Here is a 72,089-nt window from a genome sequence, read left to right as displayed (position 1 = left end):
GCTAACAATGATGGATCCAGGTAGAATCCTCCAAACATGAAAATGTTGTGAAACACACTTCAGGGCAACACTTTTAACAAAACGCACTAGGGACATTGTGGTAGATTTAGCTGGTGCTGATGGAATATATGAACGCCTTGTCTTACATATGGTACACATGCATTCATGCGCCCACAGACACACACACTTTACTCTCCCTTTCAGTCTTTCTAAGACTAAACAGAGCTATTGCCTTGACTGCTGTGTCCAGTAAAAGTTGTGAGTTGATAGTTTCCTCTGAACTAGAATTCCTGCAAAGGAACTCACAGCAACTGACTTGTGTAAACCTCATTTGCTCTGTCAGTCTCTCTTCTTCCCACCACCACCACTCTATTAAACACTGCAACAAAAGACAGGTTAGGAACGCAACTCTGGTCACTCATGGCCAACATCAAAACACTTCCCACACAGACTTAATTAGAAATATAACACTCAAACAACCAAACACTCTGCAACAGTATAGCATCTGATATGCACTTTGGCACTGCATGAGATTTATGAAGAGCTATATCAATGTAATTTCCAACATAATTAAACACAGCCATTTCTTTAGGCCAAGTGGTGTGAACAAATGGCCTTCTTTTTTAAGATCAAAATTGCGGAAATTCAAAATAGCTTAACCACTACAGGTATCTCAGTCATTGGCCCTCCCCCATATGGTCATATGCATACTTTCCTCTTTCAATCCGATCTCGATAGATGATTTGAGAGTTGCGATTCTAAACCTTAGGTCAGGCTCCCCTTCTGACCCCTTTCCCCCTTCTGTTCTAGCGCCTGAAGTGGATGTCATCAATCCAGTTCTGAATTCCTTACTGAACAAGTCTCTGAAATCTGGGATAGTCCCTTCTAACTGGAAACAGGCCAAGATTCTGCATCTTGTAAAAAAAAAACAGAGGCCCCAATATTCCAAGCAACTATAAGCATATCTCCTTGCTGCTAGCATTGTCAAAAATTGTGGAGATGTTTGTGAATTCGCAGCTATTCATCTACATAGAGTCCAACAGACTCTTCCAGCCCAGTCAGTCAGCATTTAGGCCAAAGTTTAGCACAGAGATAGCACTTCTGGACCCATCCGCTGCTTTTGACACGGTCCCGTACTCCAGGTTGCTTGCCCAGCTTCATGGCATAGGCATCAGGGGAACAGCACTAAAGTGACTGAAATCCTTCCTCCAAGGCAGATGCCAATAGATCTGGATGACACCTTTCTTGTCTGGTGAGAGCAGAGTCTTGGTAGAAGTGCACGAGTGGTATGTTTACACCTATTTGAAATAGTATTGCATTTTGATTTTGTTACATGCTGTGTACTGTTACATGTTTTGTGGGCTTTAAGGCCCTGCTAAAGGATTGACAGACTGGTCTCTAGCGTGTGTTTGTCCACTGTGTATGATTTTCATATATATAAATGGTCTGCTATTTTTTTCTGAATATTTAAAAAAAGTAAATAGTGGCTGCGTTACTTGCTTTATGCGCTGACAAAATTCAAAGTCTGTGTTAGTATTAAATGACCTTGGCCCTTAACCCAACCATGTTTAACATCTATATGGCCCCTTTAGTGGCATTGGTAGAGTCTTTTGTTGCCATGAAAATCTCCTACGCCATAAACACTCAGCGGCTGTTTTCTTTCAAGAAAGGTGAGCCAATTGCCCAAGATGCCATTAAACCCTGTCTATCAGCTGTATTCCAGTGGATGTGTACTAACCAACTCAAATGCAACACTGATAAGACAGAAGTTCTCAGGTTTGGTCATAATTTTACTCTCAACCTGCTAGCTCATTGGCCAGACTGAGCCACCCACCTAACGTTCAAACTGATGCCGTAAAAAACCTGGGAATCAAGTTTGACAAACAGCTGACTCTACAAAATCAAATCAACACTGCAGCTGGCATGTGTTTTCGCCATATACGAACTGCTAGAAAACTCTTGCAGATCATCTCCTTGCCTGTGAGGATAACCGTGACCCTGGCTTTAATGTGTCTAGGCTGGACAAGGCCAATGCCATTTGTGCATGCCTTCCACAAAACTTGCTGCGGATACTTCAAATGGTCCAGAACGCAGTGGATGCAAGGTATAAGTAAACAGATGAAATAGAAGGCACAATACACTACTGGTAGTGAATACCTACATATGATCAGGTTATAAGATTGTTCTTCAACAAATAGGTCTACCCCTGAACAACACTATTTTTGTGTTATTTTTTCTTTTTCAGTATTGCCCCTGAAGAAGGGACCTAAAGTCCCGAAATGCATTGGGCATGAAACATTCCATATGTTCATACAACCATATAATGTACATGAAAGAGGATTGTGTTTACATGTAACAAATAATATTATGTATATTCATGAATGTGAATGAATTATACAATGGTGAATCATGGTAAAAAATGAAAATAAATAATTGAAACAAATGTAATGATATTTTTGTAAGGTGATTAATTGTGTAGAGATACCAACATGTACAGTACACACTGCTTCCAAGTTGAATTACTTGAGAATATGTTGGACAGCATACGTTGTAGTGGAGCGCCATTGGTTAAAGAGTGTTAAAGGCTACTTAGAATTTATTAAACCCAGGAGGGCACCTCACACCCAAACCAACCAGAACGCAGAAGTCCATTTGGTCCTCAAGCTAACTGGAAGAACTTTCATCTCACCACACTTGAAGAGCCTGTACTGGCTCCTTGTTAAAAATACCCTGGTGCTTATGCATAGAGCTTTGAACCACTCTGGACCTGAGTGCCTGTCTTCCAGGATTCAACACTACACTCCCCTCAGAACTCTGCCTAGTTCCCATGGCCATCTGAATAAAGTCCCTAGGGTAAGCAGGCAAAAACTGGAGCCATATCGTTCTCCGTTCTGGGTCCTCAAGCCTGGAACAGCAAGCCTGTCGAAATATGCCAAATTGAAAGTGAGAGGCCTTCAGAAAGCAACTCCAGACATGGTTTTTCACTCTCTAATTCTAACATCCTGTGTTCACTTACATACCACTCAGCGCTGTGACACTCATCAGAGTAGCTGTGGGCTCTAAAAATTCATTCATTCACTACACCTAAACTTAGGCATGGGGAGGCTGACTGATGAAGTGTTTGGTGTGCTGTGCCCTGTAGGCCTAGAGAACATATATCATAATGGCATCTTCATTGGAAGTAGATCATGTTCCTTTCACATTTCCCAGAACCTGTATGATGAATTGGGAGGCAGGCTTGCCAACGTTTACATGTGCTTGCTGGTCACATTCATGAGGAAGAAAGTACCAAAAACTCATGCAATGCTGTGTAGATTCAGACAGTGAAAAACTATTTTACACGCTTTACATAAGTACGTTGCAGAAACACTGTGTTCAATCAGACATAGTTCCTTCACTGCTTGAGCTCCACCACTTCCAACTCTTATGGTGCCCTGTAGGAGTTTCCTATGGTTTTCAAGTACAGCAAAGCACGGTGTCAGTGTCAGAGTTTCAAAGTGATTCATGGTGAACTAGATGTCAATTTTCAATCTGGTGGTTAACTGCTTATTTATGTGTCCAGAAAAATGTTCTTGCCAGTCATGCCTGTGCTCAACATACATCTTTACACTTCAGATAACGCAATCCTTTACCAGAAGCTCCTGAACCTTGGTATATGATTTCTACATATGTTATAACAGACCTTCCACATTCTGATGGTAATGGTAGGCAGACAAAATATTGAGTTTTTACTATCTACATACAATAATGTTGATGTTTAAATATCGAAGGAACATAATATAGAAGGTAAGTTATATCGATATGTTTAATATCGATGTTAGTAATATCGATGTTACTAATATCGATGTTACTAATATCGATTTTTGTATGATTTTTATGTATATTATTATGTATTTATTATGTATTTAATTTTTATTTATGTAATTTAAGTAATTTTTGTATTTTAGTACTGTAGCGGGTTCTGGGTTTATAGGGGATTAGGGTGGGAAGTAATTTAATAATAGTAAATTCATTATTAATTATTATGAATTATAAATAATTTTAATTAATTGGCAAATCATTTTTATTAATTGGTAATTAATGTTAATTAATTGATAATTATGTTCTGTAGCGGGTTATGGGTTTATAGGGGAATAGGGTGGGAAGTAATTTAATTATACTAAATTAATTATAAATTTTTAGGAATTATAAATACATTTTAATAAATTGGTAATTAATTTTTATTAATTGGTAATTAATTGATCATTATTTTCTGTAGTGGGTTATGGGTTTATAGGGGAATAGGGTGGGAAGTAATTTAATTATACTAAATTAATTATTAATTTTTAGGAAATATAAATTAATTTTAATTAATTGGTATTTAATTTAAATTAATTGGTAATTAATTTTAATTAATTGATTAATTGATAATTATGTTCTTTAGCGGGTTATGGGTTTATAGGGGAATAGGGTGGGAAGTAATTTAAATGTAATTAAGTAATAATTTATGTTAATTCATTGTTTCGTTAATTATATTATTGTTAATTAATTACTAATTTGTAATTTATTATTATTAATTGGTATTTATTATTAATTTATTTTTACTTTAATATTTATTGCTAATCATGTTTGTAATAATTATGTATTGGTATTTGTAAATAGTTTATATTTATTTAATAATTAATTTTTGTATTATTTTAAATTATTAATTTATTTATAAGTATGTTATTTTAACCTTCTACGCTATGCAATACTTTTCCTACTGTTGCACTCTCTGGGGTTGGAATAGTAATTTTTACCCCTACGCTAGCCAACACTTTCCCTACTGTTGCACTCTCTGGAGTGGGAATAGTAATTTTTACCCCTACACTATCCAAGACATTCCCTACTGTTGCACTCTCTGGAGTGGGAATAGTAATTTTTACCCTTACGCTATCCAACACTTTCCCTACTGTTGCACTCTCTGGAGTGGGAATAGTAATTTTTACCCCTACGCTGTCCAACGCTTTCCCTACTGTTGCACTCTCTGGAGTGAGAATAGTAATTTTTACTCCTACGCTGTCCAACACTTTCCCTACTGTTGCACTCTCTGGAGTTGGAATAGTAATTTTTACCCCTATGCTATCCAACACTTTCCCTATGGTTGCACTCTCTGGAGTGGGAATAGTAATATTTACCCCTACGCTATCCAACACTTTCCCTACTGATGCACATTCTGGAGAGGGAATAGTCATTTTTACCCCTACGCTATCCAACATTTACTTACTTTTTTAAATTTGTTTTACATTTTTATTAATTTTTATTTGTATTATTATTTTATGTGTATACATTTATTTGTAATTTATAATATTTTTATTTATTTATAAGTTATTACAATTATTTTTAAAAGTTAGTATCAAGGAAGTATATACTATTTATATTATTAATTAATTTTTCTATTAAATTATGTATTATTTATTCATTTTAAATATTATAACATATGTTTAACTATGTTTATTACATTTATAAGTATTATTTTATTTATATTACATAATTGTTTAATTAAAAAAACAATATTTTTTTAATAACGATATTTTTGACATATGTTTGTTAGAGATAGCATGTCGATATTTTTGTAATCGATATTTTTGTTGCGATATTTTTGTAGGTAGATGATTTTGTAAACGATATTTTGTCAGAGATTCGATGGTAATCAAGTGTTAATGATTTCAGTAGCAACTGTTTCAATGATGGACCTTTTTTACCCTTTGCAAAACATCTAGCCTCTAAATAAATGGTCCAGTGCTTCTTGATTTACACTTTTCCTCTTCTTAGGAATGCCTTACACTATATTATCTGATAGAGGCACTCAATGTCCATTGTATTTTCCGAATACCGTGTTTAAGGCTTTGAGAATTCAACAAGCGTTGTCTTTTCATCATCATACCCAAACTAATGGGCTAAACAAATGAACCAACCAGAGTCTACAGCAGCATTTACGATGCTTCTGTTACACATCTCAAGACAACAAGGGGCCATATTTTTCAATTTTACGATTTTCTTACGACAATGCAATTGCTACTACAGTATCACCATTTTTTGCATACTTAGGGGCCTATTAGGCCCGCCCGCCACCCTTGCGGTAAACGGGACCGCCCGCCTAAAGGGTGGGGGTCCCGATGTGGGCATTAGGATGCGCCCGCCACAGTGGCGGGCGCATCATGCATTAATAACATTGCGGCGGGCAGTTTTCACACCAGCACCCGCCGCAATGCTAATAATGCTTGTGATGCGCGCGGTGCCTGCCGCTTTGATTATGCAAATGCAGGGGGGTACCACAGGTACCCCCCTGTGTGCACCCCCCTACTGTCCTTCACTCTGGGGGACTGCAGGGGGCCCCCAGAGTGAAGTCCGCATGCCTTTCCATGACGGCATCGCCGCCACGGAAAGGCATTGTAATTTGGGCATCATAATATGGCAGACGGTGTCTAATAGACACCGCCACCATAATATTCCTTTTCTGCCCCGGCCGCAAGGTGACCGGCGCGGAAAAGCGGCGGACGGTCTTTCTGTCTGCCGAGGTCCCCCCGCCGTACTATTATGGCGGGGGGAAAACTAGAGATGATGGCGGGCGGAATCCGCCTGCCATCATAATAGGCCCTAGGTTTCCATTAAAGAGCTTATCCATGTTTCCCCCAAATTAATCATTTGATTCCTGCTGCTACAGGATACGTTAAATTCATGTTCAAGAAGTGCAATTTGGGAGTGCCCAAAGCTTCAGCCTTCTTGGGGGGAAAATATTCTCTACATTGGCGAGGGTGAGTGGGAAGGTCATTGTTCACTCCCCGCAGTTGTGTCCATTAAATGTGTGGGAAGCCAAAGACCTAACTCAAACAGAGTGTACATGGGTGGCCCTGGGGTTAGTCCTTGCTAAAAGGAACATAGTTCAGGGGTGGGGGACCGGTGATCTACCTAAATACTCAAAGTGGGCTAAAGACTTGTACAGTGCCATGATCGCGGAGAAGGACATGTTTAAACATAGAGGTTGTCCCTCGAAGTGGAATCACAAGTGGGCGAAATGGAACAGTTCCCATGGTGACATATGTATCTCTCCTTCGATTGCATTGTGGAAAAGTGATTTGGATATTGATCTTCTTACTGTCTAATGTCGTACTGCGAAGCAATTTATTTTTGAACCTGTTCATGTGCCCTTTTCTCCATATATTATTACTATGTGGCTTTCTGACCTATCACTGTACCATCACAACTGTTTAATAAAAAGAGAATTTAAAAAAAAAGAAGTATGCTTGTAAGTCAACATAAGTTTTTTCTCTTTTTGCCAGGATGAAACATTTTACTGTTTTCTTCCAATTCATTCAGTTAGATTTTTACCATTAATGTTTGTTCCATTTATGATAATTCATGAACTTGATCCTGTGGCCTTCGATTTAGAATTGCATCACACCTGAAATATTCAATTTGTTTTCCATTCTTCTCAATTCAGGTCACATTTCCCTGATCCTTATTCGTAACTTCCATTTGAAACTTCACCACTAATAGCAGAACAGCCTAAATATGTGATTCAAGAAATATGTGATTCTCTGAGGTTTTAAGGTAGACATCTGTTTTTTAGTCAAGTGGAAGAATGACCCTCTGAGTGAGCATTCTCTAGAAGATGGTTCTTTTGTCCCTGTGCCTATGTTGATCCACAATTTATTCTGACAGCATCTGGATAAGCCTATAGCTTCTAGAACACGGAATACTGTCATATTTGCAAGACAGGCAGTACCAATATCTCACTTAAGATCATGTAGATTCAGAAGGGGAAGAAGTATTTTAAGCACTTTACATCTGCTTGTCGCAGGACACCGTATCCTGTAAGATAGGAAGCTCTCTCGCTGTCAGAGCAACTTCACCACTTTCACACTCACACGTGTTGCAGATGTCTTCCTGTGATGTAACTTCCTGTTTCAAACATTTGTAAGGTAGTACTTGGAAGGTCATAATATGTCACAACACAGGTCATTCTCAGATTTTTCATTATGTTCAAGGACCATTTGCTATGCACTTTTTCCTCAGTATTTTCCCTCTAGCAGGTGGATCTTCTGCTTTCTGGATCTTTCGGTCACACTGAATCTTCTGCTCGGCTCTTTTCTTCTTTAAGTTTTGAGCAGGGGTTTGGTACCATGCTGTTTTCACCTATGTACAAGAAAAAATGCCAATGCTGATAATCATTTAGAACGCATACAGTCTTTGAAATCCGTGAGTGCGCAAATCAATTAACGTGGACACCATTTACACAATTTACATCATTTGCCCTGTAAGCCCAAGTTCACTTATTAAACACTCTCTGGGTTGTGCCCTTTTCGATGCATTTTGAACCCTGACCACACTCCCGGAATTCGAACCTGTATAAGTGTTAAATGACTGTCAGCATTGGCATTTTTTCTGGTACATTTTGTACCCAGGAAGAAACAGATAAGGAGCATAGGGAGGAGCGTAGAGGAGTCTAGGGAAGGTGGTGAGAAAGGCAGAAAGAAAGGAACTTAACAGGAAATAAAATATGGAAGCATATAAATGCAGAAACCTAGGAATATAAATTGAAGTAACAAGAAAAGGAAAAAGGAAGCGAGACATATATTAAAGCTAACAAGGACAGGTAAGACACAGAGAGCGATAGGTAGGAAATAGAGGCAGAGAGTATTACAGAGGTACAAAGCATGTGAGAGAGACCGATGGAAGAAAGTCAGTGAGGTATTCAGAGATACACAGTAGGAGAAAGAAAAACAATCCAGCGACGCACAGAGTCACAATTGAGAAGTCAGGTGATCAGCTGAGTATTGTGCTCCACGTCCACCTCACCCAACCAAGCACCATCAAAAATGGGGTTGACCTGATAACTCTACAACGCAAAGTGGGCTACAAGCCATCCATTGCAGATCATGAGAAATGGACTGCAACCAATTGCCAGACACCACTGCCAGATCTGAGGAATTCCCTCTAATATTTGCATAGTTCTCACTGCCAATGACATATTCAAGTGACATAGGCAATGATGACCATGTATAGGTGGTGGTTAACTGATATATTTTCATTTATTACAAGTAACTGGGATCCCGTGCAATGTCCATCTTTGCTTCTGAAAGACCATTGAATAAGTATCCCTTAACACTAGATTTGAGAAATAAAAAATTAAATGTGGAAATGAATTGTTAGTTTTCAAATATGTCTTTGTCATAGCTCATTATGCAATCGGCTGAGTGACTCCATGTCATATGTGGCACCTTCAGCTCGTGCTTGCTTTTAATCTAGAAGCCTTTGGCATCCCAAATTTGTGATGCATTTGTATAATAGGAAAATAATACTACAAACCCTAGAATGTGGAGTAACATTCTTTAAACAGCAAGGACTGGCTGAAGGTGCCGCGTATGAAATTGAGCCGCTTGGCAGCTTATTATGCCTGCTTCTTGCTGAATATGGTAAATTATTGTGTGATACTAGAGATTGCCTGAGTAATTACGAGTGGCTGAGATTAATTCAAGTATTCAATCCATCACTTTTTTGTATACTTTATATCCATAAGTGGGATGGTTATTCCCAGGAATAGGTCCTGTGCACACTGTCACTGGAACCAAGCTATACCAGGCTGATGAGCCCTAACTAGGGCAAAATCGGTCCTGGGTTGTGTTCTGGTATAGGGAGGACCTGGCCTGGCAGTTCAGGTTGGATTGTTCCCATTGGAGAAGGGTCAAGACTGATTTGGATATGACTTGGTCCAGACTGCCATGGCATGGAGTGCAAAATAACAATGGACTGGGATGTAGTCATGAGGAATTACCAGTGGATGAAATACATTCTAGCATTCCATCCATCACTTATTTGTATACTTTAGTGTGTCATCCTAAGTGGGGCAGGAATGCCCAGACATAGGTTCTATGCACACTATCACTGGAACCAAGCTATAGTTGGCGGATGAGCTCTTTCTAGAGTGAAATTGGTCCTAGGTTGCTAGTGTTCTGTTATGGAAGGACCTTGCCTGGTAGCTCTGGCTGGTCTGTTCCCATTATAGCAGGGTCAATATTGATTTGCATATGGCTGGGTCTAAACTGAAGTGGCATGGTGTGCAAAATAACGATGGGCAGAGATGCGGCCTGAGTGATTACTAGTGACTGACAATAATTCAAGCATTCCATCCATCACTTTTTGCACACTTTAGAGTTACATAGCCAACAATCCCTCTCCAATTTTGATGTAAATCTATTATACATAAAAATGGCCATGACCTAATTCTAAGTGCTTGTATTTACACACAGTGTTGAAAGTGTCAGTTCTTCCACTCTGTATGTAAGATGGAGGGCAAATGGCAGGTGTAAACACTTAAAGGGTATAAAATGCAAGCCATCTTTTTTCAAGTGTTTAGTCACTGGTCAAAGAACACTACTAAACTGCAAATTTGGTGATAAAAGGTGAAGACCATTTGCCTAATTCAAAATCGCTGAAGTATCTCCAGTAATCATCTTCATAAATTCCCTTTGCTCTAGCTGTTGTGCTTTTCTGTCATCAGTGCTTTGAGTGTGCCACTACTCAAATGCATAAGGTTATAATTCCACATAGCATAAATGTCCAAAGACTCTCCACACCCAGATTATCATCCTAGCTCAAGGCCAATGGCCTCGAAAAATGATGAGCTCCTCACTTCTAAAACATGCCTTGTTAACATCAAGGGGTCTATTACGATGGCGGGTGGATCGCCACCGCCCTTCTGGCAGTGGAAATCCGCCCGCCATATTCCATCGCCCGCCTACCATTTCCCCCCACCATATTACGATGGTGATGGGGACCCCGGCGGACGGGCTTTCCGCCTGCTGTATTCCCTTGGTCGCACAGGCGACCGGACAGAAAAGGGCTTCAATATGGTGGCGGTGTCTGCAATAATCCATATTATGTTGATGGCGGAGAACAGCTTTCCATGGCAGCGTTGCCGCCATGGAAAGACATGCGGTCTTTGCTTTTGGGGGCCCGTGGCAGGCCCTCAGGGTGTTGGGGGGTTGCGGCGTGCATTTGCATGCTCAAGGTGGCATGCAAATGCACAAAATGCATTATTGACATTGTGGTGGGTGCTGATTACAGCTCCGCCCGTCGCAATGTAAAAAATGCGGGATGCGCCCGCCACTGTGGCTAGTGTCCCGCCATCCTAAATTGTATGGTGGGACCGCCACACTTATGACGGAAGGTCTCTTTTGCCATTGCGGTGGCGGGCGAACTGTGTCCACCTGCCATCGTAATAGACCCCCTAGTGTAACCTAAGTAACTCAAAATCACAATAGGGAAACTAAATCATATCGCCATAAAACAGTGCCCATATGACGTTGGCCAGATACACTTTGTTTTCAAAGCAAATACATTTTGTCCATAATTACATAACTTCAAGCCATCTGTTGCAGAAAAAGGAGATCTATTAATTTGGATACAATCAAAGATCACCATGTAATTTTGTTTTAAATAACAGTTCTTACATAGCACTGTTAGAAACTGTTTCTCTGGTTGGCAGAGGTGTGCACCCTGTCCAAGCAGGAACCACAATCCTAGTCAGGGTAAGTCAGATGTACACAATACATTATTCTGTGCTCACCCTCAAGTAGCTTGGCACAGAGAAGTTAAGATTAACTTAAGAGGCAATGTGTAAAGTATTTGTGCAAAACTTCAAACAGTGAAAACCAACATAAAAAGATACCATACCTGGTTTGAAAAATAGAGCTTAATTTGAACAAACAGAACAAAGCAACCAAAATCCAATAGGTGTACCTGAGTAAGAGATTTTTAAAGAATGAACTGAAATGTAGTGCTTAAATGCATAATGTCCCTGAGCTGAGCTCGACCAGGTCTAATCCAAAAGTTCAGACTGACCATGATGGAGCAGGGCAAATACAGGGACCAAACTTGGCCCACTTAAACAGTACCTTGGTTCACGGTTGCGTCGAGGATGAGATGGGAGGAGCAAAGGAAGCGATGCTTCGGCGTTGATCCTTGGGATGTTGGCGATGTGTCGGCTCCAAGGTGTTAAAGTCGAAGATGTGTTGGCAATGGAGGCAATGCGCCATGCCATCATCGATGCAATGTCCTTGATCCTCACAGCAGTGTTAATATATTGACGTTGATGTAACTGTTAAGTCATCGACTCTCGCAGCAGCATTGATACAGCGGGGTAGATGCATATGTGCCAGTTTCGGGCAGTGCAACAACGGCGATACGTGGATTTTGGCAGTTGCAGCACTTTATACCCACTTGGAAGGGCACAGGACTGGATAGGCACCACTTGGCAGGGCAGGACTCTCAGATGGCAGACTCAAGGTGCTGTAGGCTGAGAATTCAAACAGGAGGCAAGCCACCAAGCCCTTAGAGTCACTCTGATTCTGGGTTGGAGAGATGCAGGTCTAGTCCTTCTCACTCTCAGGAAAGAGGTCAGCAGATCATTCCTGCAGTCCATCTTCCTGGCATAGAATCCACAGGTCCAGAGGTGTACTGAGTTGGTGAGTTCAGAGGTCCAGTACTTATACCCAGCTGTGCCTTTGAAGTGGAGGAAGCTTCAAAGAGAGGCCTTTGAAGTGCCCTTCCTGTCCTGACTTCAGACTCACTGCAGGGGGGTATGCTGTCCTTTGTGTTGGGACAGGGCACAGCCTATTCAGGTGTAAGTGTCTACTCCTCGCACCCAATCTACCCTGGATGGTCCATCAGGATGTGGATGGCCGATCAGTCACATCAAATTTCTCTTTGCGTGTGACTGTCTAGAGGGAATGCACAAAGCCCAGTTGTCACCCACCCCAGACGTGTATTTAGAGACAGGCAGAAGGACTCAACTGGCTAAAGTAAAAAAAAAAACAACTTTCTGAAAGTGGCATTTTCAGTATTAAAATTTTAAATCTAACTGCACCATAAGTTGGGATTTTACATTGTGATACCAGAGACAGTAAACCTGGGGTCCGATCCATTCCCAATTGGAAATTACACTTATAAGATGTAAAAAGGTAATTTCACTGTTAACCTATGGGAAGGATAGGCTTTGCACTGGTGAAAAACTAATTTAAGAGTTTTTCACTACTAGGATGTAAAACTTAAATGTAGATGGCCTACATTTGGAATATACTGTAACTTTCCCTCGGCCTGTCCAAGGCCTAAGTTAAGGGTAACATGTATGTATTAAAAAGGAAGGTTTGGACCTTTGCAAAAGGGATAAATTGCCAGGTCGACATGACAGTTAGAATTGTGCACACAGGCTCTGCAATCACAGGCCTGTGACATTTTGCAAGGGCTACTAAACTGTGTGGCACAATCAGTTCTGCAGGCCCACTAGTAGCATTTAATTTGCAGGCCCTTGGCACATGTAGTGCACTTTACTAGGGACTTAGAAGAAAATTATATATGCCAATTGTGGATAAGCCAATACCACCATGTAAAGAGGGTAGCACAATCACGTTTGCATTGCTCAGCAGTGGTAAAGTACCCAGAGTCCTAAAGCCAGAAAAAATTAAGTCAGCAAAACAAAGAGGTCTGAAGTCAAAATTTCAGGGGAACCATGAAGAGGATCCATGTGTCCCCTACAGCTGAAAGTGGGGAGAGCTACTCAACCCCTTGGGAGTTCTCTTTACTAAGGATGAAGGACCTGGAGAGACCATCAGCAATAGCGTGGTCTATTTCATTATGGTGTTCCATGATAAAGTCCAATCCCTGGACCACCTCATCAGTTTGGCATTCTCACCCCCATCTGCAAACCATCTTAGGGATCTGTGGTCTGTCTGAACTTGGAAGTGAGTACTAAACAGGTATGGTTTTAGATTCTTCAGCGCCCAGACCACAGCAATGGCTTCCCTCTCTATTGCGTTCCTCCTTTGTTCCCTGGGAAGAGGCCTCCTATTGACGAAGGCTGATCCATGCTCTCTTCATCTAGCTGTGAGAACCCCTACAATATGCTCAGAAGTGTCTGTCTGTACAATTAATTATTGGGAAAAGTCAGGGCCTTGAGCACTGGTGCTGTGCACATGGCCTCCTTCAGGGTGACAAAAGATTTATGGCATGCCTCTGTTCAGATCACCTGGTGTGGCTGCTTCCTGAAAGTCGTACAAAAGGGAGTGGTGATGGACAGAGCATCTGAATCAATCAAACACTCACACCCAGTCAAAAGATCTGGGTTTAATCCATCACCGTTCTTTAGCCCACTCTGCCACCCCAGTTCAGACATGGCTATATGCAAATCAGTCTGACCCTGTGCCTCATGGGAACAGTCCAGGCCGAACCGCCAAGCCATGTCTTCCCTTGACCGGAAACAAGCTTCCGAGGACCGGTTTCTGGCATTCCAGCCGTCTTCAGCCCGGCTTGCTTGAATCCAGAGGCAAAGTGAGCAAGGGACTCACGTCTGAGCATACCCTGCGACACTTATGGGGGCCAAAAGCGGTACAAAAGGGAGTGGTGATGGACGGAGCATCTGAATCAATCAAACACTCACACCCAGTCAAAAGATCTGGGTTTAAACCATCACCTTTCTTTAGCCCACTCTGCCACCCCAGTTCAGACATGGCTATATGCAAATCAGTCTGACCCTGTGCCTCATGGGAACAGCCCAGCCCGAACTGCCAAGCCATGTCTTCCCTGGACCGGAAACAAGCTTCCGAGGACCGGTTTCTGGCATTCCAGCCGTCCATCACAACCCCCTTTTGTACCGCTTTGGCCGCCATAAATGTGCTGGGTATGCTCAGACGTGAGTCCCTTGCTCACTTTGCCACTGGATTCAAGCAAACCGGGCTGAAGACGGCTGTAATGACAGAAACCGGTCCTCGGAAGCTTGTTTCCGGTCCAGGGAAGACATGGCTTAGCAGTTCGGGCTGGACTGTTCCCATGAGGCACAGGGGCAGACTGATTTGCATATGGCCATGTCTGAACTGGGGTGGCAGAGTGGGCTAAAGAACGGAGATTGATCAAACCCAGATCTTTTGACTGGGTGTGAGTGTTTGATTGGTTCAGATGCTCCGTCCATCACAATTCCCTTTTGTACCGCTTTGGCCGCCATAAGTGTGGCACGGTATGCTCAGACGTGAGTCCCTTGCTCACTTTGCCACTGGATTCAAGCAAGTTGGGCTGAAGACGGCTGTAATGCCAGAAACCGGTTCTCGGAAGCTACTTTCCGGTCCAGGGAAGGTATGGCTTGGCAGTTTGGGCTGGACTGTTCCCATGAGGCACAGGGTCAGACTGATTTGCATATGGCCATGTCTGAACTGGGGTGGCAGAGTGGGCTAAAGAACGGTGATGGATCAAACCCAGATCTTTTGACTGGGTGTGAGTGTTTGATTGGTTCAGATGCTCTGTCCATCACAACCCCCTTTTGTACCGCTTTGGCCGCCATAAGTGTGGCAGGGTATGCTCAGACATCAGTCCCTTGCTCACGTTGCCACTGGATTCAAGCAAGCCGGGCTGAAGACGGCTGTAATGCCAGAACCCAGTCCTCGGAAGCTTGTTTCCGGTCCAGGGAAGGCATGGCTTGGCAGTTCGGGCTGGACTGTTCCCATGAGGCACAGGGTCAGACTGATTTGCATATGGCCTTGTCTGAACTGGGGTGGCAGAGTGGGCTAAAGAACGGTGATGGATCAAACCCAGATCTTTTGACTGGGTGTGAGTGTTTGATTGGTTCAGATGCTCTGTCCATCACAACCCCCTTTTGTACCGCTTTGGCCGCCATAAGTGTGGCAGGCTATGCTCAGACGTCAGTCCCTTGCTCACTTTGCCACTGGATTCAAGCAAGCCGGGCTGAAGATGGCTGTAATGCCAGAAACCGGTCTTTGGAAGCTTGTTTCCGGTCCAGGGAAGGCATGGCTTGGCAGTTCGGGCTGGACTGTTCCCATGAGGCACAGGGTCAGACTGATTTGCATATGGCCATGTCCGAACTGGGGTGGCAAAGTGGGCTAAAGAACGGTGATGGATCAAACCCAGATCTTTTGACTGGGTGTGAGTGTTTGATTAGTTCAGATGCTCCGTCCATCACAACCCCCCTTTTGTACCGCTTTGGCCGCCATAAGTGTGGCAGGGTATGCTCAGACGTGAGTCCCTTGCTCACTTTGCCACTGGATTCAAGCAAGTCGGGCTGAAGACGGCTGTAATGCCAGAAACCGGTCGTCGGAAGCTTGTTTCCGGTCCAGGGAAGGCATGGCTGGGCAGTTCGGGCTGGACTGTTCCCATGAGGCACAGGGTCAGACTGATTTGCATATAGCCATGTCTGAACTGGCGTGGCAGAGTGGGCTAAAGAACGGTGATGGATCAAACCCAGATCTTTTGACTGGGTGTGAGTGTTTGATTGGTTCAGATGCTCCGTCCATCACAACCCCCCTTTTGTACCGCTTCCTGAAAGTCAGCTCTGTCAAGGGGCTTTTGCGTTGACAAATCTCCTGTAACAGCCAGTGAGGCATAAGAAGGCTATCACCTCTGTCTGAGTCTTGGAGGGTAACCAATCCAGAATGGTCTCAATTTTGGCCTGGAAGGGCTGCACCTTACCACCTCCCACTTGGTGACCTAAGTAGACCACCGAACCCTGCCCGATTTGATATTGATTGGCCTTGATAGTCAGGCCTGCACTGGTGGTCCTACCAGCTAGATCTGTAGATTGCTATATAGTCTAGATAGGCAGCACTGAAGTTCTCCAAACCAGCCAGAACCTGGTTGACTGACATCTGGAAGGTGGCAGGGGCATTCTTCAACCCAAAGGGCATGACTTGGACCTGGAAGCGTCCTTCTGGAGTACAGAACACAGGCCTCTCTTTAGGCCACTTGGTCAAGGCAATATGTCAGTACCCAGAAGTTAAGTCAAACATGTTGAGGAACTTGGCAGCTCCATTCTAATCTGAGCTCATCGGCTCTGGGGATGAGGTGCTCATCAGTCTTGCTGACTGCATTGAGCACCATGGTAGTCCACACAGAACCTGAGTTCAGGTATGACACCTGGAGGGGAAGTCTTAGGGAGCAACACCCCTAGATGGACCGAGGGCTGCTTAAGGGCTCAATAACCCCTAATGTCAGCATCTTGGAGACCTCCTTAATGCTGACTCTCACCATGTCAGACAACCTGTAAAGTTTGTTCTTTACAGGAGTGCTGTCCCCAGTATCAATATCATGGGTACACCATGTAGTGAGTCATTGGGCAAGTGAGTACAAAGAGGCAAACTGCCCCAGCAACTGGCAGCAGTCTGTTGGTCTAGGGATAGTGGCTCTACTGAACAATCCTGCTCCTTAGAAGATAGGAGTTCAGGGAGAAGTTCACTTTCCTCTTCCACCCCATCATCATAAACCAGAAGCATGGTAAGCTCAGACCTCTCGAAGTGGGGCTTGAAGCGATTGACATGAAGGACCCTTAAAGGATTCTTGAGAATCTTGAGGTCCACCAAGGAGGTGACCCCACTCTTGCACTCTTTCACCTCATAAGGCCCAGACCAGCAGTCTTGCCCGACCCTGAGCTCCATCACCCAATTTTCTGGGCAGGCTGAAAGTCCAGCAGAGTGGCATTCGGTCATACCAGCATTTCATTTCCTCTTGACAGGCTTCCAGATTCGCGTGGGTGAGTGTCTGGAAGCCCGCTGTCTGGTTTGCGGAGGTCCAGCATGTAGCTGACCACATCTTGGGGGTCTCTCTCTGGATTTTGCTCCCAGCCCTCTCTCATCAAACTGAGATGACCTCTCACAGGGTACCCATACAGAAGATCAAAGGGGCTAAAGCCAACCCCCTTCTGTAGTGCCTCCCTGTAGGCAACCAAATGGCATGCCAGGAGGACTTCCCACTTCTACCTCTTGGGCTCTGGTAGACCCATAATCATGCCCTTTAGGATTCTGTTGAACTTTTCAACCAACCCATTGGAATATGGGTGATAAGAAGTGGGGAACTTGTATGTTACCCGACACTCTTTCCACATGAGCTACATGTCCCATAGACTTAAAGTTGATACTCTTGTCAAAAACCACCTCCTTGCAGAAACCCAACCGGGTAAAGATCACCATCAGTGCTCTGGCCACAGCGGTTGCAGTAACAGTCCTTAATGGCATAGCTTCCAGGTACCGGGTGGCATGGTCCACCAACACCAGAATTGATCTGTTGGCCATGGCTGTCTTGGGGTCCAAAGCCAATGATGTCAATGTCCAGAGGCCAATGATGTAAATGTCCACCCTTTCAAAGGGGGTGCCATAGACAGGAAAAGGTTGCACTTCACCCCCAAACTTGTCACTTGCCTGGCAGGTAGGACAGGATCTGCAGAACGCATCTGGGGCCTTCCTAATCTGAGGTCAATAACAGTGGGTGCCAAGCTTGTCAAAGTTCTTGTCTTGCCCCAAATGATATGCCAGGAGTACACCATGAGCCAGCCTCATTAGGAAGGGCCTGCAGCACTGGGGGACCACCAACACACAGGTTGCACCAGACTCTGGAGCCTTAGACTCATTATACAGGAACCCATTCTCCCAGTATATCAGGGTTTTGCCAGAATTCGTCACCCGCTGCCTGGATCTCAGCCTGCTGCTGAAGACCCTCAAGATTAGGGCATTCCCTATGCGCCTTTCAGGGCTCCTCCCTGGTTGAACCCCTTCCTGCTGCCAGTTGACCCGGGCATCCACCTCAGGGTCAGCCTCCTCCCGGACAGTGTGACTTTCAGGAGCGGGTTTTCCATGCTCCTTGCCCTACCTCTTTTTGGCAGAACCCTGGGCCAATCTTCCAGGCTATAGGTCTTGGGCTGCCATGGGCCACATGGTCATTTACAGCTGCTCATGAACCCCAACATCTCCAAGTGGGACCACTTCTTTCCAGGCGGTATGGTCCAGGTCATTGCCAAACAGACAATCCACAGACATGCATAGACTCACAGCTACCCTCAAGGAAGCTGACTTCTCCTCACCATTCAAAGGGAACTAGTGCCACTGGGTAGTGACACTCATGGTCATCAGCTGCAACAACTTGGTGGTGCACATTAGGGACTACCTGCTCGAAGGGCGCCAGATGACACCTGATCGTGTCATGCTGGCTCCAGTGTCTCTCAGAGCCTCTACCCTCTGCCCATTAATGGTGACTCACTGCCTGTATTTCATAATATTAATAGGCATGTAAAGTCTTTCCACCATCTCTCCATCTCCCAGGGACACAAGGGTAACCTCTACTCTTTTTTCCATACTATCTGGAGCAAACTCCTCCCCAAGCGCTACACTATCCTGCCCTAGTGATAGGACGGTTTGTGTCCACTTGAGACACTTGGCATCTTCCTTGAAATGCCCTTCCCGTTGGCACTCAAAGCACTTAAGTGGTGCCTTTCCTGCAGGCCCACTGTCAGGGAACTGTCAATTTTTCTTCTCAGCAGGGGATGGGAATCCTTATCTGTAGAACTCTTTTGGGGCGCTTTAGAGACTCTTCACTATTGTTTTTTCCTTTTTCTGGTGAGGACCCTGTCCATCGTTGTGATGATCCCCTCAGATACCCTCTTGTGGGTCCTGGATCTGACCCAGCGAGCTGCCTCTTTAGCAAACTTCATGGGGTTAGAGAACTTACTGTCAAGCAGGTGTTGGTGCAGATCTGGAAAACAAAGTCTAAGCATGTGCTCCTGTGCAATAAAGTTATACAGCCCCTGGTAATCTTTGATTTCACTGCCCTTCACCCAACCATCCAATGCCTCGCAAAAAGAATCAACTCAATCAACCCAGGTCTTTTGGGATAGTTTCTGACTGTCCTTGAACTTCTGCCTATACTTCTCTGGGGTCAAACAAAATTTTCTCATCAGGACTTCTTTCATTGGGAGATACCTCACCCTGTCACCCGCATCTAAGGCCAGTAGGGTGCCCCTCCCCTCACTAGGGCTTTGCATCCACAGACTAGCCCCCCAAGTCCCCTCAGGAATCTGTGCATCTATGGAGCAATTTTATAAGCCTCAAACCATCTTTCTATGTCTTCTCCCATCACACAGTAAGGCACCAGACCCATAGAAATGTGAACTCTCCTGTTAGAGGACACTAGAAAATGCAGCCACCATCCCTGATGTACTCAGCCTGCCTGCCCTTGATAGGCAGCTCCCTCAGAGTCATTTCATGAGCCAACATAAGTTTCCTTTCCTCTATGGCCAATTTCTTCTCCTCCAAGGCCCTGTTCTTCTCCTCCTCTTCTATGATCAGCCTTTTCTCAACCAAGGCTCTCTCTCTCTCCATTTTAAATTTGGCAAGCTCCAATTTAAATTTTTTCTCCTGCCTCCTGTTCTCCAGCTCCTCTGGGGACAGGCCTCTGGATGACACACAGCTCCCAGGCCAGGGCGGAATCCCTATTCGTGGTAGGATGTTGTCCCCCTCCTCCACAGTTAGCAGTACCAGACTCTCCCACAAGTCTTGGTGTAATTCTTCCTTCTCAGCCTGCTCCTCATCCCCTCCACCTCCTCTGGGGTGTTATGCAAGGCAGCATGACCTTCTGCCCAGGCCGTTAGTGTCTTTTTCAACTCTACCTTTCTGGTGGTGCTTTTTGCAGGGATCCCAAATCACTTGCTGAAATCCTTAAGCTGGGCCACAGTAAAATCTCCAGGTTGGCCAGTTCAAAGTCAATTTTTGCAGGTACAGGTGTAGAACCTCCAATAAGAGACATGGAAAACATAACAAATGTCAGTTTGAGAAAATTGAAAGGTCTTTGATTTGGTCTTTGGTATGGATTGGTAGTGTACACCAAACTACTCTATGGCACTGTGGCTCTGCACAAACCTATCCTCACCGCTGATCATCAATGTTAGAAATTAGATTTTTGGTGGGCAGAGGTATGCGCCCTGTGTAAGTAGGAACCACAATCCTGGTCAGGGTAAGTCAGATACTCACAATAAATTTACCTGTGCTCACCCATTGGTAGCTTGGCAAAGAGGAGTCAGGCTTAACTTAAGAAGCAATATGTAAAGTATTTGTGCAACGCTGTATGCAGTGAAACAATGAAAACACCACACAAAAAGATGCCACAAAATAAAGCTAAATTTATTGAATAAAACAAGATCAGAAAGACACAAACTCAATAAGTATAACCGGAGGTATGACTTTTTAAAGAATAAACTAAAATGTAGCACTTAAAATCATAAAGTGCCAGCTGTGGCTATATGGTCACGCTACGCTGGGCCAGATCCAAAAGTTCAGGCAAACTGCGTTGGCATGCAGGTTTAATACAGGGACCAGTCTTTGCCCACTGAAACAGTACTTTGATTCACGGTTGCCTTTAGGACGAGATGCGAGGAGCAAAGGAGGTGATGTATCTGCATTGATCCTTAAGATGTAGGCAATGCGTTGGCTCCGAGCCACACAAAGTTAGAGATGCATCAGGAATGGAGGCGCTGCGATGTGCTGTGCTGTCAGCAATGCACTGTTCTCAATCCTCGCAGCTTGTCAGTTCTTTGGCATCGATAGAAATGTGATGTCCTTGATCTTTGCAGCAGCAGAAATACATCAATGTTGACGCAGATGCATTAGTTCTGAGCAGTGCATGGATTTATGCAGTTGTAAGCACTTTATACCCACTTCCATGAGGCCAGGACTGGCTTGGCACCACTTGATCGGCTCTAGGCAGAGAACTTGGAAGTCTTTGATGTTCCTGGGACTTCAAACAGGAGGCAAGCCACCAAGCCCTTGGAGCCACTCTAGTACTGGGTTGGAGAGATGCAGGTCCAGTCCTTCTCACACCCAGGCAATAAGGCAGCAGGCACCAGGTCAGCAAGTGGGTATGTAGCCCTTTCTGTGGGGACAGGGCACAGCCTTTTCAGGAGTAAGTGTCAACTCCTCCCTCCTATCCTGCCCAGGATGGCCCATCAGGATTTGGATGGCCCATCAGTCACACCTAAGCTCCCTTTGTATGTTGCTGTCTAGCAGAAACACACAAAGCCCAGCCGTCACTCACCCCAGATGTTTCTTCAGAGCCAGGCAGAAGGCACTAAATGGCTAAAGTAAAAAATGGCAACTTTCTAAATGTGGTATTTTCAGAATTATAAATCAAAATCTAACTTCACCATAAATTAGGATTATAAAATTGTGATTCCAGAGATATCTAATTTGAGGTTATGATCGCCAACCATACCATGGTTTGCGATATTTTTGAAATAGTTAAATGCATATAGTCACAGTTGTACTCTTGGGATATAGTCACAGTCATATTCCCGGTCAATAATTGCTCTTAGTTCTGTGGAAATGAGCCTGTTTCCATGGCCGTTGTACGAATCTCTTAACTTGCATTCTTTATGGGTTTAGTACACTTGTCAACGATAGCATGGTTGGTAGTGCAACTGCAAGGGTTTTTTCTCCAGCCCAGAGTAGGGGGTCCTTTTACTAGGAGGAGACAGGGGCCCACATAGAAACATACGAACTACAAACGGGATGTGCATTATCTCTCATTTGCATACACATACACAGACAAGTTGGTGGATTTACCTCAGATAGCTTTGGGAGCTCTAAAATAGAAGACTAAAATAAATAAGTAATAGTAGAGTATGACATTAGGATTGAACGTCTGCCTTGCAAGTTCTACCCGCTATGTATGGGCTTACCCAATAATGATTTAATACAACTAACCTATGGTATATAAACACAGATTCTAAACATAAGCCTGCCATTTTTTCGATGTGTCCGGTGTTTTTGATTGATCCATACACTTGTACTAGGATTCTCTAGCAGCCCTAAATAGAAGGGCACAATTATACATAGCAACGCATCACCAGCTGTAAAAATGCCGAGCCTGAGATGGTTCTCTGATGTTATACTGGAGAGATCAACACAACAACTTATCATGGTACGTTTTGGGGGTCATTTGAGGACACAGTTCTTTATAGTCACTGTTAGACCTGGCACCATTGGTGTAGGTCTCCATTCCATTTTTTGCTGTTGCCTCCTGTGTTTTTGCTACATGTTTTACTACAAAACATATAACAAAAACACAGTAGGCAACAGCAACAAATGGAGGGGAGACCGACGCCAATGGTGCCAGGTCTAACATGTGTCCCCTCCAGCTGAAATGTGGGAAGAACTACCCTCGTCTTGGGAGTTCTCTTCACTAAGGCGGAAAAATCTGGACAGACCATCAGCATTGGTGTGCTCTGTACCAGGGCGGTGTTCCACTGTGAAGTCCATCCCCTGTAGGGAAATGGACCATCTCAACAGCTTTGGATTCTCACCCGTCATCTGCATCAACCATCTGAGGGGCCTGTGGGCTGTCTGAACCCAGAAGTGAGTCCCACACAAGTATGGTCTCAACTTCTTCAGTGCCCAGACCACAGCAAATGCCTCACGCTCAATCGCACTCCACCTCAGTTCCCATGGAATTAACTTCCTACTGATGAAGGCTACAGGGTGGTCTAGCCCCTCCTCATTTATCTGAGAAACAACAGCCCCTACGTTATGCTCTGAAGTGTTTGTTTGGACAATAACTTTTTGGGAGAAGTTGGGTGCCAGGAGCATAGGCACCGTGCACATGGCAGTCTTCAGGGCATCAAAAGCTTTCTAACAGGTGTCAGTCCAGTTCACTTTCTTGGGCTGCTTCCTGGAAGTCAGCTCTGTCAAGGGTGCAACAATGCTGCCATACCCCTTGACAAACCTTCTGTAGTATCCAGTGAGTCCTAAAAAGGCTCTCGCTTCTGTCTGGGTGTTTGGGGGTTCCCGAGCCAGGATGGTCTCAATCTTGGGCTGTAGGGGCGTCACCTGGCCGCTCCCAACCTGGTGTCTCAAGCACACCACAGAACCCTGCCTGATCTGGCACTTACTTGCCTTGATCGTGAGGCCTGCTCTCTGCAATGTCATCAACACTTCCCAGAGGTGGCACAGATGTTCTTCCCAACTGGCGCTGAACACTGCAATGTCATCCAAGTAGGCGGCACTGAAATCGTCCAGTCCAGCTAACACCTGGTTGAGCAACCTCTGAAAGGTGGCAGGGGCATTCTTCATCCCAAAGGGCATAACCTCGAATTGGTAGTGCCCATCTGGTGTGGAGAATGCTGACCTCTCCTTTGCCCCATCAGTTAAGACGATCTGCCAGTACCCAGACGTCAAATCAAACGTGCTGAGGTACCGGGCAGCACCTAACCGTTCAATGAGCTCATCAGCTCTGGAAATGGGGTGCGCGTCAATCCTGGTGACTGAATTGAGTCCTCGGTAGTCCACACAGCATTGGAGTTCGGGCATGGCACCAGGTGAGGCAGCTTTTGGGACCAAGAATAATGGGCTGGCCCAAGGGCTATTTTAGGACTCAATCACCCCCAATGCAAACATCTTGGAGACCTCCTCCTTGATGCAAGCTCTCACCCTGTCAGTCACTCTGTAAGTTTTGTTCTTAACAGGAGGACTGTCCCCAGTGTCCAGTCAGTGGCACTAGAGGTAAGGGAGAACAGGTCAGGGAACTGTCCCAACAGTTGGTGACACCCCTCCTGCTGCTCAGGGGCAAGGGAGTTTGAAAGGTTAACACCCTCCACAGACCCATCTTGCTCCTTGACACACAGGAGGTCAGGAAGAGGCGCCGTCTCCTCTTCTATTCCAGCATCTGTGGCTAGGAGCATGCCCACTTTGGACCTCTCCAAGTGTGGCTTCAGGCGGTTGACATGCAAGACCTGCAAAGGGTTCTTGGGAGACCGCAAGTCCACCAAGTAGTCATCGCATCAGATCACAGTAAGAAACTGACGCATCACCTCCCCACACAGTAAGGAAGCGAGCATGAACTTCATGCGCAGCAGTAAGGAACCAACGCATCCACTCCCCTGAGTGTAAGGAACCGACGCATCACCTTCCCTGAGACCCTTTTGTTTGTTGAACGTTAAGCATCCAAGATACTTTGAGAGTAAAGTGCAGCATTTACATTCTAAAGTGAACTAAGCTATTTCTACAATTATTTTGATTACAGTATTGTGGATTTTTATTGTTTGGTCTTGTGTTAAGTTTAGTAAAGATTACTTATTTTTCAAACCTGTGTGGTGTCCATTTGTAGTGTTTTCACTGTATTACTGTATGGGTTCCCAAATGCTGTACGCACTGCCTCTGAAATAAGCCTGTCTGCTTTTGCCAAGCTACCAAGGGGGTGAGCAGCGGTTATTTTAGAAGTGTAGCCTCTTACCCTGACTAGAAGCAAGGGTCCCTATTTGGTCAAAGGTACTCTACCTCTGCCAACAATTATAACAGTCACACAATGCAATACACAAGGGTATGATAGATGCTTGCACTCTTTGAAACCTTCCTCAGGTTCTATCTTTTACTTAATCATATCTTTTTTGCTTAGACATGTGGACTGGTCTAACCCAAACACGTTGACTGGTGTTCTAGTGGCCTGCTATATTAAATGTGAACTTTTCCATACCTTAACTTCTTACTTCAACTCAATTGTTCTCAATTGAATACTCTTCCCTCCATTATGGGATTTTGAAAGTGTTCTTGTTTTTGTAGTGTCTTGACACATTGTGTTGTCTTATAAGTTTTCTTCATTTTAACTGTGGTCTATATACATATTGTATTGTACTTTTATATGTTTGTTGTATTATACACTATATAATTTTATATGCTTTTACAGCCCTGATGAAGTCCACAGGCAGTTGATGAAACGCGTTGGCTGTTTTTATATGACTTTTGTGAAAGAATACAGAATAATGGTGAATGGAATGGACTAACCTACTGTGGAAACCTATATTTGTGGTGCACTCCACATTTGTGGATGAAGATGTAATAAAGTAATCACAATGTTAACATATGGGAGAGATAGGCCATGCAGTAGTGAAAAACAAATTTAAAAATGTTTCACTATAAGGACATGTGAAACTTAAAAGTACATGTCATAAGTTTTTTAATACACGACACCCTGCCCTTGGGCTGTCCAGGACCTACCTTAGGGTGACTTAAATGTATTAAAAAGTAAGGTTTGGGCCTGGAACAGGGGTTAACTTGCCAGGTCGACATGACAGTTTAGAATTGCACACACAGGCACTGCAATGGCAGACCTGCAACATGTTGCAAGGGCTACTGAAGTGGGAGGCATAATCAGTGCTGCAGGGCCACTAGTAGCATTTAACTTACAGGCCCTGGGCACATGTAGTGCACTTTACTAGGCACTTGTAAGTACATAAAATATGCCAAATGTGGATAAGCCAATGTTAACATGTTTATACCAGAGAGCACTTTAGCACTGGTTAGGAGTAGTAAAGTATCCAGACCTAGCACCAGCAAAAACAAAGTCAGCAAAAACAGGAGGTTTGAAGGCAAGAAGTCAGGGGAAACCATGCCAAGGATGCCAGGTTTAACAACCCCCATTCCACAAACGTTTTGACCGCCACAGAGTTCAGATGCCAACCAAGATGTGATACATGGGCTTAGCTATCGATATTGCAGAACATGACAACATAGTACAGGGGTTTAGAAGGCCCACTGCATCCCAATTATTTCTGTTTTTAACTTGCAAACTGTGGATATGGGGCACATTTTCCTTGCCTGCACTAGGGCCCTTGACACCGTTGCTAGGGCTCTGATGTGAAGCTTTGTCCAAATCTCATAGTTCTGTTATTTTTTTTAATGTTTTTATTGGTATTTACAGATTACATACAAATAAACAAGAAGCATACAAATAGCATTCTTTGGAGAATCATGTAGGGCAATAGTGATGAGCTTGACGGACTGTCTTTGTTCGCCCAGGTGGACTGGCTCACGAATAACATATAACACATAATCTGTTGCGATTGACGGGTGTCTAGTTAGAACATAAAACATAAAGTGGTGGTGGTTGTTTTGTGACAGAACCCCTGGACCGATATTGAGGTTGGGTAGAACCGGGTTGTTCATTGTCTATGGTGGTTTGGAGGAGTCTATGAATTTATCCAATTTCGACCACATATCTCTGTTGGGTGTCTCCTGGGTGTATGTCTGAGAGTGGTGTAGTCTGCTCCTCTGAGGAAGATCACCCAGTTCAGCCACCCTTTGAATGTGGCCTTGGAGGTGTCCTTCCAGTTGGTTAGTACCGTCTTTATTGCAGATGTGAGGAGGAAGTCAAGGAGGTATCTTTCTTCTTGAGTGGTGATGTCTAATGTGATATGTGCTGTGACGATTGTGGCGAATGTTTGCTTTAGGCTGCAGTTTAATGTCCTGTTTGTGAAATCTAGCACTTGATTCCAGACGTTTTTGACTTCCGTGCAGCGAAAGATTAGGTGTTCTAGGTCCCCCCTTTCTACTCCGCAGTTCCAGCAGGTATCATTATCTTTTAGGCCTATCGAGGCTAGGCATGCCGGTGTCCAGTGAGCTTGGTGGAGTAGCCAGAATTTAGTCTGTGCTAGCACTGGGGATATCATTTTTTTCGATGGGGACGTCCACAGTGTTTGTAGTTCCTGTTCTGTGAGTTTGGAAACTATTTGGGTTTCCCAGTAGGCCGTGTTTTTAGCGTTAAGTTTGGTTGAGGCAGGTCGGAGTAGTTTGTATAGAAGTGAGACTTGGTGCCCTGTCTTGTTTATGGTTTTCATAAACTGAAAGATAGATGGGGCCTGTCTGTGTAGTTTTGACTTTGTTAAGGCTGTTTTGATAACTAGGAAGTTGTAAAGTTCTATATCAGGAAGGTTATGTTTTGTTTTCAGATTGTTGAAGGTGTATGGCTTCCCATCTGCTTCCAGATGAGCTGGGCACAGAATGCCTAGCTTCCTCCATGTATTTATATCTAGTGTTTTTCGTCTGTATTTAATCTTGGGGTTAGACCAGAGTATATCCCACTGTGAGTTGTTGATGCTGATTTGTAGTTTAAGATCTACTTTGAGTAGCGCGTGTCTTGTGATCTTTAGGATCAGATTGTTGTTGAGTGCTTGCTTGTTAGATGTGAGCAGTGTGAGTGGCTCTGTGTTGTTCAGAATGGCTTTCTCTATGGATAGCCATGTCAGCATGTATTGTTGTGGCGGGAGCAGCCAGAGCATCCCCTGTCTGGATATGAATGCTAGTTGAAATGTTTTCAGGTCCGCTATATTGAGCCTTCCCATTTTTTTTCCTAGTCTCAGCTTTTGGAGACCTATTCTGGCTTTTTTTCCTCTCCATATAAATTTGTTGATCATTTGGTCTGTTTTTCTGTGGAAGTCTTCTGTAAGGGGCAGGGGTAGCATGTCTGCCAGATAGTTGACTATAGGAGTTACCATCATTTTGATAGTGTCTATTCTGCCCCACTATGTGATGAACTTGGGTGACCACGTGTCTAGTAGCTCTTTTATCTTTCCCAGCGTGAGCTTCTCGTTCAGTTCTAGGGTGCTTCTTAGGCTTCTTTTAAATTAGATGCCCAGATATTTGACAGCCTTCAGTTGCCAAGATAGGCCTGAGTCCCCTATTACTTCTATAGTTGTGTGTATGTTGAGAGGCATGCATTCTGATTTGTCCTTATTGAGTTTGTAGCCTCAGTGGTTGGCGTATGTTTCGATTGTACGCATGAGTGCTCGTAAGGAGTGGGCTTGATTGTTCGTTATTATAAGTAGATCGTCCGCGTAGGCAGCAATCTTGGCTGTGGTATTGTTGATTGTTATACCTGTTATCTCTGCTTGCTAGAGTGTCTCTGATCAGGGGTTCTAAGGCTAGTAGGAACAGTAGCGGAGACAGCGGGCACCCTTGTCTCGTTCCTCTCTCTAGTTCGAATGGGGTCGATGAGCTTCCATTAATGGCTATCTGCGCTTTCAGCTTTTCGTATTGCGCCATGACTTTCTTCGTGTAATCGTCACATAAGTTGTACGCCTGCATGCATTTCTCAAGGAAGTGCCAGGAAACTCTGTCAAATGCTTTTTCAGCGTCTAGTGTGATCGCAATTGCCGGGTGGAGTGAATTTGAAAAGTGTTCTATAACTTTGCATCTCGTATTGTCGTGGGACATGCAAGATTTCATGTAGCCTACCTGCGTTTTTCCAATCAGCTGAGGTAGAATTTTGTTTAATCTTGTGGCTAGTACTTTGGCGTATATCTTGCAGTCTAGGTTTATTAGTGATATGGGGCAGTAGTTTTTGGGCCATTGTGGGTCTTTCCCTTCCTTTGGTATGACAATTATGTTGGCTTGTGTCATGGTTTCTGTTATTGTCCCTTCTTTTGCGCAGTGGTTGAATGTTTTGGTTAGAACTCAGAGAAGAAGTTCTTGGAATTTTTTGTAAAAGGGTGCTGTGTAACCATCTGGGCCTGGGGCTTTGTTGTCTTTTAGTGATTTTATAGCTAAAGCTATCTCGGTCTCCTTGATGTCTTGGCCCAGTGTTTTTGCTTCCTCTTTCGTTATCTTGGGTAGATTTAGTCTGTTTAGGTAATCTATGGTGCCTTCCTTGTCAATGTTGTCATCTCTTGTGTATAGGACTTTATAGAACTCAATGAATGTGTGTAGGATTTCCTTATGTCGGGTGTGTGTTTTGTTGTGATGATCTGTGATTGTGGAAATGCAGTGCTGTAATTGCTTGCGTTTGAGGTATGACGCTAGTATTTTCCCTGCCTTGTTGGCTTTGCAGAGGTTGATTTGTATGTACTTTCTTATCCACAGACCCGCCCTCTCGCTAAGGATCCTGTTGAATTCGTATTTCTTTCCTGTAAGTTCTAGTAGGATCTCTGAGTTTGAGGTGTTGTCTATATGTTTGGTTTCTAGCTGTTTTATGTCCATTTCTAATTTGTCTAGCTGTCCTTTTGCTTCCCTATCTCTACTGGCTTTGATTTCTATTAGATTACCTCTGATGGTTGCCTTGAGGGCATCCCATAGGTATTTCGGCTCGGTGTTTGGTGTGTCATTCTCTTGTATGTAGTCCTTGATTGCTTTCTGAATCATATCTTTGTCTTCTTGTTTAGCAATTGTTATATTGTTGAACCGCCATCTACGGGTAGTGTGGTCGTTGTGCCTGCCTGTTAGGTGTAAACTGATGCAAGAGTGGTCTGAGATCGTTCTTGCTGCAATATCTGTGTGTTCTATTGGGTGTGTGTGCGTTCCTGAGATGAGTATGTAGTCAATTCTGCTGTATGTGTTGAGTGGGTTGGAGTAGAAGGTGTAGTCCCTTGTGTCTGGGTGCTGTAGTCACCATGGGTCTTGTGGCTCAAATCTGTTGCAGATGTTTTTCAGGACATTGTAGGAGGCTAGGGGTCTCGTTTGGGAACTTGATTGTCTAACGAGGGTGTGGTCTAGGACTAGGTTGAAATCCCCTGCTACAATGTTTAGGTTGTGCGTTTGTTTTTTTTCCAATTTCCTTGTTACCCCCTCCCAGAATGTTGAGTCATCTATGTTAGTTACTGATATTGTTTCTTCTCCTCTTTTGAGTTGAGTGCACAGAAGTCTTCCTTCGTCGTCTTGTTCTACGCTTTCAATGGTTATCTTGGACTTGGAGTTAACTAAGGTGATTATGTAAAGAATGGGCATGCAAACATTGCTGTCCAATTTCATTGATACAACATAAAGAAATACTAGCCCTCTAAGGAACATTCATTTGTACAGGACAACTTTGACATTACTTGGATCTGGCTAATTTTGCAGCTTTAAACAATGAACCAACAGTAGCAGCAAAGTTAATGAGAAAGTCCCTGCACAAAGCTGCAATAGTTATGAGGAGTGACAAATGGGCAACAGTAGCTTCTCGCAATGGTGCTCACTCATTCGAAGGTCAATAAAGGAGATTGATTGATTGGTTCCAGCTCCACAGGACTGCGCAAATGGTCCTTGAGTGAGTGTATCTACTACTGACCAATCCATTACATGATAAAATATGTACTGTGTGTCCTCTGGCTTGTTAAATCCATATAAGGATGATGCATATCTCATTTATTATGTGTCACATCCTTAGAATGTGTTCACAATTCAGCACAAGCTGAGACCTGTAATGCTGAGGTTGACATAAAAAATCCATCACTTGTAAATGCTTTAAAAAAGTGGTGTCTTGTGGTGTTTTGTTGTCAGTGGTCTACCATAATTCGCAGATTAAATCCAAGGTAAGAGAAGAGAGTGGAGGTAACGGGGTGCACATTTCTCGCCATGCCCTGTATAGGGGAAGCTGACCCAAAGTAATAGGGCCATGTAGTGGGAGAACACTTGTCTAATGCCATATCTGCTGTAGACTGCTGTGGTCATCCCATTACCACGGAGCCTACTAAACCATGACTGGGTATTTAAATGTATTTGGATATGTATGATATGGAACCAATGTGATGCATCACAGCTTGTAATCACAAGTAGTGTCAACACAATGTGCAAAGAGAGCATTAGGTGGCCCTTAGGAACCCTCGGTCACATGATGCTGAGAGCTGGTCCTTAGGTGTCATTAAAAATATTTGTACAGAAACATGCAATTGGCATCAGTCATGACTTCAATTCCAAATCAAGACATTTACTTCTTTTAGTTCTTTGGTGTGGGGTTAAGAAGGCTCTGCCTAAATACCTGAGTCTTAATAGATACTTTAGTTTATACTGTCAGGAAATGGGAGCGCTGATCTCAACATACCCGTTCTTCAATTTAAAGAATACACACAAAGTTAGTCATGATGGGCAAACAATATTATTATGAGGAAAATTAATCCACACAGCACCAGCAAGTAAGTCAATTTATTATAAGAAGTGTTCAGACCGTTTATATGACAGTAAGGATTTCAGCAAAGCTTTTTTTTTTGTTGCATATTTTATATAGCACGAACTCGACCCGAAGGTATTGGAGCACTTTACATGAGCACCGTATTTACATTACACATTCAGGCATGGGGAGAGTAAGTGATTTGCCCAGAATCACAGGAAGTGAGAAGGAATTGTACAGAAAACCTTCATGGAACTCTCTTTCTCTAGACAGGCGCCGCAAATGGTTGTATCAGAGCGTTCATCCTTGTATTTCAAGCTTCCATTTTGTATTCTCTGTTTGAATTTTTTGTTCATTCAATTCCTTAATATTTGTGCTGTGATCATCTTCTTTTTCTGAATATTAGGTGTGAATTCAAGAAGCTCTTATTTATTATATTATTGTTTATATTTCCTTTTCATTTAACATTTTGGGCATTGTTTGTGGGTCTTTTCATTCTTCTTCTTTATCTTCTTTTCTGTCTTTTGTCCACAGCAGTAGCTTTCATCCTTTAACATGAGTTTGTTGGACTTGATGATCTCCCTAAACTCCAATGCTTTAAATGGGCCGGTACTGTCCGGTACGGAGCACTAGCACTTTTTTATTTTGAGAGGTAGAGTACCGGCACTTCTCAAGAGAAATACTATACTTTTAATGGGAGAGTACCAACACTTCTCGGAAACAAGCAGGTACTCTGATACAGAGCACTTGCATTTCTATTTTTCAATTTCAAGCACTAAATAAACTCTCTAAACACATTTTTCTCTCTGATAAAATTATATTGTATCACAATAAAAACGTTTAGAAAGCAAGTGAAAGATTGCAAGGTTGAATCATGACTTTATTTAATACGAAAGACATACACATAATAATCATGCAAAAAGGAACACTTTATAGAAAAAAAGAACTCAAAAATTGAACGTGTGTATGGGACAAATTTAAATGGTAGAACAAGCAGTCTGCTAAGTGGGCAAACGGTGCATTTTATTATTTTATTATGTTTATATTCACCAGTCCTACATTGTCTTACCAAATTTTAAAAAAACTGCAATGTTCCCAAACATCAATGACTGAGCTTTTTTTTTTAAGACTCAGAAACCTACTGCCGTCACTAGTACATGTAACTGAGCCGAATATCAATGCAGACTAGTTCTAAAATCCAGCTCACACCTCTTTAGTCGACTCCCAGACACTCCCTGTCCGTGAATCTCACACCTGCAGGTTCCTGCTTACTCTCTTTGTGGTGGTTTGCTGTCTTTCTCTTTCTCCTTTTTTACCCTTTGTTTGTTAGGTCGAGGACCGAAGGCTGTGCTTGCGCAGTCTCCGGGAGGAGATTTAATGTTTTGGAGTATGGGGGCTTGAACCCGCCTCTCTACTCCATTCTCCTCCATTGGCTGGCTTCCTAAACGGAGGCCAGCCATTGGAGGAGAGGGGAGTCACTCCAATAAGCCCCATCTCTTTCGGATTCGGGGGGTGTTTTTTTGCGTTCTTTCGACTTTGACATCATCCGTCACCCAGAACGCCAAAACACGCCCCGATTCCGAAAATTTCGGAAGCTTGCGGCTGCCATTTTTTTTTCTTTTTTTCTCTAGTGCTACGTTTTATTTTTGTCCATCGCTGAATCACGGAACAGCAGACTTTCGTGCGCACTAAATCACTGCCCGCAATGTGGCATGTCACAAAGAAACTCGCAGTGAAGGTGAGCCGTTGCTTTCCCGGCGCAGTGACCGCGTGCGAGGCGAGCCACTGCAGCGCATCACCCCGCGGGCAGCCTACCCTGGCCGTTGCTAACAGCGCTAGAGCCCGCAAGCCTGAAGCAGCACGCGCTCCACCCCTCCCATTGTCGGCGCCGCACTCCAGCCGCCTCGCGCTGCTTTCCTCCCTCCTCATCCTCTGGCTGGGCTCTGATCGTCTGGGCTGGGAGCTGAGAGGAGGAGCTGCCTGACAGCATGCAGGAGCAGTTGTGAAAGCAGCCACTAGCACCTCAGTGGAAGGCAGGGGCAGCCGAAGCAGCCTCCCGAGGCTGGGAGATATCAGAGTGCTGCTACCTCTGGGGTGTACGGATCCCTGCGAGGTCCCCTCCTAAATAGGAACGGCCCCTCCAGTTCTCTACTATGTGGCACGGCTGTGAGCAGGGCGTGATGGCTTGAGGGAAAGAAACTGTGGTCCAGGGACCCAGCCGAGCCTTCCAAAAAAAGTTGAATATTTAGTTGCTGCTCTGCCTGTCACTGCATGTTCTCTTAAAGATGACCGCAGCATGACACCAGGAGTGCGAACTTGGGGGAGACAACGCTGCCTCCAAGACGTGGGAATGTGGACTCCGTTCACTGGTCCTTATACTAGCGCCAAGAAGCACACACTGCTTGGGTTGACCGGCGCCACACCAAAGTGCGCTCTAATGAGGTAAGGAACATCTTTAGCTGTCATTTCCCGCATGTATGATCTAGAGTTGCATATAGTATCAAGTAATAGCTATTAAACCATGTGGAGGATTAGAGCAATGACGAGCTGATTGATTCCACTTGTGTATATTCAACAGAGAACTTGTCTGCATTAAGAATTTATAATTCTAGTTTTTAAGGCAATGGGCACGGTTCTTGCTTCAGGGCGCCCTCTAGCAGCTGCAGTCTAGATCTTTTACTATATGCCGCTACCGTCACACGTAACATGATCAGCGGCTATAAACAAGAACGTGGAAATGATGACACCGTATTTCTAATACGCAGAGAGCTGGGGGTGATCAAGAGTGCAGATGAGAGAGTAACTACATGGATAAGAGATGTACTTCAGTACTCCCTAAAGTGAGCAGTACACAAAATGTGGCCATAGGCTGGTCTGTCTAAAAGTAATACACTTTACTCCGTGAGGTAACGTGGGAGCGAGCCATGCTCTTCACGTGTAGCGGCCAGGGTCGGACTGGAGCAGTAAATAGGCCCAGATATCAAAGTAAATATTTGCGGTAATATCAGGTAAATCAACAGTAAAAATAAATCGCCAAACTACAACACAGAACAGGCCTACAAACAGTCAAACAACTGACCCACACACACACACTGACACACACTGACCTGTCAGACCACCCCATCTGGCACTGCATGATTGCCCCATGGGTTAGTCCGACCCTGTAGTGGGCCAGGGCTGTGGCGACTTTATTAGCAAAATATTGATGTTGTTGCAAAACAAGGATTGTACTTAACAGACGGTCACATAGGACCCTGTTAATGACATATCCATTATATGCCTGTATGTTGTTTGTACGTGTTGTTTCCAATACGACTGTTCTGTTAATAATATATCTGTTCTATCCCTATATTGTGTTTGTTTCTGTTGTTTCCAATAGGATTATAAAGGCAGCATGCAAACAGACTCCATTGTCTTGTAGGGGTCGACGTGATTGGAAGAAAAGTCACACAATGTCTCTCTAATCTGCATAGAATAGGGTTCTGTGTGTGTGTGGGGCTGTGTGTGTGTGTGGGGGGCTCTGTGTGTGTGGGGGGGCTCTGTGTGTGTGTGTGGGGCTGTGTGTGTGGGGGGGGGCTCTGTGTGTGTGTGTGTGGGGCTCTGTGTGTGTGTGTGGGGCTCTCTCTGTGTTTGTGTGTGGGGCTCTGTGTGTGTGTGTGTGTGGGGCTCTGTGTGTGTGTGTGTGGGGCTCTGTGTGTGTGGGGGGCTCTGTGTGTGTGTGTGAGGCTCTGTGTGTGTGTGTGTGTGTGTGTGTGGCTCTGTCTGTGTGTGTGTGTGGCTCTCTGTGTGTGTGGCTCTGTGTATGTGGCTCTGTGTCCGCGGCTCTGTGTCCGCGAATACTCTCTACTACTCTCTACTGCTCACCTATTGCCATTGTAAATGACAATAGCATTTATTTATGTTTAAAAAAAAGGAATAAAAAACATTTCATGAGCAATGCCAATAGCTCTACCTTTAATAATGCCGAGACCATTGCATTGTAAATGTTTGTTTTTACCATTCTTGTCTAGGGAAATGTCTGGTGACGAAAAGTAAGTGCCGGACCCCAAAAACAGTGCCAGTGGGCCCCGGCCCCACAGTCAACTACTGACTCAAATTAAGCATTGGTCTAGGAAGAAGACTGTAGTGATGTACCTAATACTCAACCTATGGAAACCATAAGCATGTGCACGATGAAGGGAAACGCTGTGATGTGGTAAATTTGTAAAAAATATATGGAGCGCATTGGCAATCAGTCAGCTCCTCGTGCTGCACGGTGCTTTTGCATTCTCTCTGCTGTCAGTGTGGTAACACTTTGTCTACAGGGAGACAATAGGTCTGATTATATGTATTTTAATATTTAAACAGTCTTTTGAGGAGGGATAACAAAGAAATTAGTAATATATGCATATCTAAACATGCAAACGTATTTGTGCATACAAAACGTAGGATATCAGATGGTAAGTACGGTGCAGAACTATATATTAAACATTGTTGGAACGGTTAGGAGCAAAATAATAAAAGAAATTACAGGCAACATCTTAATATCTTTACACAAAAATGAAAAATGGAGGCTGACAGGGGGTTGCATCATGTAACACGGGGAAAAACAAACCACAATGGTTACTTTGTGGAATCAAACACAGTACTGGCAGATGCAACAACACTGCAACAACATTTCAAAATCCAAATCCAAACGTCCAATTTATTCCTACCGACACTAATAATACTTCTGAATGCAAAGGTGCAGTGTAATATATGTTTGTAGACGAGAAAGCATACAAATCCATGCTATTCTAAAACATTAAAGTGATCAATACCGTTATGTCCTTGGTAGACGAAAAGCTAAATTAGTGCCCATTAGGTCGATTAAGGAAGCACAACCAGGCCTAAAACGCACAGACATACCAGCATGTACACTGATGGCTGATAATCACAACTCCATTTTGTGACCTAAACACAGGCTTAAATGGTTCCTGTCTTCATTCCTATTATGCCATTACTCATGATCCTTAGCCCAATGTGCCTCTTATTTGTATGCAATGTAATCACCGCCATTTATGTTTAGAGGTATTGAAAATAAGTTCCATCATGAGCCATTTCCAAATTTAATGCCAGAGCCTCACTCTCTACTGTTTATAGTTGTGGTCTCTTTCTTTGAGTACACATTTACTGAAAATGTTTGTTTATGTCCAGTATGCATTTCCTTTAGAAATGTAAATGTCTCTATAAATTCTCCCATGTCCCTCCTTTTCACTAATTCATACATGTTTATATTCTTGAAAGTCACCATAATACGAAATCAGAAAGTTAAATACTCAAAAATCAGATAGATTAGAACGTTTTAAAGTAAGCTTAATAAAATATAAAAGAAACAAACCCTATAAATCCCAGGTTTCATAAAGACCCTATCATTTATTACTTTAAAATTAATACATTGTGGCTTCTGTTGTTATAATGACGTCATCAGGCGGGTCAGTTATATACCTTGAGGTGACTTCCAGAAGTGGATTACTTCACAAAACTGTTAAACAAATGATGATTTGGGCTACAGCCCAATTATGGAATATTATGCAAAACTGTGCAAATTAAGTATATGGCTTGGCTTCCAAGACATTTAGAGGGCCATTATGATGGCGGGCGGATCGACACCTCCCGGACGGCGGTGGCGATCCGCCCTCCATCACATCAGAATTTACCCCCGCTATATTACTATGGAAGGGGGTACCGCGGAGGACGGAAAGTCCGTCCGCCGCTTTTCTACTGGTCAGCAATAGTCACGATTGGCGGCTGGGCGGAAAATCCCACAATATGGTGGTGGTGACATGCAGGCACCCCCATCCATATTATGATGACTGCAGTAGGAATGCCTTTTCATAACAGAGACTTCGCCATGGAAAGGCATGAGGAAAATGACTTTGGGGGCCCGTTGGGGGAACCTGGGGGGGTCGAGGTACCTATGGTACCATCCCTTCATTAAAATGCACAAAGTGGCAGGCACTGTTCGCTGCCTGTCACGTTGTGCATGGCAATGCACAACATGCCTGTTTGGCATTGCGGCGGGTGCTGCTTACAGCACCGCCCGCCGCAATGTCAAAGATGCGGGATGCGACCGCCAGGGTGGCGGTCGAATCCTAATTGGCGGTGCCAGACCGCTGCACCACTGGCTGCCAGTCCCAGTGCCGCTAGGGTGGCGGGCGGACTGATTTCCGCCCGCCATCCTAATGGGGGCCCCAGCATAATAAGTGTCAGACACAAGTTCAACTATTGGTTCTTCCCAGACTTCACTAGAGTGCTGCCTGGGTAGCCTCCCCGGAGTGCCCTCGCTCGCTCTATTGAAAGCAGTATTGCATGCAGTTGCCCTATTTGCTACTTGAATCTAAAAGTCCGCACATATGACTCCTGAGCTGCTGATGGTGCGCTGGCCACACACTGGTGCCAGAGCAATTTATAAAATTGCATGCATTGCCCGTGCAACCTACTTCGTACCTCCACTCCCCAGTACTTGGCCTCAAAGTTGAAGAGTTCCCCTCTGACACACTTTTTCCAGAATACTAACTTTCGAGAGAGAATGCACTCTGGCACAGTTATTCTCAGGGAGTGTGACAAGAGTTTGGAATTCTCTTCCCCCAAGTTTATGAGTCACCTCCTAAACTTAAAGAGCGGCGGTTTCTTCTCTTGGAAAGATACTAATAATCTGCCAGTATTTAATCACAATTCCCACTGTCTCTCCCCACCTTTCACTGTTATGTTCCTGTATAACCTCATGTCCCTTCTCTGCTTTCTCGTACTTGACCCATTGTATGTGGTTTTGTTCTGTATTATTTCCACATTCGATTCCAGGCTGACATTCATAGGATTGCCTTGTTGAACAATTGGACTGTTTTGATTTCTTTTTTGTGGCCAGCCGATTTTGTTTGGAACGTCCTGACTCGCACTTTAATGCTTCTGGGTAGTGTTTGCACTATATAAACTTGCATAAATAAACAAATAAAATGTATAAAGAATGAAATGTGCTAGACTTATGGGGAACGGATTTGCACTTTATAAACCCATGTCTGTTCATTTAGAAAAAGATGGCACATGTAAAAAATATTTTAGAGTGTAAAACGTGTCCAGAAAAAACACCTCTCCCCATTCTTGTTTGTCATTCCTGTGACATTTATTAATTACGGCAAGATTGCTGCAGGCTTATGATTACCGTTTATTATAATTGATTGTAATATAATTAACAGTATCTTAATATAAGTATTTTGTGATGTTAATTTTATTTTAAATAAAACTGGTTCGCAATGGACTTTCTTCTGATGCCCTGTTATCATTAAACACTTTGTGAAGACATTCATTAGGTCTTCTCACGGAGCTATCTGTTATGATGTGCTACAAATTTGATAGGTCTAAGTTGATTGGTCAGGGCGACTATCCAAAGAGAAGGTTTCCCACCATTATTCATAAAACAGTTGTTTCACTTAATTTCTCTAAGCACATCAGCCTAGATAAGTGGCTTCTGTCTACTAACGAGCTGATCATCTAATGTCGCCATTTTGAATGGAAGTACAGTGGGCAAAGCAAAATACCCTGAATGTAAAGTCCAGCCTGGCTGCTACCCTGAGAAATTCATTTTGGAGGTATTGGTCCAGGAGTATCCAGACAAGTTTTTTTTCACAAGCCTCACCCCAGCCTGGTTAGGTAATTTTGAACTTACCCTATAACTATGAGCCGCATGCCTGAGCATCTCGCATAAAAACTACTAAGGAAATCAAAAGAGGCATATCAAGTGTCTGAATTTCCAGTTTTTATATTACTTGGACTTCATTTACCACTTGCACTAGCCACCTTTTTGCACAAAACACTTTATCTCACTCGCACCACTTGAATACTGACTGCCTCAGGCGGAGCAACAGTCAAAATCTCCCCTACAGGTCACACCGCCTCTTGCTTCTTGCACAAAGCAGGACTCAAGAGTCAGTAGGGGTGTTGACTGCGAAATTTCCGTCTCTATTATTTTAAATTATACATTTTAAAGAAACTTATCTCTTATTCCATTTTGTATTGTAATGATGTTTAACTAATCTAACAATAATGCCTTTTTTTTTTAAAAAGGAAAGAAAAAGTGTCCACACACAATAAAATATTTTTTCAAATATTTGAAAGAAGATGAATATGGCTGCATCATATACTTATTTTTAGCAGGAATTCTCACATTGATCCCATTTGTTTCTTTATTAGGAAAGTTAGTGATTTTCCAAAGACGAGTGTAAGTAAGCATGAGGGGAAGATAACTTGAATCACTAAAGACTCAAAGGATGAAAGCTTGAAAGGGGTGTTACCTTGATGGATAATATCAGCTAAAGGAATCCTACTTAAATAAAAAAGCCTTTAAGAAAATTGATTACCTTCAAACTCAGTGACAAAGAAAATTGATTACCTTCAAACTCAGTGACAAAACCTACGACTGTTAAAACCAAATGTTCATTGGTTATCTGACTGTCAAAACTGCATTAAGTGCATCTGTGTATTGTTTATCTTTACATTCTTCCAGTACTGGGAGATTTGCACTGCTAAAGGCCAGACTCTGAGCAGATCATGAAAAATCGTTTACAACATGGACACTCTCAAACATTTTTCCAGGGGAAAAAAGTTTGATCAGTGATGGAACCAAGGGGCGTATTGATGCCAGCGGGTGGTTTGGGAATGGAGAATGGGGCAGTAGAGTGGGTGTAGGGGAAGCAAAGCAAATGCTTCTAGTGGCTGAATTGCATTCGCCATGTGAAACCAGAAAACATGGGAATAATCAGGTTTCCCCATTTTACCAAATTAGGTGAACCTAGGCAATAGTTTTACTTCTATCAAAGATGAGGGAAGAGGATTTACGGTCCATTCAGTTCCCCTGATTAGATCCGGAGTTAATCAAAAAGGAATGGACACTAGTGTCTACTGAACCATTGGTTCAAACTTGACAACAGTCATAGGCAGCCTGATTCAATCGATGCGGTGTATCTTTTATCCGCCCCGTCAGGTGTCATGGCATATTCATAGGGTAGTCAAGAAGCGTGTGGTATGCCTGCCCAGGTCCAGGTAGAAGTGTCCAGGAATAACAGGGAGGGTAAATTATTATAAAAGGCAGTGTATCTCCAAAAGTTTTTTAATGAAAAAGGGGATGACACTGTCACTTAAGAGTTGTCGATATATATATGTAATCGAGTAACTAGATTACCATATACCTATGTATATATGGATGCGTCTTCTTGACTACCCTATGAATATGCCATGACACCTGACGGGGCGGATAAAAGATACACCGCATCGATTGAATCAGGCTGCCTATGAGGGTTGTCAAGTTTGAACCAATGGTTCAGTAGACACTAGTGTCCAATAGTTTTACTTCACCTTTTCTCCTTTATCTTCATTTTTGCATATAAGCAGACCTCAAAATACAGGACTTCAGAATGTGCTCTGTACAAAACCTTCTCCTGTGATTGATTGACTAAAGTATCATTTTGTTCATGCATAATAGGAATCCCAGTCCTCCCAAAGAGTGCAGACAACAACTGATGTGCCTCTTAGTTCACTATTGGCTTTGTTGTCAAAGTAGAGGGAAGAATTAATGTTTTTAAATTCATGTTTGAAAACTATCACTTTAAAAAAATACCATCTGAATGTACTGATATAATTTCATTTACTGATGTGAAATGGTTCTGCATGCTAATGAAATACACTTTTTGATTTTTGATTTTTGAAGAGACTTAAGCATATATTTACACTTTTCTGCAAGATGCCTAAAAATGAAGGTGTTCCTAAAGTCAAGCGGTGCAGGACAACTTGGTTACTTCCTTTCTTCAACTTCAATTAATTTTTAAATAAATTCTTCCCAGTTTATTTAACATATTTTTAATGTTAGTGCTAAACTGAGTTAAAAGCAGCTCAGTGCTGCTGTTGACCAGGGGGCTGCATGCAAAGGTAAGGAGGGCCACCAGCGGCCACTGGACCGTTCTTTGAGTATCACTAATCTACAAGTAGGTTTCTAATATGAGAAATCACTCACTTTTGTTATTGGTGACTGATAATTTCATATATGTCAATGGACCCACAGGATCTAAGTTGGAGAACCCAATACCTCTTAAAACTCAGAGTTAAATGGACCCTAGTTATAGTAATTCCAAAGGAGCAGAGTAGTTCAAGGATGAAGCTTCATGGCACTGAGTGCCTGAGAGCTAAGGAAACTGGTGTGGTGCTATATAAATACTGTTTAATAGTATTTGAACCAGGAGTTTCTATTGTTGCCAGCATTGAGGTTCCTTGCAATGTCTCCCGATGTTAAGCGCTGGACGCAGAGCAAGTCTTCATATTGGAGTAGACGATTTCTTTCTGCAGCCACTGTACAAAATGGTGATGTATTTGACAGCAGCTGGGAAGTGCTCTTGGAAAGCACAACTGCTAAGGAAGAGAAAATCAGAAGCAAAATCCTCCGATGTGGACAGCAGAGGGCCAAACTGTGGAACTACACCAAGGAATCCAAATGACAAGGAAACAGCAAAGGAACAAATAGCTGCAGCCAATGACATTGCAAGAGCATTGTGACACACTGTTAATTTCACTGGCCATACCTTTATACGAATAATTACCCTGAAAGTAAAGGAGGACCACAGGAATTATCTGCCTACCATCTTAGATTGGACTAACAAGAACCTACAATGTTGGGCCCTATACCGAAAAACTATTGTAGATCAATTCAAGAATGTGTCCACATGCATTGGAGTCCAGTTGCAACAGGAACAGACCCAACTACCCCACTCAATGATGAAGTGGAAGGGAGCCTTCGCAGGTGGCCACCATGCCCTAACTCTCCAGGTAACACCACACCTCCACAGGTAATTGATGGGCTGCCTTTGGCTCTGCATGTTTCAATTTGCACTCCAGCCAAGCGGGCAGAATACTGTTACCTGACACCCTATTCCATTTTCAGATCTCCCTTGAGTTACCACCATATGACTATTTGCAATGGAAGGTGTAGGAAGAGTCTGATCACATTAGTATGGAAGTGTGGAGCAGTCTTGCACGATTTTTAGCCGGTCGTTGTTTAAATGTTTAAGAAGCAGGGTAGGAGTCCATTTGATTCTCTTCTGAGGTATGTTTCTGTTGGAGTAGATAGTAGAGGATGTTTCTCCTCCTATGACCACAGATCAGAATAGAGCCTCGTTCTTAATTCCAACCTCTGCCTCCACTTGCCCCAACCTTTCCAACTCTGAGAGTCACTTATCAGCTGCTGCATTCTTTACAGTGAGATAAGAGGAGTTCTTTGATTTAGGTCAGTGTTTTACATCTTCTCGCCTCAGCCCAGTCTTGTCTAGCTTTCTATCTTAACCCCTTCCACACTCATGACGAGCTGGGCTCGTCATGAGGTAGCCTCCTCGCACGCTCATGACGAGCCCAGCTCGTCATGAAACAATGGGAATCAACAAATATCAGCACAGGAGGGGAATATGCTGAGCATCGATGTGGTTAAGCTCCTTTCTAGTCACGCTCTTATGAATAATGAATTGAGCACTTCAGATGGGAATAACAGAATGGCATCATGAAGAATCAATAACCGCCTATGAAGTGTCAGGACATAAGAATTAATTCTACAAGCTATGCCCTTAACAATGACAAAGAAAATGAAATGTGATAGTAAAACTGCACTCTAGGACATCTCAGAGGGTTAAGGAACCAACCTGAGACACTTAAGCCGTATCTAGAGATTTCAGTATAATAATGACAACATAGCTCAGGAGTTCACTGCACTTACTGTAGGAGTCTGTATGTAATCACTGGTTAAAGGTGCAAACTACAAAGTAGCTTCAACAGTGTGGATGTGCCTACTGCAGAGTAGACCATGCAGGCTGCAGGTCACATATTTACACTACGTATGACATTTCAGTGGGTTAATATGATAGATGCAGAAGCTCTTCAGTAACCTGCAGGTGGCAAATTACAAGTATATTAAAGCAGCTCAGGGAGTTTTGTGCCATCTTTAATTAACAGCACATAACCTGTTAGGTCAGTTAACATTTTGTATTTCTGTCTGGGGCATAGCTAGCCAAGCCCGAAGATGGCCGCTTTCTGAGCGAGCTCCTTCGATCGCTGCAATATCCTTTCAATTATCCTGCATCTAGAGAGCTGCAAGTGACATGTATGGACTAAACAATTGAAGCAGAGGTCCGGGTCATGCCCTAGAACCCCAATCCAGAGCAGCACAAAAACTGAAAACGCAGTTGAGACAGCGAAGTCGAACGGCAGAGATTGGGCCTAGGGTGCGAGCGCACACGCAGTAGCCGAGAGCTCGCGCTGGACCCTGGCCGCAACGTAGTGCACGCAAGCGGAAGAGACCACCCTGGGACGTGCCGCCGAAAACACAATAAAGTGTGGTGTGGACGCAAGGGCGGCCGTTCCCGGAACATGGAGTCGGATCGGAGACCTCACCCCGTAAGAAGCTGGAGCTGTGCGCCTGTGACTGGCGGGTCGACTCACGGGCATAGAAACAAGGCCGTGAAGTTGCCGGCGGCCTCTACCGAGCCGAAGACCAGGTGGCAGTGAAGCGCCCGGGCGGAGCAGGTACCAGCACGGGAGGAGGTGGGGGGTAAAAACAAAAGGAGCAATACAGCCTGATGTCACCTGCCAGCACCATAGACACTGTCTTGAGGGCCAAGGGGGTGCGCTTATGAAGGAGTCCCAGCCGCGCCCCTCCACACATGCAGGGCGACGAGCAGTAGGGTGCACGGACCCCCTCGGAGCCAAGGACAGCACCCGGGGCGCAGACACCATCCGCATAGGTCCGCACTCGATCTCGGCTGCAGACTGCTCCACTGTATTACTGAACAACCGGCTCCTAGAACACGGCTGCAATTTGCAAGTAGCGGTAGAGGAGCATGACGATTCTGCATGCAATTGATTCAGAGTAGGAAAGTTGGGCCCCCCATTGAATTCTGGTGGACAGCTGCTCTGTGCTTGGAGTTGGTCAACGCTGTAGCCTCGCTAAGGGTGTGCAGATGTGGCCGGTATCCAGTGCCACGTACAACACTGAAGGGTGGTGAACGTTAGATGGTCTTTTTTCTGCACAACGGGTGGGCTGCTCAGCCAAAAAAGACCAGTAGGCACAACACACTTAAGGACACTGATAGAGCCATATATAGCTCTTGGGCAGGACAAGGAGAGCGGGCCATAAACAGACTGCTTTTCCCACAGTGCACAGGGGTAAAAGGCCCAACACCTATCACTGTATAACAAGCCACCTTGCTGTTGCCGAGGGCACAGAAGCGGCTCAGTTAGTTCCGGATCTCCAGAAGCGGCAAACAGGTGCCTGGAAGACGGAGAGTCACCAAATGGAACTTGTATGGCCTTTTGAACGAAATATCACTGGGAAACAGGGGAACAAGTAACATCCCAACTAGCCAATTTGCGCCTGCCCTTGCGGACTTGGAGCCCCCCCAGACAAAACACAACTGTGCCAACCCGCTGAGCCACAGACCCTGCTCCTGGCATTTTATGCATTGGGCGCACACAATCTGGGAGTACCGGGAGTATGCCACTAGCGCACATCCATGAGGAGGAAATGGGGAAAACGGACAGTTTTCAATCCAAGCTCCAGTTCGACCAACAAAAAAGATACCTGAAAATAGTCAAGATGATCAAAATTCCGCACAGAGCTCAACAACGCCATCAAATGCTGAGGCTGCTGGAGATGTCCAATCAATGTTCGCCACAATACAGGCGACCCTATACCATATAGATGGGAAAATAGACACTCTCACATATAGAGTAGATCGGATGTCTGAATGGCTAGCCAGACACACATAGCGCATAGACATGGCTGAAAGCAGAATCTCCGACGCCTAAGATGCACACCAACAAATGGACACAAGACAGGGGAAGATGGAAAAAAACCTTGACGGTCCTAATGGTGAGGGCAGAGGAATCTGAAGCACGCTCGAGTCGCAATAATCTGCGCATTATGGGCATTGCGGAAACTACCAATACAGGCCCAATGGAAAAATACATTGAAAATTGCTAACAACACTGCTAGGTAGGGAAACCTTCTCGGATGTATTTATAATCAAAAGGGCGCACAGATCTCTGGCACCGCCGCCCCCACCGGGCTCTAGACCGCGGCCGATCATTGCCAGGCTTTTAAATTACAGAGACCGTGATGCTGCGCTCCGCAAGTCAAGAGAATTGGGCAGCTTAAAGCATGAAGGCATGGACATTTCCATCTACCCTGACTTTATGCAGCAAGTTCAAGAAGCACGAAAGATGTTCCTACAAGTGAAAAAGAAGCTCCGAGATCAGAATATTCCCTATGCAATTACCTATCCAGCCCGGCTGAGGGTAACAGAAGGAGGCAAGTCCACTGTATACAATGAGCATTAGGAACTGTTCAAGTTTCTGCAGCAAAGAGGCTCCCAGGGCCCGCGCAGGAAGTCCCTGAGAGGAGGCCTGGATGAACAGCAGGAAATGTCCGATGTCGAATAACGAATTGATCCCAACTGCCGAGAAATTACGAACCTGTTAAAAAACAGAACTGTCTATGCACAGCCGGCTTACAGATAGTCTGTAAAATACGTACATAAAACTATGAAGCATTTATGAAGCACAGATAAGTGTGAAATGTATACCTAGGCCAAACTCATTTTAGGAATGTTTGTATGCTAGATGCTTAATAAGATTTAGATAGATTAGGGGTCACTCACGTTTAAAGCTGAGGCCAGAAAGGACCTAGGCCTTACCGCTACTTGCAAGCTAAGGTGTGTATTAGCTAATTATGTTATATCACAGCGACCATCCGTGTTACTCTCAATCACCGGAACATTGGGCTGGCAGCTCCCGCCAACCTGTATGAACCACACCAAGTTAAAGTTCTTATATCTGGAAAAGGAGGGGGTGGAGGGAGTATTATGGGTTGATTCTGAGAATTGTTATAGTTGTTGTTGGGATTGTCTTAGCTGAACCGGTGTTGGCGAAGTGGGAGGGGGGTGGGAGGGGTAAAAAAAGTAGAAAACCTGGTCTGAAACATAGAAAGAAATAATACAACACAAGGCAGTGACGCACATATAAACGACTGGCAAGCCCAATCTGAGGGATATACCGCGGGTGGCTGAAAGAACAAGACAAACTAGAGCACTCCTGGAATGTCAGAGGCCTTCATAACCCTCATAAATTCCACAAGGTCCTGGCGTATTTAGACCGACATAGGGTAGATGTTGTGTGTCTACAAGAGACACACCTCACAGACCTGACAGAGAGAAGTATAGGCGCAAAATGGGCCACCATCGTATGTCCTCGTATTACTCCATGTATGCTAGAGGGGTAATGCTACTTGTCAGACGAGTCACCCCCATTACACTCATTAACTCCATTAAGGATGATCAGGGAAGACACGTTATAGTCCAGGGCAACTTTGGAGGTACTGCTCTAGCAATAGTCACCACATACGGCCCGAACACTGATGATCCGCGTTTTGTTGCTCATATATGGGCGAAACTAAGTGCTTTACCACCCGCGGCCATCATATGGGGGGGTTTTTAATTAAATATGGGCGAAACGTACGAAAGCGAATTCGCAATCCGCATAATCCGCGAATTCGTGCGAATTTGCGGAATTTTTTTGCGTGTTCGCTGGGTTTTTTGCGTATTCGCGGACTGCTTGCAGCGCACCGACCGCGAGTTTGCCCATGCGGTCGTACATGGGCGTGGCCATCTTGTGCGCGTTGCGTATTTCTGTTTCCGGGCGCTATTGGCAATCTCGCGTTGTGTGCGGCGAGCTATTACGAGTTCGCGCGTGTTTTTGCGTGCTCGCAGATTAAATATCGCACAAACTTACCCACGCGGTCCTCAATGGGCGCGGCCATCTTGTTTTTCATTCATTGCTATGGTCCTGTGCATGCTTTCTGAATCCTGCTTGAATCTTTGCCATCCTTTCTTTCTTTGAACTTTTTTTTGCTCTTTTTTTGCTCATTATCTATCTCTCTATTTGTCTAGATCTATATTTTGTGTTTTTATCAACTTTTTGTTACTTTATAACTACTTTTTTGGTTTAGCTCTCTCTTTCATTTTAATTATTTTTCTTCCCCCTATTCTTTTCTTCTTTCGGCCAGGACCATGGCGAAGGGAGCCAGCAAATCAAAGGGGAAGGGTCCCGCACCCCGTAGCCGGCTCCCTTGCGGGCGAGTGAGGGGAGTCGATGTAGTGGCCAGGGAGGTTTTTACCGAGGTGGAGGTTGCCACCCTGATATTTTTTGTTCAGCGCCACCTCCCTAAGACCTTGGCAGCAGGGGGCAGGCCCGGTAAAGGATATGGCCTCCGGGACCGTCAGCAGCGGTGGGATAAGGTGTGCCGGGCCATGCGGAGGGAGTCGGGGGTCCGGCGCACCAACGTCCAAGCGACGCACCGGTGGGCCGACATCCTCGACCGGGAGCAGGACCTGCTACACCTGCTAGGTGTGGAGATCCCTGGCCTTGGTGAGTAGCTATTTAAGAACTGCTTTGTATTCTTCTGCTCTGTGTTATATTGCTATATATGTTTTTCCCGAAGAGCAAGAATGCTGCCTATTCGATTACATTGCAGGTAAAATAGTGTTTAAATAGCTTCTGTGATTGCTGGTGCTCGCCTCCTCAGTGGCGTTGCTACTATGCTTACTTGTTTGCAACTTTGTGCTCATTTGGCCTGAGAATATGTCTGAGTGTAGTACTTTACAGAACTGTGTAATGCTAGAGAGACTAGAGACTCAAGTCTAGTCCTTCCTTTGTACTCCTGCTGCCACTAAGAAGAAGACATAGTGATGGATTGATAGGTTGAATATATTATGACTTGTTATTAGTAGTAGTAGGACATTTTTTAGTGCTCTGCAATCATGATGACGGACTGTGTCTGTCACATCGCGTGCTGCTGAGTGCTGGCAGTCGTAGTAGAACCTTTTTGTTGTTGGTTTAGTTGGTGATTTACATAACTTTCCAAGTAGACGGTTTGCGAATCCAGCAATACTGTACTAGTAGTATCCTCCTAGTTGACCAGATCAGATAGGTTAATACATGTAGTGCAATTGTTGCTAATTTGTTTCCCCAAGATAATTTTAGATTGTGGTCAAAGAAATCAAATATTTCAAAAAAACAATCATCCTTGTTGTGTTTCTTTTTTTCATGATCGTCAGCACCTCCCAGGGGCAAGGCGACTAGCAGCACCATTGAGACTCCGGTGGAAGAAGGTGGACAGTCACAGCAGTCCCTTGCAGGCTCTTCTGCTGGCCTCAGTAAGTTGTTCTATTGTTATATTAATACTTATACTTCCCTAACTTTTACAGCTCCTATTCATTACAAACTGTTTCCTAATTACATTTTTTACAAAATAGTCTTTGATCTTCTTCTAATCTAGACTACTTTCTACATTCTTATCCTGCCTCTACTTCACTCTCTGTGCTACTACTATTTACGATTATGAGTCGGTCTGTGTAGGTAGCTAAGCTTGCCCAGTCGGCAAACGGTGTTAAGCAAAACTCTGATCCAGAACAGAAGTTGAACACCCAATCCCCTGACCGACTATATAGTGTGTCTGACCAATGATTTTACGACCCAGAAGAACAGAAGAAGACTACCGCCGAGTCCCGGCCTATCTGAGTCACTGAAACATGACTGCCAAGTGCAGTAGTTCAAACCCTTACGCTCACTCATTCGTGAACAAAAACCACACAGTGTTTGTTAGTTTTAAAGTTTTATTTTCAATTAAGAAATTAAAAAAATATTTCTTTATTTTTAATAGTGTAGTATTCAGAGCGAGCACTGCTGATAGATGACGGTAAAGTTTAAACAACATTCCCATGAATCAAATTACTTTAACGTAGTAGTTAACAGACACATGAAATTATTAGAAAAACTGTGCGGGAGCCACCACCTTCTTTAAAGTACTTAAAGTACTGCTGGTGATGACTTACTAGTAGTTGGTTAATCGTTCTGTTGGCAGAAGGGCAATGTAATCTTCTTTCTGTAATTAGAAAAATGGTGCACGTTAAGCAAGCATTCATCAGTTGTCCTGAGAAGTGTAGCATTTAATGGAATAAGCATATACGAAGTTAACACCCTCCCCAAAACCGTTACTTTTTTTCAATCCCAGTAATAAAAAATATGTTATGCACATTTCCTTCCATTACGAGACGAAATAGGGGGTTGTGTATTGGCATCTGAAAATATGACATGTTTTTTCTAGACATCACAACATCTGATGAGGCACAGATGACCACCAGTGCCGGGGCCAGCACTGCGGAGGCCTCCACTCTAGGGGCGGATGCGGCGGCGCACCAGGAGGAGATGGGGGGAAGGCTCAGCGGCAGCGGACGATGGTAAGTTATTATACTCCTCACTTATTGACATTTTTTAGTAGGCTCGCAAAGGAGTGTATGATGTACTGTACAGTACACTAGTACAAGTACACTGTACTGTTAAGAACAGTTACTAATTTAGAACTACTTTTTTGGCTATCACGGCGAAGACAGTCAACCTTGACTTGTAATAGCATTAGCAGCGGTACTTCTCGGGTAAGCATTAGCCCCCTCTATTTGAGTTCAAATCAGCTGGCAAACTTTTATCGTGAAGCCAAGTCATATCAGATGTACTTTAGGGATGTGAAGAACGAAAAGAGAAAGAAGGGTGAAACGAAGGACGAGCGAGTCTTAACATTTATGACTGTAAAGAATGGTGTTTTTGAATGCAAGTCAAGAGAAGAAGACGGTGGTTTCCAAAATATAATGAAAAGGGTGTTGGTTGGTTGTTGAGAAAAAGAAAACTTGGTACATTTGAGACATTAAGAAGAATGATAGACGTACTTTGGAAGCCTGGATGTTATCTTCTTTTTGTCATCGATACTAGCAGAGGTGTATGATGTAGTAGAGCAGACGCTGAGTGGATAAAGATTGTTACTTTGAACAGCCTGTCCCTGCCAGAGTAGCAAAGCTGAGGAAATCCAAATACTAGAATTTGTGATTGATCACAAATACTCCCTGCCTTGACTAACAGTACAGTACTTTACTTTGCAAGCGCAGCATCTATTGTGTATGGATTGTATAGTTGACAACATTATATCAAGTGAAGTCCCTTCCTCCGCCAATTATGGGTTCCACACTCACTCCCTATGTTAATAATTTTATTTCAGCTGTGTCATGGGTGGACTATCACTGTAGTTCACTCAATCTATCAAAACAAAGCACTTAAAGGCATCCATCATATAACAAAAGATCATGTGATCGGCAGGATAATGATATATGATCAGAATTGAATAATCTTCATTCTTCTTTTGTTGTAGTAAAGGCCCGGGGGGGCAGTGCGAAAGATATCATTACATTGAGCAGTAGCCCTTGATGTAACCGAGTATGGCCAGTGGCAGAGCCACCCCTATAGAAAAGTAAGAGCTTCCTATCCCCGCCTGCATGTACTGCTTAAAGTACTGCGAGTCTGCGTCATCATGGCTTGTGTCTGTTTCTTTTGGGTGCAAGCTGAGTGAGCTGCAATGCCGGCTACCACAAGTTCACGTACCAGTAATTTCTTTTGAAAAACAAGAGAAAAAAACAGAAGACTTTATTTAGTACTCTCTGACTATGTATGTATTAGTGAGTCCATCCCTAGTCCTACTAGTGGAATTCCTGAAACTCCCAGTAATGTCACTGGCCTGCAAAGACGGCGGAAAGATACATGTCAAAATGTTATATTGAGTTTGCTACTTGCTGGTGTTACTGAGAGTCAACTTTCCGTTGAATTATTTTGACTTTATGTTAAAGAATATTGGCTACAGTATTTTTCTTTCTTTCTTCATATTGATGCTACTCCGAAAAAGCTCACACGAAAGGAGATGGCTGTCCGGGCCAGGGCCCATAAGCTGGAGGCTATTTGTGCAGAGTATCGGCGGCTTGGGAGCAGGAGAAGGAGACAGCAACCACTGCATCCTCCTTCAGTGCCCCTGTGTCCACCAGCCAGAAGCCTCCAGCCAAACTGAGACGTGGCCCGAGCAGCCTCCCGCCACCGCCGCACAGCAGCAACACAATCAGCTGCCCCTCCCAGAGCCTGGATGGTATGTCAACGCCGCCTCCGTAAAAGAGTGGAGTACCTGGAGCGGTTGGCCGAAAACATCAGCGCCAGCTCCCGGACCTCCGCAAAAAGCTGCGGGACTTGCAGCAACAGCTGTCCACACTACGGGTAGCCACAGGGCTGCCTGCATGGCAAATGGTTGGTTGTTGACATGAATCCTTGATGGATCAAATATCATTGTTGTGCTGGTAGTAGTAGTAGTACACACTGGCAGTAGCAGCATATGAAAAAAAGGAAATGAAACATTGAGTGGCCTGAGCGTAGCATTAGAAACAGTACAATAGATAGTACGCTACAGAACAGTGCCATAAATTGTAGCCTAAGCAGTGCTAAAGTATTCTAAATATAAGTACTAGTTTCGTGGACTATGGCTACTATAAGAAATATTATGAAGGCAAAGGATACTTAAACATAAGAATTAACCATTTGATTTGTCATGTGTACGAGCATGATGTTTGATGCTCAATTCACGATGTCGCACATGAAATTCCATTTTCCAACATTTTTCTGGTGCTTAGACCTTATCCTCCCCTGCAAGTGTGTGGGATTTCTTGTTGTCATAGTCATTCCTCACCGAAAAACCACACAGCCCGGGGGACGAGGGTTAGGGGTTTTGAAGATTGGATGGGAATGGGTTTTTTTGGGAAAAGTTTTGTGGAGAGAAGAAAAAAAAATGCATGGCAAACAACAAATGAAGAGAAACAAATTTTTGGATTCAAAGATATCCATAAATCTTTTAAGAGATATAAAGGTAGTGCACTGCTGCATGCATGAAGTTGTTTGCTAAACGGATGGTTAGGTTACTGAAAAGTTGTACTTACTACATCTTATTAGTAAGTATGAGGAAACAATTTGACATTGACACTAGTACAGGGCTGCATTAATTACGCAATTTCACTTGCCTTTCTGCCCTCATAGAGAATAAACACTTATTATTAGTACATTAAGTTAATTATAATTAAAAATAGCAAAGGCACCTATGAAATAGCTGGAGTGATGACTTTGAAGCAGAGAACAAAGAAGAAACGCACCTAGTCACATTCGTAGAAATTCAAGTTTTTTACAACAATAACATTTAAAAGATAAGGAGAAGTTAAGAGAGAATACTGTAAATTTATGTTTTAGTTGTCCTGTTGAATTGTTGAAGTTCCACGCATCCAGCCATTCTTCTTATTCGTGATATACTCCTCCATTCCATCTTACGCTCCATCGATCAATATTGGTGACCAGACACACTGTCCACTGGATGCCTGATGAGTAATTGCGGATTGCATCTGAGTTCAGCGTTTGTTCCATGGCACATGGTAAAAGCCGTCCTGTAATTTTTGATGGGAAAAAACAGGAAGTGAACCAGTTAAAAAAAATCGAAGGTACACTGTGGAGTGCAAAAATAACACTTTCAGTTTTCAGAGCTGACATTATTATTACATACAATCATCACTTCAAAAGTGTGTAACCTGGTTCTCCTTTACAAGGATAGTAATAGTAACTATGGTTGAATTCTGCTGATCCACCATGGATTTCCTTTAAGAAAATTGCAAACAAACTTAGACATTCCCAGGAGTGCTCCCAGACCCCTGAACCCAGTCGGCAAAATGTAAAACACCCCCAAGTAGCCCCCCAAAAAACATGCAATACTGCGACGGGATGAGGCCTAGTTGAAAATCAAGCAGAAAGCGCACTTTGAAATTAGGCCCAAAACACCCCTTTTCCATCTCTGATTTTCTTCAAACCACTTGCAATCACAATTACACATTCCCAGGAGTGCTCCCAGACCACTGAACCCAGTCACAAAAATGTAGAACACCCCCAAGTAGCCCCAAGAAAAAATGCGAAAGTGCTAACCCTAACTCCAAATCGTGCCAAAACTCACTCTGCAACTACGCCCAAACCCCCCTTTTCCACCATGGATTTTCTTAAAAACACTTCCATTCAAAATTAGACATTACCAGTAGTGCTCCCAGACCCCTGAACCCATTCGCAGAAATCTAGAACACCCCCAAGTAGCCCCCTAAAAACATGCGATACTGCTACCAGGTTGAACCCTAACTCCAAATCGTGTCAAAACGCACTCTGCAGCTAGGCCCTAACTCAAAGAGTCAAAGAGCCTAGGTATGCTACATCAGGAGAATGCTTCACTCAGTGGTGCCTGCCTTGACCGTCTGCATGGCCCTGCCGCAAGCATGGGCCAAAAATCCGTTCCGCTCAAGAATTTGCGATTTTTCGGTAATTGCGCGAGATTTGCGAAAAACCGAAAAACAGCAAATTTTGCTAACATAACGGATGTTTGGCCCAAGCTTGAGGCAGTGCCAAGCATATGGTCAAGGCAGGCACCACTGAGTGAAGCAACCTGATGTAGCATAACTAGGCTCTTTGTCAAACAGACAAAGCATATCTAATTGTATGCAGCAAGCCACAGAGCCCCAATTTTATATGAACTGCTGTCTGGAGTGGACTCTGCCTGGCATAACAACAGCAGTACACTGCCTCGCCCTCGACCACTACATACCACGAATAGACAGACATGTAGTTATGCTGTAGTAGTTGTTGTAGACTGGTTTACCTGTTTGCCACTCGCGAATTGGCCATAGTACTTCCGAAAACCAACGCTGATGATCCATCCATCCCAGTGAGTGACTGTAAAGAAAAAATATATATTATTTAATCAATCATCATGGTATATTGGCAAGTGAGTCCACTCCAAGGACATTTTGCATATTGTAAAATGCAACATAGTGGCCCCTGAATTTGAAGTACAATTTGAATTAAACAATGAAAAAAAAACAGAGTAGTTGACATGAGTTAGAATTACTGTGTAAAAGATTAAATAATAACTAAGACAAGACATATGATTCATCATTTCATGCACAAAAAACAAACAGCAATTGGTTTCACCAGAGCCAGCCAGCCATTGCTGTCCACTGCATGCCAGCTTCTCAATTATTCATTACATGTTCTACTTTTTGTCTGCATCTTCTTCGGAAAGTGAGGGCCCACAGGGCAGCCTCTCCTGTCAATATCAGAAGTAACTCTGTCAGCAATCAGCAAGCATGAAGTGAGTCAATAATTTCAGTCCCACTTGAGGGAACTCGTCGTAATCCATCCATCTGCCTTGAGGGAAATGGATAGGGGGAGTCTGGAGGAGGAGTATAGAGGAGCATGTTGAGTTGTGAACTTGTGAACCTCAGAAATGCAGACTGCGGCACCTTCAAATCAATAAGGAAAATAAGATGAAGACAGTGCTGCTGATGGACTTGTTGTGATTAGGTGATTAGAGTTTTGTGGTGGTGAAAGTTGCAAAACAAATAAAGACACACAGGAATAAAAGTGAATAAGGACGGAAAAAAGGAAGTAATTTTCAGGCCTCAGTGTCAGGGAAGTAGAGCTCGTCCTCAAACTCTTTGAATTGAGACAGGAGTAGGTCAGCTAACAGAGAAGAACTTCCGTCACCTAAGTCGGTGTCCTCTTCTTCCTGCGTGCATTCACGTATTTTGTAATCTGGTGGTATTAAGTGCTGATTCATCTTGATCAGTGTTAACCTCTCCACATTTTTGGGTGAGAGGCGGGTCCTTTTTGAAGTTACAATGGCACCAGCAGCACTGAAAACACGTTCAGTAGACATGCTTGCAAATGGGCAAGACAAATAATGTATAGCCAGGTTGGTGATCAGTGGCCATAGAGGCATTTTCCTGTACCAATACAGCAATGGGTTCTTATTAACAAAGACCTCTGTTGGGTCATCCAGATAGGCCTGCACCATTGACTCAAGGTTCTCCACGGTTGCTCCACTTTGCGTACCATCTGTGGCCTTTGCAGCACTGTAATGAGCAAACCTTTGATGAGTTAGCCAATCCTCTTCCGACAATTTTATGGCTCGGCTTGGTGCAGGTGAGGGCGATGATATGGTTGATGCTGGTGTCATTAACGGCTGTGAGGGAAAGTGACTCCCTTCGGCCACAGATTCAGAAGTGGAACTTGACGCCGGATGGCCTGCTGATTCAGTTGTACTTCTGTCGGCTCCTTGAATTTTCTGCCGCTCTTTTTCAAACCGACTGGCTGACACAGCTAGCCAATATTTGCACTTTGAAACATCTGCTTCATCAAAAGGAATGAATGCTTTGCTGGCCACTGACTTTTTACACCGTGGATCCAGAATAGTGGCACAAATGTAATGTTGTTCTGTATGTATGTTTTTAAGCCTTTGATTGTCAACTAGCCGGCTTAATAACCTCTCCGCCAAATGATATGCGTCTTGCTTTTCAGCATCATCTCGGAACGTTGAAGACACCTCTTTCATTTGGTGCTCTAGCATGCACAACAATGGAATAGCTTTGCCCAAAGAACAGTCCTCCCTGCTGACTTCACGCGTGAAGACCTCAAAAGGACTAAGCATGTCTGTCAGGCTTGCAACTAGGTTCCATTCCTCCAACTCTAGCCTCATGTCGTTCATAGTAGAACCCAGTTTATAGACATACTCATTTATTACCCCTCACTGCTCAGACAGATGCTCAAGCATGTAAAAGGTTGAGTTTCAACGTGTTTCCACCTCCTGGATTAGTCCTTTGACTGGTAGTTTACGTTCATGTTGAATGCTCCTCAGCTGCTTCCGGGCCTTAAAAGAATGGCTGAAATGTGGGCAGATTCTTCGGCAGGTGGTCAGTAACTTGCTGACTGTGTTTTCCTTTTTCAAGAAATCTTGCACCACGATGGTAATACTGTGCGCCAAACATGGCACTCTGAAATAGCCACCATCCTGCATGGCCTTAACTATATATAACTGCCATTATCCGTGGAAACATAACCAACCATGCGATTTCTTGGATGCAGCCATTCAGAGACCTTCCTATCAAACTCGTACAAAAGGTTAGGTGCAGTATGAGTTTTCTCCATGGCAAACATGGCTAATGTCGCATGTTTCCGAAAAGCTTGAAAAAGTGTGTCCGGGTCAACACCTACATTTGTCTTGTCTCTAACCCTTGCAAAAGCGACCCAGTGTGCAGTGATGCACATGTAATCAAGGGCTTGGCAACTGGTCCACATGTCTGTTGTCAAGTGAATAGTGTGAACAGCACTCTTCTGCAAAGCTGCCCCAATCACCTCCAGCACATCTTGATGTAGTGCTGGAACCACAACTCTAGCAAAATAGGACCGGCTAGGAACCTTCCATTTAGGGCAGACTGTTGCCACAAATTCTAGAAAACCCACCCCTTCCACGAAAGAAAAAGGGAGAAGTTCCAGCGCTAGCATTTTAGCCAGCTTTGCGTTATACAGACGTACCATTGGGTGGTTGCGTTCAAATGGCGCATCCGACCAAAACATACTTCTAATGGTGGGCTGGGCCGTTTTACATGATGATGATGATGATAATGCACACTTCAAACCAGTTAGGCTCATTGATGTAGTTTTTCACATTGGTGTCTCTCCCAGACTCTTAGTGTGACTCATACATGTTGCAGGGGTAGAGGGTGTGGGCGCTACCACTGCAGTGCTGCTGCCAGGGGTACTGAGTGTACCAGAAAAAATGTCGGTCGGTTCTTGACTTCCTCCCTGCACAATCAGCCCCTCGTCAGCATCAGATGCAATGTGAATGGATACATTTGGATCAGTTCTACTTTGGACTTCCTGGATCTTACTTAGGTGCCCATACCACTGGATAGGGTGGTGTTTTTTGAGATGACCTCTCTGGCCTCCGGTACCATAGTTGGTAGCAAGCTTACCCCGACTAACCGATACTTTACAAATCGAACAAACGACCATGTTTTCCGCCTTTTGGCTAACAGTAAAGAAGTCCCAAACTGGGGACTGGCGATGTCTGCTGGTGGTGGAGGTGCTAGAACCCCTTCGTTGTACATGCTACCCAAGGTTCATAAGGACCTTCAAAACCCTCCTTTCAGACCCATTGTGTCCACCAGGGGCAGCATCCACAAACCTGTAGGCAAATTGTTGGACAAACATTTACAACCTTTAGTCACTGCTACTCCGACCTATCTTCGTGACACCACAGACTTTTTGAAAAAATTGGATGACTCATTGTTGGACACGAACACAGAACACTGGCTGTGTACTGTTGACGTTAAGGCGTTATATACATCCATTCCACACGATCTGGGGATAGAAGCCATAGAATCTGCCATACTACACTCGGACATCAAAACTGAATTACAACCTTTTCTTATGGAACTTCTTGGATTCACTTTGTATCAAAGTTACTTCAAGTGGCAAGACACGTGCTACCTTCAGCTCAGCGGAACTTCAATGGGCAATTGTGCTGCCCCTGTTTATGCTAACCTCTTTATGCACCATTTCGAGCAACGGAACATTCTTAATCAGCCACTCTGGATACAGCATGGGAAACGTTTCCTAAGATACATTGATGATATTTTTATGCTTTGGTCTGGACCTCAGCTGAAACTACTTGAATTTTTGCATTTGTTAAACACCATTAATGATCGTATTCAATTTACCTGGACATATGACCAAAATACCATCAACTTCTTGGATGTACAAGTCCTACTGATGGACAACAAATTCAGAACTACCCTTTATCGAAAGAAAACTGACCGCAACAGCACCCTTCACTATTCTAGTTTTCACCGACCCAGCTTAATGAACAATCTTCCTTTGTCTCAACTCATGAGGGTAAAAAGAATCATATCCGACTCCACAGACCGTAACACGCACATGGCAACCATGTGTCAAAGATTTCAAGACCGAGGTTATCCAGAGGAAGTCCTCATCACGGCCAAAGACAAATGTGATAATTTGAACAGAGAACAGTTGCTTTCACCGAATTTCAAAACTGAGAGCAAACGCATGATTGTGGTTTCTAAATACTCTACACTCAGTACTAAATACCGCAAAATTATCATGAAGCATTGGCAACTTCTCAGTAGAGAACCAGATTTCCAAGGTTTATTTGAACAACCGCCAATCTTTTCTTACACTCGTGGACCCAACCTTAAAGAACTATTAACTCACCCCAAAAGTGACAAATTTTCAGACACATACAAAGGATTACAACCTTGTTATAACTGCAGTAATTGTAACAACACCATGAAAGGAAACATCCTGCACCATCCCATGAAGGGCAATCCAATTAAATTGAGAGTCAATGCCACATGCAACACCAACAATGTCATCTATCCACTTAAGTGCCCCTGTGGCCTTTGTTATGTCGGTCACACAGAACGCAAAATCAGAACAAGAATTCTTGAGCACAAAAGCAACATTCGGACCAGCAACATGAAATCCACCATGGCTGCACATTTATCAGAAAATAGACACAATGTTGCACAATCGAAATTTACCGTACTCGAAAATGTACAACCAACAGAAACCATGAACATGAAAGACAAGCTACTCCAAAGAGAGAACTTTTGGATCAGATACTTATGCACGATGCAACCCACAGGGTTAAATGACAGAATGGAATTTCTTTGCTACTTATAATCTGCATATGTAACAGCATTTTTGCTCATTATCTATCATGTTTTCTCTTTACCTTGCACACTTAATTCCCTTACACATGTATTATGTCATTACCACTGACTGTTTATTAACAATTTGTAGTAACCACCATACAACGACTAGGACCAAAGGGTGGTTGTAATTTAAGAAGACTTTAATAGAAAGATACAACTCCTGTGACCTCAGCCACAGCCTCGCTTACTCGAGTCGCCTCACACAGTCCCCGGCGCTCGCCTTGGAATGCTGATCGCGGTGACATTCTAAGTGATGTCACCGCGAGCAGCTCCATTACATGCGAGGCGCCGGGGGAGTTTATATGTGGGAGATACCACACACCCCCCTTCCCTGCGGAAAGAAAAACATAAACTTAACAAGAACAGAAGAACGCACCAGGTGGCACAGAAACACCCAGCTGGGCGTGGAACAGTCAATGTTCATAGGCCTGGTGAGAGGGTTGACAGAGTGGGCAGTGGTGAACCCCGTTACATCATTATATACTGATCAAAATGTCTAGGTGGTCTGGTCACCCTCTTGCTAGGCCTGATAGTTGGGTGGGGAGTTATGGTTTGCCTCTTCGTGGTGGAACTAGGGTCCCGCCTAGGGTCTCCCTCCCGTCCCCTTGAATTCTCTGGTGGATGGTATTTTACAACCCTCCCAAGGTTCCATATTTTCCCTTCCTGTGTCTTGACTGCATTTTTGAATAGTTTGGTGATCTTGGTGGGGTTGGTGTACTCCGACCAACTTGCCTTCCCTGTTGGAGCTCTGATTTTGATACTGTCTCCCACCTTGAATTCTACTTCTTTTGTGGCTTTGTGCCGGTCATATCCTTCCTTTCTCTTTTCCATGGCTTCCTTTTGCTTCTTTGAGCTTTCTGCTTCTTTGGATCGGTCTGACCGCCCCTTGTGCCACTCCATCCATCCTGGGGTCAGCTTCGTGTTGGGAATCCTGGCGCGGAGCAATTCAAACGGGGTGACACCCGTCGTCTGATGTGGCGTGAACCTGTATGCTTCCAGCCGTCTCCACGCCTCCTCCTTCCAACTTATTCCGCTGGCTTTGGCCAATTGGATGCTTTCCTTGAGGGTTTTATTAAAGCGTTCGACCATGCCATTGGTTTCAGGGTGGTAAAGGGCGCACCACTTGTGTCTGATGCCTCTTTCCTCCAGGAAGTCTTCCATCTCCTTCGAACACAGTTGTACACCGTTGTCGGTCAGAATGTTGCTAGGGAGTCCTTCCCGGATGAACACCTCCCCTAGAAAGCTGATGACAGTTTTGGTAGTGACTTCGCTGACAAACTTTATCTCGGGCCACCTGGAATACAGATCCACAAGCACCAAAATGTAGGGTGTCCGCTGTTCTCCTGACATGGGGCCCACGATGTCTAAAGCCAACTCGACCCACGGTCCCGAAGGAGGCGGCCTGCACACCATAGGGGGCGTCTGTTGCTTCAGGACTTTGTCGCTGTTGCTGCACGGAATGCACTCTCTGATTCTCCTCTCAGTGATCAGATCCATGCTCGGCCACCAATAGCTCTCCCTGAGTCTTTGCTTGGTTTTGGGGATGCCCAAATGTCCTTCGTGGGCTAGTTCGACCAGGTTACTTCTCACGGTTGCAGGAGGTACAAGTCTCGTACCCCTGAATAGACATCCGTCTATTATGGATAACTCGTCTTTTATGGCCAGGTATGGCCGCAGGTTTTCATTCTGTTTGTCACCGTGCTTCCAACCGCCTCTTACTCTTTTGTAAATCTCCTCCAAAATTTTGTCTTCTTCCAACGCTTTTCTCCATGTTTCTTCCCCCAGCGCCCTCTGGATGGTGCAGACATCCTCCATCTGAAGGTCCTCTTCTTCTTCATCCGCCTTCTCCAACTTCACTCTCTCCCCTTCATCACCAACGAGCCTAGATAGGCAATCAGCTGCGAGATTCTGTGTCCCGGGGACGTATTCAACGTCAAAGGTGTATTCTTGAAGGCCGACTACCCACCGCCTTATCCTGCTGGAGATGGCATCTAAACCTTTCTTACTGAATACCTCCACCAACGGCTTGTGGTCAGTTCGGAGGGTGAACTGAGTTCCCCAGAGGAAGTCTCTGAATTTTCCTAGCGCCCAAGATACAGCCAAAGCCTCTTTCTCGATCACCGAGTAGTTGTTCTCGGACTTCTGGAGTGACCTCGAGGCAAAGGCTATGGTCTCTTCTCCTTCTTCTCCCATTTGGGTGAGGACAGCTCCCAAACCTTTCGCACTTGCGTCGGTGGTGACTATAGTTGCCCGGTAGGGTATATACGACTTCAAACTGGGGGCCTCTGCGAGTGCCTTCTTTACGTCCTCGAACTCCCTCTGGCACTCCTGACTCCACCGGAATTCATTCTCCTTCTTCAACAGTAGCCTGATGGCATATGTCCTTCCGGCCAGGTTCCTTATGAACTTTCCGTAGAACTCTAACATCCCCATAAACGACTTGATCTCGTCCTTGCCCTTGGGGGGTGTCAGGTTCACTATGGTGTTTTGTAATTCCTCTTTTGGACATATGCCCTCAGTGGTCACCTTGTGTCCCAGGAAGTCCAATTCAGCACAGCCAAACACACACTTGTCTCTTTTCACAGTGAGGCCTTGTGACTGAAACCTGCCCAGGACGCTTCTCAATCTACCATCGTGCTCCACATGGTTCTTAGCAAATATTAGCACGTCATCCTGGTAGCACATGACGCCTGGGATGTCCTTCAACATGTTGCCCATGATTCTCTGGAACACGGCGGCCGCCGAGACTAGCCCGAATGGCATCCTTTTGAATTTGTATGCGCCCATGGGTGTCACAAATGCCGTGAGCTCCTGAGACTCCTCGTGTAGTTTTATCTGGAAATAGGCGGAGGTGAGGTCGAGGGTAGAAAAGACTTTGGCACCTTCCAGCATGCTCATCATCTGGGTGATGTTGGGTAAGGGGTAACGGTCGACCACGACCTCCTTGTTTAGTGCCCTCAAATCAATGCAGAGCCGGACCGATCCGTCCTTCTTCTTGGCTGCCACAATGGGGGCCAACCATTCTGTTGCCTCCACTGGTTCGATTACTCCGGCCTTGCACAGTTTCTCCAGTTCAGCCTTCACCTCCTCCTGGATAGCAATGGGAAGCTTCCTGACTTTGGCCACGACTGGCCTGGCGTTCTCCTTCAGTCTTATTTTGTGGCAGTAGTTTTTCAAACACCCTAATTCTTCCCTGAACACCTCTTGGAACTCTGTTACAATGTCTGCTTTGTGTTCCATAATTTCTTGTACCAGGATCTGGGGATCACAGTTGGGATTTAAATAGACCCCTAGCTCTTTCTGTGCTTGCCACCCCAAGATGTTGTCTCCTACAGTGGACACATATACCTTTGAGACTGTTGTTCTGTTGCTGTATTCTACTTTCCCCAGGAAATACCCCTTCATAGAGATGGGGCGACCGGCATACCCCCCTGGCCTCAGATCCATTCTTTTCAAGATTATCGTTCCCTTTGACACTCGTGAGAACTCTTTGGCATTAATGATGGTAATTCTAGAACAAGAGTCAAATAATGCTTCCACTTCAACCCCTCCAACCTTTATGTTGTCCTTGGGACTGCTGACTTGTCCTCCCTCGACCTGCACCACTATTTCCGCACACTCAAGGTTGCTGGGACTGGGGGCTAGTAACTCTTGTACCTGCACAACAATCTCGTCGCACACCACATTCGTCCTGTCTCTACTCTGTCTGCCGACTCCCTGCCCACTCTTGCAGTACTGCTTGAAATGTCCTTTCTTCCCGCACTTGTTGCACGTGAATCTGAGAGTAGGGCATTCTCTGTCGTTAGCTAGGTGCCCCTGCTTGCCACACCTATAGCAAGTGCCTTTAAACGTTCCCCCTAACCTGCCTTCTTTGTGTTCTTTACTCACTATTTTCTGGCCCTTTACTACAGACACTGCCTCGCATTCACTCACCACCTCACTGACATTGGCCTTTTCATCAATTTTCTTCTCCGCTGCGTCTTGCTTTATCTCTTTGACGCATTGGAGCATATGCTCCACCTGCTTGGCTATAATGAGCACCTCCCGCAAGGGCGGGTCGTCCTTGAGCCATAGCTCCTCCCGTACTCTTTCCATCCTGCACGCCAAAACAAATTGGTCCCTGATTCTCTCCTCACTTGCTCCACCAAATTTGCAAGTGGCGGCTAACTTCCTTAGCTCGGATACAAAGTCTTCTATCGATTCTCCCTCTTTTTGTGCTCTCTTCCCAAAGTGGTACCTCTCCATAATCGTGCTAGTCTTAGGAAGGTAGTGCAAGTCTAACTTCTTAAGGCTCACTTCAAATTCATTCAGACCTCTAGCCTCCTGTGCCCCTAAATCTGGGAGATGATCCAGGACCTCCTCACCTTCCGCACCTAGATAATAGGCTAATAATGCAACCTTCCTTTCTAAACCCAGGTTTGGCCCACAAACAGTGGCGTTATTTAAAAACACTTTTTTCCATTTCTTCCACTGGATATTGGGATCCCCTGGAGTGGTCAAGAAAAAAGGTGGAGGGGTGACACTGCATGCTAGTTGCTCAGACTTCCCCTGCTGGTACCCAGAGAAAATACACACCCACTGGACACAGTGACGCTGAAAAGGAAAAGGTAAGTTAGCGTACGCCTTAAAGATTACACAATTCTTAGTTTCACATTCCCCCTGTGCCATTAAACAGGAGCGAGAGAGAAAGAAATGGTCCTTGGGCAGTCCTCAGGGTAGGGGGAAATTAAGTGCAGAACCCTTGAGCGTATGCTGGTGCTGGCTATATTGCTGCGTTTTCTTGACCGCACCGCACTACGCTCTACCTAACTCAAAATGGTCTGACTAGAACCTGTGGTGAAGAGACAGAAGAGTCCAGGATCCCTCTGCACAACTGGATGGATACTATCAGTTCAAAATTCGTTCACAGTCAATGTTCTCGCCCTTCTGGTGCCGAATAGTGCCAAGACAAACACGGTTACTCTTCCTAATGTTCACTTTCCTACTCCTCCTGCGCTGCCTGTCGAACACGGAGGGGTTCTCTGCACAAAAGGCTCAGTCTCGCTGCGCTCCTATGTTTCACTCAGTTTCCTGCGTCGCGCTTCTCTGGTGCCCTCTAATGTGCTGCTCATAGACATTCCAACGCCGAGGAGGTTCCACGCTTTCCCGCGGCGCTCTACTTCAGACGCTCCTCGCAGCCCTCTCGATGCATCACACACTTTCTCCTAACGTGGTGGGATTCTTCACACACTAATTTCCCCTAACGCGCTGCCCCAGTGCGCTTCCAACAAAAAAATTGAGGCGGCAGGCCGTCACCGTCGCAGTGGCACAGGAGTCTGAGGCGGGTCTCTCACGTCCCTGAAATGAGAGGGCGCTTCCCTAATGCGCGTTGACGGGGCGCAAGATAAAAGTCTTTGCTTCAGGAGTGACAGGGGGCTCGAGCGGAGCTTGCGCCTATGTCTTAAAATGCTCCTTTCAAAAAAAAATTCTTCTCGCTTGCCAGACTGAGGCACAATTAAACACAAGGATACCAGCGTTATTGGAATGCCAGTGCCTGCGTGCGGAAGTCCGTCAGAGTGCTGCAAGGGGGCGCGCTAATGGCAGGCAGGGGTCACCTACTTTATTTGTAGTTCACGGCAGTTCTCATCTTCACACGCTTACTCAGCTCGCCCCGCCTGTCGCTCGATGACCTCGGGGCTGCCTCCGTTGCTTGCCGCTGTGATCGGAAACTCTCAGCAACGCTCGCTTCCTTTTCTTTACGCCAGCTGTTTTTCTTCACGTTCCTTGGGCGTGTTGAGGTCACAGGTAGGTTTTCCCTCGTCGCCAGTGTAGTAACCACCATACAACGACTAGGACCAAAGGGTGGTTGTAATTTAAGAAGACTTTAATAGAAAGATACAACTCCTGTGACCTCAGCCACAGCCTCGCTTACTCGAGCCGCCTCACACAGTCCCCGGCGCTCGCCTTGGAATGCTGATCGCGGTGACATTCTAAGTGATGTCACCGCGAGCAGCTCCATTACATGCGAGGCGCCGGGGGAGTTTATATGTGGGAGATACCACACAATTGTATCACATTTTTTCATTTATCCTTTTTGCCGCCATCACTTTCTCCTCATCATAGCCTCTACACACATACTTTTTTCGTTCACTTGTACCATTACAAGATGGCCGCCACCCTTTTTCGACGTTCAGTCCCCTGTTTATTTTCATCGCTTAGTAACGTCACACGTTTACTTAAGCCTAACATTCACATCGATGCACGCTTTCTGGCACCCGAACCGCGGCTCGTGATTAACTTTTGAAAATGCTTTCTGTAAGTACGAATGCTGTTAACCCGCTGACACCTTTCTTTAATCACACCTGGTTTTTGGAGTTGGTTAATCAACACGCTTCAAGACTATTTCAGTGCACTATTTTTTAACATGCCGTATGTCACGATCTTTTCACTATGCCCATATGAGTCACGTAATTCGTTTTGTTTAAACACTCGCCGCCATCACATTTTTACCCTGCACTTTATAACTTGCATGTTACGTATGTTTTTCTGCAACATGAAACTTGTTCATTTACACACACTTTAGGTTAACTTCACTCCGACCCTTCGCGATCACCAATAACGTCCGATAGACATGATACTAACGAGCACTATTGACATGATGTAGTCTGTGGAGATACGCTCCCCATACTCAGTCCGTTTATTTGTTTCTTTTTTTAGACTCCTCCCCTGAAGAAGGGCTTATGGATAGCCCGAAATGCATAGGGATACATAAATAAGCATTTTGGATATATCTTTTGCATCGATTTCTTGAACATATAAATGAACTTTTGAAATTTACAATCATTAATGAAATAAAATTAATGATGGACTAAAAACAACGTTTTGTTTCTATCAACTTTCTATACCCTGTTTGGGTATCCACACGCTGTGCGTATGGGGACAATTCCTATCAGGATTTGCTTGTGTAAATTCAAGACACCCCATAAGAAGACTTGGTCCATGCACAACTGAGTACCCCTGGGCCTAATGGATGAAAGCAAGGCAAACTGGGTGCAGGCCTGAGCACACTGCCTGGCTTCAAAATGGCCCCTTGAGCCTTGACCCCCACCACATGGCCAGGCCCTGCCTGGACCAGGCCTCAAAATGGCCCCCACCCACATGGCCAGGCCCCAACACTACCCCAAAAAGTCGAAAAACACACAGAAATCACCACAATCCAATGCCATCCATGCCCTTTTTTGGGGTGTCCATGATGTTTAAATTCAAGACACCCCACAGAAAGACTTGGTCCAAGCACCACTCCCTACCCCTGGGCCTACTGGCTAGTGTGGCTTTACAGGCACCCCAAAATATAAAATAAAAATCCACATATAGTGAGCTAAAATTCAATGATATAAATGAGATATAAGTTCAACAAAACTCACAGAAACAGTTGTATCATGCACCCATGACTAACCCTGGGCCTACTGGACACTGTGGCTACCCACAATATATTTTTTTTAAAGTTGTGAAAAAGTTTTAAAATTGTAGTTGCAGCAGCTGCAATGCCCCAAACAAACAACACCAACTTACTTGTAAAATCTCAAATCCAAAAGCCATCCAAAAACTCCAAAGTCCAAAAAGTCCTCCAATACAAATATCCAGCAGCAGCCACAAAAAGTAATCCTTCCAGGTCCAGATCCAAATAAAAAGTGACCAGTAGATGGACAAAGCACTGGGAGGAGCCTGCTGGACAGGAACAAGAAGTTGGAGACTCTGGGGCACTTCCTTAGTCCCACCCCCCCCCCAAAAAATGGACTCGTTCCACAAAAAGTGCAGCCAAATCTCAATCTTAGGAGTTATTCTGAACAAAATCATGATTTTCAGAAGGTTTATGCTGCCTGCGGTGGATTTCTTGTTCAGAAGTGCAATTTTTGCAATTTCGGGAAAGCGAGCTGTTCAAATCACCCGCCGGATGTCAGCTGCGCGCCGCATCTATGTGTTCGGCATTGTTTACTCCCGCGATGCGTGATCGCGGGCCCTTATGACGTACTCGTGTTGTCAAACTCTCCTTGTGCAAGATGGCGGACTGCAATGACGTAATTGCGGTCGAAAAACTCACGCGCGATCACGCAGCAAGATCCAAAATGGAACAGCACATGCACACCGGGAGAAGAATAAACTCGGCGGAATCAGAATCACGGTAAGTCAACGTCGTGCGTGCGATATTGTAATTTTCAAGCGCGGGCAAGCAAAACAATCCGCAGCTTGCGAATTTGCGGATTTTTGGGCAAATTCGCGTGCTTCACGAACCGTAAATTCACCAAAAATCCGCAACTTCAGTGAACAAAACGGATTTTACGCCTACGCTTAATTTTAATACATGTCTAGACATCGTCCTAGATAGATCTATAGGCAATGAATGATATGGTAAACAATCGGCAAAAGCACTTAAAAAGTGTATGGCAGAAGGGGCATTGATCAATATGTGGCACATTAGACACCCAGGCCGCAAGGAGGGCACCTGTATGTCCACAGCGCATAACACTTGGTCGAGGATAGACTACTGGCGGGTTACATCGGACGTTTGTACATGGACAACACAGATAGACCACATGCCTAAGACAATGTCGGACCATGCACCAGTGCGTCTGGAGTTGGCCATCCCTACCCTTACCCCCCGGCAGTTCACCTGGTGTCTAAAACAAGGATCACTCCTTGATCAGGTGTTTCGTTCAGAGCTACACCAGGCCATAGTAGAATATTTTGAGCTAAATGCAGGCTGTCAGCCGCGTGAAAATATTATGGGAGGCTTTCAAAGTTACTATTATGGGTCATTGTATTGGCAAACACGCAGGCATCTTGAAAGATATACAACTGCAATTGTCTAGGACAGAAAGGGATATCCAACAGCTAGAGTTGGAATTTACGGCCACCCAGAACCCCAAAATATTAGCGGGCATTAGGCAGAAGGTCGATACGTACCACAAATTCGCAGAAGATGAGATAAAATACATCTCATGCAGACACATAGCCTGTAATTACTGTGAAGGGGGATGACCAGGACGTGCACTATCACATAGAATACGACCTGCACATCAGTCTGTTTATATCACACAAATAACAAACACACAGGGCCAACATGCATATGATAACTCGTTGATTTTAGACTGATTCGCAGACTACTATACTCACCTTTACTCTGCACAAACAACAGTGTCCCCACCTGAAATTAATCAGTATTTAGACAATGTCGCCTTGTCATGGCTATCTTATGACCATAGTGCATATTTTGACCATCACATCACGGAAGACGAAATAAAAGAAGCAATTAATTCCCTCCCCAACAACAAAGCTCCCGGTATGAATGGACTTCCCGGGGAATTCTATAAAGAATTCAGAGACTTGCTAATCCCACAAGTGGCCGAAATGTATGAGGAGGCAAATGAAGATGGTGTGCTCCCGGCATCGCTGTGAGAGGCACTTCTCATTACTCCTCCCAAACCGGATAACGATCCAACTAAGTGTGACTCCTATTGCCCACTGTCGCTAATAAATATAGACGCCAAAATACTAGCCAGAATAATCGCAGCTCGCATCTAACCCCTGCTACAAACCCTGATATTGCCAGATCGGACCGGTTTAATACCGACAAGATCAACCACACAAAACTTAAGGACTATTTTCACTTTATTTCATCAATTAAACCCTGATATGCCAGCAGCCGCAGCCTTGTTGGACGCAGCGACGGCATTTGATTCAGTGGAGTGAGTATTTATGCTCACAGTAGCGCTACTGTACACAAACCCTAGTGCACGCATCAGAATAAATGGTAACACATCTGATCCGATCATTATGAGCTGAGGACCCAGACAGGGGTGCCCGCTTTCACTGCTCCTTTTCACATTAACTTTAGAACCACTAGCTTGTAAAATCTGCCAAAAACACCTGGAATCTGCTCTCCAGTTCCAGCTCCGCCCAGTAGGCGTATCATTATATGCCGACGATATGGTTCTTTACTTCCGATAACCGGACACAAATCTAAATCCTCTTATCAGGGAGTACATAAGGTTTGAACGCTACTATGGACTTAGCATTAACTAGGACAAATCTGTGGTTATACCACTCACACCATCTACCGCACAACCTAGCTTAGAATTCCCATTACAATGGACAGAACCAATAAAATACCTGGGAATATGGATACATAGAGATCCAGAAACGGTGATCCGCGAGAACTATGGCAGAGCAATAACAAAACTGGAGGAGCAAGCTGATCGGTGGATCAAATTGCCTTTGTCCCTGGCTGATAGGATATCAATACAAAAGATGGTGGTATTACCGCGTTTCATATACTTATTTATGAATATCTCGATTTGGCTCTCACAAACACTGTTTTCTAAATTGCACTCAGCACTGCAACGACTAACATGGGCTGGGAAAGAGGCGAGAGTGGGATGGAAAGTTTTGGCCAGGCCATATTATCAAGGGGGTTTCGGAGCGCGAGACCTTCAACTATACTTTCACTGCGCGCAAGCACAGCACGCTCATTACTGCTACATCCACATGCACATATACCGCACAATTCCGTGGAACATGAGAGTGCAGTGCCATCTTCACTAATTACCTATTTATCCAAACCCAAGAGACACACGCCACCGGATCACGAGCATGGTACACACTAACACAACTTGCACAGAAACTCCCAATATATGCCCCGGCGATGCCCATAACCCACCATCCACGAATAACAGTCACACAGGAGAAGAATATGCTAAAAATACTGGGGGAAATGGGCTTACATACAATGAGTGATATTTTTCCGCACAACCGCTTTATCTCTCTGGATAATCCCTCCCTCAGTGCACACCGCACACCACGGAAGATTTTTCCATACCTGCAGCTACGTTTGGCAGTCAGGGAGCTATACCCATCATTCCCAGATGAACCACCTCAACGTAAGGCATTGCAAACACTGTTAATGGCACCTACACACCAACGTCTGGTAACACGACTATATAACGCATCGCAGGGGGAACAGGGTCACGCACAAAATAGATCGCTCCAGCTTTGGGAGGAGGCAGTTGGCAACACTATAGATTAAAAAAAATGGGATTATAGCTGCACACAACTGCAGCTGCTAACATCCAATTGCAACCTGCGCATTATTAATTTTTAATTCCTCCATCAAATCTAATATGCTCCCGCAAAACTACACAAATACAGACTTAGACCAGACGATAGATGTCACAGTAGCGGCGCTCCCAAGGCAGACTTTCTACACATGGCATGGGACTGTCCCCAGCTCCAGTCATACTGTCAGGAAGTTATCAACACTCTTACAGTAATGCTCTCCGAGCAGATACCAAATGCCTCGCTAGTCTGTCTACTGGGACTCTATAAGATTAAACTGGCTAGATGCCGAAAGTTTCTGGCAGTGGCATTATTACTATCTAAATGCCGCATTGCAGTACGATGGGGTAGTAGACGACCCCCACGATACAAAGACTGGCTAACAGAAATGGCCTACTGCAAAGAGACACCGGAAACATATGCAGAGGAAATACCGCAGGCCTCCAGACCTAGGCATTTCTGGGAACCTTTAGTACAATTCCTCAGGTCCACACAGGACGATGTTTGAACTAATGCAACAAAGCATAGACGGTGCTCGCCTGATGCAGAGGCCTTGTTGCGGCAAAGACGAGATGGTAGGAAATATGTACAGGCGCCTAGTGGAGAAACTGTGGTTGGGCGTACAGTGTATGATTACTAAATTGGAAAACTCCATGTATAGACATGCATATATGTCCTCTGAGATTTGAAATTGTATGTACCAAATGACGTGTTGCCGTGTAACTGCCTGCTTCTACTTATTTGTTAACCAGAATAAATTAAATGTAAAAAAATGTATTTTAAAGTTTGGTAACATGGGTTTTAGCGCTAAAAACAGATCAGGGTTTAAGCTGGGGCCATGGTTCAGCAAGCTGAAAGTTTGCTACAGACAAAAAGCAGCTATCTCCCAGTAACAATTTAGAAACAACTCAATTCCTCTAAGGGAAGGCAGGTGTTGTTAATATCTGGTGTAATGTAGTAACTATCAGCTCATAAATGTGATAATAGTGACCCCTTATATTTATGGCACTTAGAAATGTGAGAATTGTGCCATATAAAAAGTATCATCTTTCAAGTTTCTTTGTCTCCTGGCAATGTATGTTTCGAAAACGTATGTCTGGGTGTAAAGCTGTTGCCTTGATTGGCTGCTCCACTAACAGGAGGTGTGAGATTTAAGCTATGCTCTAGGTTTGACATCTAACAAAGGCTGCCAACCCAAGAATAACTTGGACAAAGACAATTTTGATTATCCATGAAGTCGAGCATTTGGAGTCAGGCCATGCCTGTAAGGGAAACAATTGCCCAGGTTACCACCAGCAGACTGCTCTTCCACACAACACAAACACAAAGAATGTGTTTGCTCCATTGTATATATTGATACTCTCCAACTGGATGAAGGAGGGAGGGAGCATGTGGTTTTGACGCCACTTAAGATGGCGGCATGCTTTTGCACTCCGTTGGACAAAAGAGTCTTTCCAAGGCCTGAGACACTGACAGCACTCACCTGCGGAGGAGACAATGATGCATCTCCTCCTGAACTCCAGGTCAGTAGCTGAAGCCTTTTATCTCACCGCAACTCTTCAGCTTTCTATGCTGCTGCCCACGAGGGATTTCCTCTTCTAAATGTGAGATTGCGCCTGTCAGTTTGTGAGGGTGTGAGCATGTATCTCTTCATGTAGAGCCTTTTCAAGCAGTTTAAAGTAGTTTTCAACAATTGCGCTCTCCTTATCTTGACTATACTTCTTCCATCTCAAATTCCTGCAATCTGGTTGCATAAGATTGTCTGCAACCAGTTGTGTCCTGGTTTTCTCCCCATCTTTCAGCTCACTAAATTTCTATGGGGAAACATGAAATCTTAAGTTACTAGTGGCCTTCAGCAATGCTACATTAGCTGACTCATCTCATAACGATATGGATGGCAATACTTCTCAGAAATTTGACTCTCACTCAGGCACAATTCCAAAAACATCTTCATTGAGCAAACTGCCA

This window comes from Lissotriton helveticus, chromosome 1_1 (genome assembly GCF_964261635.1).
Source record: "Lissotriton helveticus chromosome 1_1, aLisHel1.1, whole genome shotgun sequence".
Lineage (NCBI taxonomy): Eukaryota > Metazoa > Chordata > Amphibia > Caudata > Salamandridae > Lissotriton > Lissotriton helveticus.
This window is presented reverse-complemented; position numbering follows the sequence as displayed.